At 31.4% G+C, this 72,089-nt stretch overlaps 3 protein-coding genes across 3 annotated transcripts; 1 reads left to right on the forward strand and 2 right to left on the reverse strand.

The window, feature by feature from the left end:
• The first annotated feature begins 12,094 nt into the window (after positions 1 to 12,094).
• Positions 12,095 to 13,333, forward strand: LOC130670462 (uncharacterized). Its single transcript, XM_057473870.1, has one exon. It carries the CDS (start codon positions 12,095 to 12,097, stop codon positions 13,331 to 13,333), a length of 1,239 nt encoding a protein of 412 aa, XP_057329853.1.
• Positions 13,334 to 29,580: 16,247 nt separating this feature from the next.
• LOC130670463 (uncharacterized) lies at positions 29,581 to 34,726 on the reverse strand. The gene is made up of 2 exons (XM_057473871.1): positions 33,281 to 34,726; positions 29,581 to 31,806 (listed from the first exon to the last, which is right to left on the reverse strand). The coding sequence occupies exons 1-2, from the start codon at positions 34,724 to 34,726 to the stop codon at positions 29,581 to 29,583; spliced, it is 3,672 nt and encodes a 1,223-aa protein (XP_057329854.1).
• Positions 34,727 to 34,783: 57 nt separating this feature from the next.
• Positions 34,784 to 36,250, reverse strand: LOC130670464 (uncharacterized). The gene has a single exon (XM_057473872.1). It carries the CDS (start codon positions 36,248 to 36,250, stop codon positions 34,784 to 34,786), a length of 1,467 nt encoding a protein of 488 aa, XP_057329855.1.
• Positions 36,251 to 72,089: the final 35,839 nt, after the last annotated feature.

Here is a 72,089-nt window from a genome sequence, read left to right on the forward strand (position 1 = left end):
TATATATATTTAAATATTTAATTATTTATAAAAGAAAAACTTACAAAATGAACGATGTGTACAATATCATCGACGCTTGTCTAGACTTATTCTGGATTTAAGTTTCTTGAGAGATTTTTATCTTCTTAAGTAAACAATTTTTTTGTCGTAGTAAAAATGAACCAATCAAAACACTTGTTATATAAAAGATGGAACCTGATTGGTTCGCTTTTGAATGGCGCGCTTGTAGACTTCAGCACGTGCACTTTGGTTAAAAAATGTTTATAAATATTTGTCGATATAAATTATATTAAAATATTATCTAAGACACATCTCTTGATGATTTTAAATATTATTCTTAAACAATCATTTTATTTATATCACATAAAATTGATTTAGAAAAATAATTTGTGGGAAATAACTGCCATCTCGCGGGATAAACTAGATAACACAGATCGATACATCCATACTGTTGTCAATTCTGTATACAGTGAATCAATAATGACGGTCAAATAGCCGCCACCTAGTGGGATAAACCAGCTACTGAGATTGATGTTAATTCTATACATCTCTATGTTTTGAAATCATAATGAAGAAAAATTAATTAATAATAAACAAATGATATACTTACCTGATAACTATATATTTTTCAAATAACTGGAACAGTTGCACACTTTTGAATAAAATCTTTTTTTTGATTAAATTAAAATAATTTTTAACTTATAAAAATCACTTATTAAAATTTAAAATTAATTAACTATTTAATTCCTTAAAATATTATACATAATTATTTTCCAAGTAACTTTACACTATTTTATAATAATTAAATTTAAATTAGTTAAGTTTGAAAGAAAAAATGTCAGAAATAAAAATTATTCAAGTTGAAAAAAAAAAGTCAGAAATTAAAATTTTTTAAAAATTTTATTCAATTATTTAACAACCAATTTTTCATCAATTTTACATTTTGTAAAGCACATAGATATTCACCATTTAATTTACAATGATAATTACAGAAATTACAATCAAAAAATTTATTATTTTTGAGGGCGGGACATTTGAAATCTTCCAGATCGATGACAACTTTATCTTGTCCGACTAGATCTTGTACCCATAAAGTTTTTTCACCACCTTTGACATAAATGTACTTGTGATTACTTGTCACATGATCAAAAACTTCATGTAGCTTAGAATATGGTGTCTTTCCAGCACTCCAGGTGATCCCATGATGATTGTGTATGATCCAGGTGTTTTGACGCTGACGTTGATGTGGTAGCGATTCCCAATCATATGGTGATTGAAATAGTGTACATGATAACTCTTCATGTCCTTCGATCTCATGTTGAATCGTAATTGTAGCAAGTTCTTTCACGATAAATTGATTATCGGATCCTTTGAATCCTTGCACATCTAGTATCATTTCCATTTTTATAGCTTGTATCTCAGCAACAGTCAGAGAGCAACTGAAGAATTAATACAGCTCAGCTATTTTATATTTTATTACTCTCCCCACCACACTATTTTTAATTAATAATCTTCAATTTCATTGGCTGAAAAATATTCTTTGTTTATTTTTAACTGCGTAGTAGAATGTTTATTTTTAACTGCGTAGTAGAATGTTTATTATTAACTGCGTAGTAGAATGTTTATTTCTAACTGCGTAGTAGAATGTTTATTTTTAGATGATGACTCATCCTGTTCCGAGAAAAAAACTTTTCATTGTTATTTTTATTTTTAACTGTGTAGTAGAATATTTATTTTAGAACATGACTCATCCAGTTCCAAGAAAAAAACTTTCCATTGTTATTTTTATTTTTAACTGCGTAGGAGAATATTTATTTTTAGAACATGACTCACTCAATTCTATTTTTAGATCATAACGACATCTAGTTCAATTTTTAACTGCGTAGTAGATGACGTCAAACCTTTCGTCACGCCATCTAGATGTTAGGTTATGTTGATGCAATCTAGGGAATTTTTGTTCTTTTCTAGGGAATTTTTTCCAGTTTCTAGGGGATTTTTTCCAGTTTCTGGTGATTTTATTTTATAAGGTTGGTACTTTTGAGAACTATGAAATTTTTTACTGCGCAGTTAATGAGCCGCGCCCCACCTATAAATGCACCGCGCGAAAGCATACTTCATTAAAAAGAAGTACAAGTCTCACAGTGAAGTACATAACTCCGTGTATTCACTCTGTTGATTGTGTGTGAAATTTTTTGTGATATAAAGTTATTCTGATTTTTAATAATCAATATTTCAAGTGATATTTTTTGTTTTTTACCAAACTTTTAACATAAAACTTTCGTGCTTAGAAGATTTTTGTGGTAAAAAATTTGTTGATAAGTGATAAAAAAACTCTGTGCTAGAGAAAAATTATTTATAAACAATTGTGAATAAAAATTTTGATTCTTTCTGTGTTAAAGAACTGTTTAGACTTCAAACAGTGATTTTGTGCATTCAAAAACTTTAAACAGAAAAAAACTTTCATTAAAATTTTTGATTGTTGGTGATTTATTTTATATCAAAAATATATTTTTAATCGTGTCCACAATTTATTTCTGTGTTAAAGAACTGTTTAGACTTCAAACAGTTATTTTGTGCATTCAAAAACTTTAAACAGAAAATATTTAATCGAGTAAATTAGTGAATGAATAAAAAACAATTCTTTAAAAAATGGCACAAAATGATTTTATTGTGGCGCTTCAGCGTCCAGTAGATTCAATAATTAAATCATTTAATGATTTACACGATCAGCCATTAGCTGAAGAACATTGTCAGAAGTGTTATCAAGTGTGCAGTGATACAATTAATTACTTCAATGAGATCTTGCTAGATCCTAAAATAAATGTTCAAGTCAGGAGAAGTGTACAAGCAAATATTGTACTTTTATACTGGTATGCTGATCAATTTGCACAATTGAGTGGTGAAGTAACTGGTGGTGATTTGCGTGCAAACCGACGTCTCATCAAGTGGCAAGATCTCGAAAACGCATTCTCAAATAATATCAGATCAGGATGTGTGGTGAATCAAGCCCATACAGATCTTCGTACTTTTCTTGATGATGCTCAAGATCTTATAATTGAAAAAGTTGAGAATATGCTCAGAGATCTTGCTGGGCTTAAAGTAAATGTTGAATTGATTTGCAAATTTAGAAATGTAAAAGCTGAAAATGTCATTGAAGAAACAAAGACATTCAACACCAAGAGCCGAGAAATTTTACATGCAACATCTCTTGCTACTTGGTATAAAGATCATGTTAATGATAAATTATTGAAGAAAGTCGAGGAATTCAATCAAAAAGACTCTGGGTGGAGTTTAACTGAAATCCACAGTTTGATCATTACGATGTCAAGATATGCGCCTCTTCAAGCTGGAGATTCAACGTTTCTGGAGCTACCCAAGGACATACAAGCGAAAAAAGCAGTATTAAATATTCAGAATTATGATGAACACTGTTTTCTATGGAGTGTTGTAGCAGCATTATATCCTGCTAATAGTAATCCTGTGAAAAAATCATCATATCCACACTTCAGCTCTATATTAAAATATGAAGGTATAAAATTTCCAATCACTTTAAATGATATACCAAAATTTGAAAAATTAAATAATTTATCAATTAATGTCTACGGTATCGAGTCAAAATTTTGTAATAAAAAATCCGAAAAAAGTGCAATAATTCCATTATACTTAAGTAAACTCATAAAGTCTGACAAAAAAGTTATTCATCTCTTAATGGTACAGCAAAATATTAAATTAAATACATCTGATTTTGATATTAAAAATTTTCAACCTAAATTTCACTTTGCTTTAATCAAAGATCTGTCACGATTAGTTAAATCTCAAATTTCCATGGCAAAATGTAAATTATTCTTTTGTGATAGATGCTTAGATCATTTCAAATATGATTATTCATATGAAAATCACAAAGCTGATTGTTTTAAAATAAATAAAGTCCATATGACATTTCCAAAAGAGAAAGACCAAATTTTAAAATTCAAAAACTATCAATATAAAGACACTGTACCTTTTGTTGTATATGCTGACTTGGAATGTACACTAGAAAAGACCCAAGGAGATGATGAAACTCAGAAGCATGTTCCACACAGTGTAGCATTTTATCAGCATTGTAGTTATAATACTAAATTATCTAAATTTGAATTAAATCGTTCAAAATTTTGTATTGGATGGTTTATTTTAAAGTTGGAAAAATTAGCTATTGAATACGAAAGATATTTGAAAAATCCTATACCAATGAAACCACTCACTAAACAACAGCAAGAGACACATGATCAGGCAACTGTTTGTCATATTTGTGAAAAAACGATCACTACAAATACCGATAAGTGTTATGATCATTGTCATTTCACTGGTAATCGCGGTCCAGCTCATATATCTTGTAATGTCAATTATCCAAAGTCTCATGTTATTCCCATAGTCTTTCACAATTTATCGGGCTATGATTCACATTTTTTAATTAAAAGTCTAGCTACATTAATTAAAGGTGATGTAACTTTACTACCAATTAATAAAGAAAAATATATATCTTTCACAAAATCGATTGAAAATACTTCAGTAACATTACGTTTCATAGACTCATTCAGATTTATGGCATCTAGCCTTGAAAAATTAGCTTCAAATCTTGGTGATGATGAAAAGCTTATAACGAAACTTCACTATCCCGATCCAGATGAATTTAAATTAGTTACGCGTAAAGGTATATTTCCATATGAATATATATCCAGTGTTGATAAGCTTAATGACAAACAATTGCCTGATCAAGTATCATTTTTTTCAAAATTAACGAATGAAAGTGTCTCTGATGAGGATTATTTCTTTGCTCAGCTAGTCTGGAATAAATTTAACATCAACACACTAGGAGAGTACTCAGATTTATATCTTAAAACTGATGTACTTCTTCTAGCAGATGTGTTTGAAAATTTTAGACGTAGCTGCTTTGAAACTTACAGCTTAGATCCATTACACTACTATACAGCTCCTGGTCTGTCTAATGATGCTATGTTAAAATACACTGGTGTGGAACTTCAGCTTTTAACTGATCCTGAAATGGTACTTTTTATTGAAAAAGGCATCAGGGGTGGGGTATCACGGTGTACAAACCGATATGCTGCTGCTAATAATCGGTACATGGGTGAGGACTTTGATCCAAGCAAAGCTGAATCATATTTAATGTATTATGATGTAAATAATTTATACGGTGCAGCTATGAGTATGTCACTGCCGACAGGTTCATTTGAGTGGGTGGAAAATGTAGATGATGATGTAAATAAATTTTTAAATGATAATGATAGTGTAGGATACATTTTAGAAGTAGATTTAAGTTATCCAGAGGAGTTACATGAACTTCACAAAGACTTGCCCTTGTGTCCTGAGCACTTTGTTCCGCCAGGATCCAAACACTCAAAATTATCAACAACTTTGTATGATAAAAAAAATTATATAATACATTATAAAAATTTAAAACAATGTCTAGAATTAGGATTAAAATTAACAAAAGTCCACAGAGTACTGCAATTCAAACAATCACCTTGGCTCAAAACTTATATTGATAAAAATACTGATTGTAGAAAAGTAGCAAAAAACGAATTTGAAAAAAATTTTTACAAACTGATGAACAACGCTGTATTTGGTAAGACTATGGAAAATGTAAGAAAGCATAAAGATGTACAATTAAAAACTGAATGGGAGGGTAGATATGGCGTCAAAGAATTGATATGTAAGCCAAATTTCCATAGTCTTACCATGTTTGATAAAGATATGGTAATTATTGAGATGAAGAAAGTAAAAGTCTGTTTCAATAAACCTATCTATGTGGGCTTTTGTATTTTAGATTTGTCTAAAACATTTATTTATGACTTTCATTATAATTATGTAAAAAAGAACTTTAAAAATAATGAGTCTAAATTGATGTATACTGACACAGACAGTCTCATCTATCATTTTACTGTGCCAGATGTCTATAAAATCATCAAACGTGACATCTCCAAGTTCGACACTTCTGACTACCCCGCGGATAATATTTATGATATGCCATTAGTCAATAAGAAAGTCCTGGGTCTGATGAAGGATGAGAATAATGGTGGAATCATGACTGAATTCACTGGACTCAGGGCTAAATTATATGCATTCAAGACATATAAAAATGAAAAGGCTAAAAAGCGAGCAAAGGGTGTAAAAGGTCCAACTTTGCGAACAATCACGTTTGATGATTTTATGCAATGTTTAAATAATCATGTAAATTTAACAAAAAAACAGTATTTAATTAAGAGTGTAAAACATAATGTAAAAACGATTGTACAAAATAAAATAGCATTAAGTTGGGCTGATGATAAGCGTCAGCTCATTGACGGCAGCCATGACACCCTACCATGGGGCTATAAAAGAATTGTAGATGATGATGATGATGATGAGACAATAATTAAAAAAAGAAAACTTATGTAAATAGTTGTTGTAAATAAAAAAAAAAAAGATAACTTATGTTAATTATTTCTAAGTTTTTGTAAAATTAGTTTTAAGGTTTATAAATAAAAAAATGTTTATACAATTAAAAATTTTGTTTTTATTTATTAGAATATAAGATTACATAATAAGTTTTTACAGGTCTGATTTATCAATCCAGGTGTTGTGAGAGCTGTCGAAGCCGAGCCACTTTACATATAATTTATTTCCACGTTTTTTTATAATTTTTTCTATTAGATAGACATCTGGATGCTTGACTTTGCTGAGTTCTTCAACATAAAATCCACCTTCAATTGGCTTATCCTGATAGTCTTCAAGTTTGTATGTTGTTGGATTTGTATTCTGCACTGTCTTGATTGTAAAAATTTCAGTGGTCCAGTTGGGTGTGTAGCCTTTTTCAAACACATGTTTGTACTTGCTGATTCGAACTTTGTCTCCAACTTTGAATTTATTTTTTCGTGCTTGCCGCTGATCTTGAAGAGGTTTGTATATTTTTTCAAATATCTGCTTTTCATTTTTAGCAGTTACATCAATAGGTTCCAGTTGAATAGTACGATGTTTTCTAGTATTATATTTGTGTATCAAATCATCCAATATATCAATCCATTTATAGGTACCACGAGCAGTGAATTGACGCCACATGTTATTCTTAAGTGTTCGATTAAAACGTTCACATATTGATGCCTTCAAGTTGCTGAATGTCGAGTACATGTTGATGTTTTTACGTTTCATCAGTTCTTGAAATTCTTTGTTATAAAATTCTTTGCCTTGGTCAACATGCAGATTTTTTGGTACACGTCTTTGTTGAAATATAGATTTCATTGCACTAGTGACATCACTACCACTTTTACTTTTAATCGGTACAGCCCAAGCATACGTTGAAAAAATATCTATGACAGTTAGCAGATATTTGTTTCCTTTATTAACTGTTGCATAAGGAATCATTTCAACTAGATCAGCTTGCCAAGTTTCATCAAGTGCTCGTATGTCAACATGACGACGTAAATAATTTCTGCGTGCTGGTTTGTGCAGCTCATACGCTATTACTGATTTTTTGTCCTCCATTGTCAACAAAAATTTTAGCTTCCAGTTCTTTTATTCGCTGTGTATTTCTATTAATTAATTCCTTTCGTGACTTCATACGTTTTATTGTAACTTTTAATTCTTGATTTTCTTTTCTTAAAAGCGTCACAGTAGAATCCAGTGTTACCACTTGAGAGTGCAAGTGTGAAATGATCTCTGACTGATCATTCCTCATACTATCATACAATAGAGACAGCTCTTTGTGAACAAAATCACGTGTAAATTTGACGGTTGCTGCATCATTATCTTCAGCAGGTTTGCCAACATGACACAGTCTCTTGCTCTCAACATCATACTGTCCATCAACAGTTATTTGAAATCCTCGTCCAGGTGGTCCTGGTGGTCCACTGATTGCAGCACCAGTTGGTAGTGACCGACCAAAAATATCGATACTCATTTTTGCTCTTTTCACTTCAACAGTTGGCGTGTAAATGACATAAATTTGATGCAGTGGCTGCTAATAAATAATTCCTGCTTCTCGTAGCTCTTCAATAATTGATATGATTTCATTGGTGTGACTTGGATTCCCAGCTGCTTGAGATGCCATAAGTAAACGAAGACGGTCGACTAGTTCATTTGGATCATCCCAGTAGACATAATCCATACGTGCTTTTTTCTTTTTCGCAATCATAAAATCAGGTAATCCTTTACCTCTTGATAAGTTTGCATTTTTAGCAAGAAAATCAGCAATATAATTATTGTACTTGATTGTCGAGTCTTCATAAAAACTACTATCTGGCTTATAATTTTTTCTATGAGTATTTGTCATCTTTATTATTTCGAGATATTTATTTTTATCATTCTGTGTGACTTTCGAATCATCCGGAGATTTTTTAAATAATAATTCCAATAAACCAGGAGTCACTGAGTAATTTTTATTTTTTATATTAATCACAGTATCATCAAAAGTTATTTCAGAATCACCAATGTAAAAATCATTGTAACATCGACGGACACCATATCTCATATCAATATCTTTACTTTTTTTATACACTTTAGATAAATAAGATTTTATTTCACTGCTAGCTGACTTAGCAGGGGTACTTGATGCAGCAGGGGATATTTGTGTTTCTTCCAGAGTCCCGCTTCTATCTTCAGAGATGATACTGTTATATTTACTTGCATCATCAAGTTCTGTATTATTATTATTCACAGTTGAATTATTTTCTTCTTCAACTTCAGACTTGACTTCTTGTTTGATTTTATGTTTTGATGATTCGACTAGACTTTGTAGAGGTGTAACAATAGGCTTGAACATTTCACCCATTGCCTTCTCAGCTGTGTCTTTACCCAACTTGAGCATTCTGTGCTTCCGTCGGATAGCATCACTAGCCTGAGATATCTGATGTAAGACATCTCGTTGCTTTGAAAGTTCTTCAGTCTTCATGTTGATGCGTCAGAGTTCACTTAATCTCTGATTGCTGTTCGTCAAGTACAAGTTAATTTATACTAATAAAACAGTCAAATCCTTTTCTATATCTTCCACTATTTAGCTCACTGTCTTTGTCAATCACTACAAACCCATATTTACCACCATCATTCCAACATGCTGAACACAAGTCTTTGAATAAATTGTATGACATGTCAGTATTTACATGATCATCATACACATGTCTCAAGTTCATCTCATCTTGACGAAAGAGAACTATAAAATTTGCATTGTCACGTATCAAATGTTTAGGGATACGTGTGTAAGTCTGACAGAGATAAAAACTGTCAACATCTTTGTGTCGACCCATGCAAAAATATGCTCTGATATGATCTTGTTTTTCACAAGCAACATCATCAAATATCATCAATGAGTTTGGTTTTGCATCTTCAGGTTTCAGTACTTCTTCGTGCTCGTTGAATGTAAAAAATTCAATACCTTCTATTGGTTTAAGTAGTGATTCTAAAAATTTGTATTTCGGTTGATTTAGAGATTTTGAGTAGAGATAAATATTATCAAATTTCAAGCCGTTGGGGTGTATGATGAGTGACAGCAGAGCATTTGTTTTTCCACAATTTGATGGACCACAAAATATCGCACGTACACTGTTTGGCAACAAAGCTCCGTGTCTTTTAACTTTTTTCACTCCTGTACCTTGAACAATTTGATCAAAATTTATTACTGGCAACTTGGCCTCTTGACTTTTAAACTCCATGTTGACAGTTTCCGGTCACAACAATAACTCACTCAGCGAGCTATAAGTACCAGGTTTTATAGGATTTTCAGTCAGTCATGATGCTGCTACTATGGAGAGCAGATGTGTGAATACCAGTGGTAGAGGTTTTGTAAACAGTATAATTAATAAACTGCCATTTGAACTACATATACCTGGATACCAGTACTGTGGACCAGGCACAAAGCTAGCCAAGAGATTAGCTCGTGGTGATCCTGGAATTAATCCTCTAGACGCTGCGTGTAAAGAACACGATATCGCATACTCGTATAATCGTGAAAATTTGGATGCACGTCACGAGGCTGATCAAATACTTGCTGAGAAGGCGTGGCAACGTTATCAAGCAAAAGACGCTGGTATTGGTGAAAAAGCTGCTGCGTGGAGTGTAAATAAAATCATGAAGATGAAAAAAAGATTTGGTATGGGGCTGAAGAAGAGAGTAGCTGGAAAGAGAAAGCCCAGTAAGAGGAAGATTGGCAAGAGAAAGGCTGGCAAGAGAAAGATAAGTGTGAAGAAACAAGTAGCACTAAGACAAGTTGTTACAGCTGCCAAAAAGTCCATGACTTCTGGTGGTGATCCAATCAAAACAGCATTGAAGGGTGCTCGTCAAGCGGTTAAAAAATCTGGTGGGAAAAAAAATATCAGGCTGCCACGAATTTTACCAGTTCCATCTAAAGTTGGTGGTATACTACCATTTTTAATACCACTTTTTGCCGGCTTGAGTGCAACAGGAGCTTTAGCTGGAGGCGCTGCTGGTATAGCAAAAGCTGTAAATGATGCGAGTGCTGCTAAAAATCGATTGAATGAGAGCAAACGTCATAGTTTGCAAATGGAACAAATATCTATGGGTCAAGGTTTATACTTGAAGCCTTATAGACGTGGTATGGGTTTATATTTGAGACCATATCCAGCAGGCAGAGGATGCAAGTCAAAAAACAAGTAGAGCTACCACATCGAGCACTCACAAACATCGACTTACTGAAGTACGCTAAAGCTCTAAAAATTCCAAACTTTCGTGGTGTTTTTATGAGAAACGATTTACCTGAAACTGGACCGAGAAAAAATGAATCAGCTATTATTAATCTTGATGATAAACATGGACCTGGTACTCACTGGGTTGCATACAAGAAAAATAATGATAAAGTTATTTATTTTGACAGTTTTGGTAATTTACAACCACCACAAGATCTTATGGAATATCTCGATGTTGGTAGCGTGAAATATAATCACAAAAGATATCAGGATTTTGATACGATTATATGTGGACATTTGTGTCTCAAATTTCTCACTGGACAACTATAAATTGATGTGACTTTGTGTACAGCACATCAGTCATGGCTGAGTCATTCACATTAACACTGACAGGATCTTCATCCGAGTTAGAGGCTAACTACTTCCCTCCAATTGAATTATCACAAGCTAAAAATTATGTTCTGGGACTTGTAGAGTTATTAACATTTAATTCGATACCGAATATTGATGTGGGTGCTAATAAATTCTATGTTTCTTATCCTGTGGATAATACTGATATCGAAAAAATTGATACAAATAATGTTGACAATAATGTTGATGAGAAAAAAATAGTCAAGAAAAAAAGAGCTAAGAGAAATGCTGCAATAATTACAAAGTTTGATGACAATATCTCAGTGACGGAAAAGAATATTGAAGCTGAAAAATATGAAACTATTGAAGAGAGAGTCTTGACGATACCAACAGGAAGTTACGAGATAACTGACATTGAAAAATATATTCAAAAGGAATTACGAAGACTCAGCATCAGCATCAGAGCCAATAATAATGAATTGAGAAGTGAGATAAAATGTGATCAATTTATAAATTTTACACCTCAAGATTCTATTGGTCGGCTATTGGGATTTACAAATCGGAAGCTGATGCCACATAAAACTCACTCATCAGATTTACCAGTGAAGATATTAAAACTCAATGCTCTGAGAGTTGAGTGTAACATCACGTCTGGTGCTTACATAAATGAACACAAAGTTCACACCATTCATGAATTTTTCCCAAGTGTACCACCAGGATATAAGATTGTTGAATTGCCATCACACGTCATTTATCTGCCGATCGCCGTACAAGCAATACAAAATCTCAGACTGAGAATTGTTGATCAAGACGGAAAACTGGCTAATTTTAGAGGTGAGACGATAACCATAAGACTGCATATAAAGTCTATAAAATAATGGGTATCGTGTATGAAACAAAAAGTGGTGCTGGGTATAAAAAGACAGCAACATGGTCAAGCAACATCAGTCACCGAGTACCTCACAAAGTGTTAACACATCAGAACGCTCAGTTTCTTCAGAGCCTAGGACTAAAATTACGTGGAAAATTAAGAAAATAAAAATTTATTTTTGCTGTTTAACGTGTACACGACCATGGCAGCGGAAATCTTAAATATTCAACGACGAATCATTTTTGATGAGTCAATTGCACACTATGAAGCACATGCTCATCTCCCGTATGCTTCAGCAACATTCAACAACAGCGATGAAATAAGAATTGCAGTTCAACATCAAGATTTGTGTCTACTTCCAAGTAAAAGTACATTACATGTGTACGGAAAATTCACAAAGTCCGATGGTACAGCTGTGAGTGCAACGACTCACATGGTCAACATGACAGTTTGTCATATGTTTGAAGAAATACGCTACGAGCTCAATGGTGTTGAGATTGATCGTAATAAAAATGTCGGCATCACAAGTCTCATGAAAGGATATACATCACTGAGTCCAGCTCAACAAAATACACTCGAGAACTCAGGCTGGATTATGGATGAAGCTGTAAACAAATTACACAATGACAATGGCTACTTTGATGTATCTATACCACTGAGTCTCCTGCTTGGATTTGCTGAAGATTACCATAAAGTTGTCATCAACGCAAAGCATGAATTGATTTTAATAAGATCAAATTCCGATTTGAATGCATACACTGTGGCCACACCTGCTGCTGGAGGTCATGCTGAAGCTGTTAAAATTACACTGCAAAAAATCGAGTGGATTGTACCATATGTGACTATGGCTGATAAACAAAAAATTGAAGCTTTGAATTATATTACAAGTGATCCAGCTATCTCAATCAGTTTCCGTGCTTGGGAGCTGTACGAGTATCCTCTATTACCAAATACTTCGAAGCACATTTGGGCTGTCAAAACTTCTACGCAGCTCAAGAAACCACGTTTTGTCATTCTTGGATTTCAAACAGCAAGAAAAAATGACGCAACTAAAAATGCCAGCGTGTTTGATCACTGCAACATCAGAGATATAAAATTATTTTTAAACTCTCAGAGTTATCCTTATGGGAATTTGAATCTCAACATTGCAAACAATCAATATGCTCTGTTGTACGACATGTATATAAATTTCCAAATTTCATACTACAACAAAGAACCTGAGCCACTGCTGACAAAGAAAAAATTTTTGGAACAAGCACCACTGTATGTTATCGATTGCTCGAAACAAAACGAATCGATAAAATCTGGACCAGTGGACATTCGTCTGGAATTTGAATCTACAAATCAATTTCCTGCGCAGACATCAGCTTATTGCCTCATTATACATGATCGCATAGTCGAGTATAATCCCATAAGCAGCATCGTACGAAAACTAATATGAAGACTGTTAAATTTAATCCAACGCCAACCATACATTACATGTATGTATGGAGATTTGCACACGAGCAAGCAAGAAGAAGCGAATGGGAACAAGCAGCAAGAGATCGAGAACGATTTAAACAAAGAATTAATAAATTAAATATAATTAATAAACCTGTATTAATTAAAAAACTTACATTTATAAATAAATAAACTTTTTTATATTGACATATATTGTTTTTTATTACTTATAACCTAAAATATACATTTAAGTCTTACATAACCTTTTTTTATTTCACATAATTTCAAATACATACGAAACTATAGTATTTTTTCTTAACCTAAAAATATACATTTTTCAGTCTTACATAACCTTGAATATTTTTTTTTTGACATAACCTCCAATACATAATAAACTATAGATATTTTTCTTAACCTAAAAAAATACAGTCAGAGCAATCTTTTCTAAATGGATATGCAAGGCTATCAGGGATATCATCATAGAAAAGAGAATGATCCCGACACCTTTGATAGCCAATCAATTTTTCATTATTTTGAAATCGTTCCGGTAGTTTGTGCCAAGCAAAATCGATTTGTTGGGTTGCATTTTCAATGATAAATGCAACATCAAGACATGCGATATCTTGATTATCCATACACAGTAAGTTCCCCAACTGATTGAAGATCTGAACCGACTTTTCATAGGTTGGTTGGTTTCCATAACAAGTCCAAAACCACTTCTTGAAAAATTGAACATTTTGATATGCACATGAAGAATAAAACTTTTTCTTATGATGAACATGGTATGGACAGCGATGTTTTGGAAAATCATAAGCATCAAATAGAGAAAAATGTCTTAGTTTTTCCATATCAATTATAGGTACAACAGAGTCAATTAGATCATCAAGCCATTTTTTCTTTCGTTCACCTTGAACGTAAAAGTAACGTGCATTTTTCACCAAAATATCTAGATTTTCTTTCAATGATTCATATGGTTGCACACCAGATGTCCATGAAATTGAATGTTGAAGTCCACAATGATCGACACTTTTTTGCATTACTGCAACATCAATCTGATCTAAAGGTGGTTCGAATAACCAATGTTCACATTGCACACGTTTATATGGATTGACTTTAACAGAAATATCACTAGCACAAAGTTCTTTTATCACAAATCTACCATCAGGCATCTCAAAACCCACAAAATCAATTATTAGTTCCATTATTGTGGTTTGTTAGCTTTAAACAATGACTTAGTTAATAAGAATGTGATTTTATGACACGCTTCTTCGTAATCTTTGCGATCATTAAAGTTTAATAATAATTCTTTCCAATGAGAAAGTTGTAAGTTGATTTCTTTCCTTCGAATAGCCAATTCTTTGTTTCTTTCATCATTCGCTTTCATAAGATAATAGGAATCTGGGATAGCGTCGTTGTCGTTGTCGCTGTAGTCATCAAAAATATCACTTTCGCTGCTTATATCCTCAAACTCGATTTGGGCATCATGGTTACACTCATCAGTGCATACATGAAGTCTGTAAGAATTGACAATTAAATATTTATAGTCAAGTTATTAAAGAAAAAATAATAATTTTTGAAATAATAATTCTTACATACTTTGAACCTTGAGGACCCATTTTTTTATGATTTCCTAAGTTTACGTAATTGTAGTTTTTCCGTTTTTTCACTGATTTCAAGCAGATTCTTTGCTAACTTTCTTTTTTCAGCACAGCCTGGACACGAGACTTCTCGCGCACTTTCAATAATTTCAATATTTTTGGCAAATGCAATTACATCATTGATAAATTTACCAATATCCTCAGGAGGTATGTCACCAAATAATGATTCAATAATATCATCAAGATTATCAGTGTACGGCCGGTTATGTAAGAGAAATATTCTTTCACTTTCACTGAATTTATGATCCATTTGCACAAGCTGTTAACTAGAACGTTTCTCGATGTAGACTGACTGCTGCTGCGAGCTCTCGAGCTCAGCGCTCAGCTCAATTCCCCCACTCTAGCTCAAAAACAAGTTCAAACCTGTTAGATGACATCATCTACTACGCAGTTAAAATAGAAAGTTTTTTCTCGGAACTGGATGAGTCATTATCTAAAAATAAAATTTCTACTACGCAGTTAAAAAATAAAAAAGAGGGGAGGGGATCTCACGTCTAATGCGAGCTCAAAATGGTGGGAGATGAGCTCAAAGCGGGCTCAAAATGGTGGTGATGAGCTCAAAGCGAGCTCAAAATGGCGGAGATGAGCTCAAAATGGTTGACAATTAGCATCAAAATGGTCCCAGATAAGCTCAAACGACGACAATTAGCGTCAAAATGATGTCAAAGGAGTCCTAGATAACCACACCGACACATTATCATCAATCAACCACTTACCGACAGTCGACACATTATCGACAGTCGATAACTTACCATCCGCCGGTACAACAGTTTAGCATGGACACGAACCCACAATCTGTTTTATCGGGCGGGTGAAACATCCCTACCTAACTACTAACAAAATATAATAAAATTATATATTGCATGCCTTCAGCGCCAGCGTAGATATGCTCTACTCTCGCCTGAAAATTAAAAAACTGGGTTACGTCAAAGTTTTATTTAAACAAAAATTTGATTTTTTTTTCTTTTTTTATTGACATTTTATGCGCATAAATAATTGAAATGGTTTGAACAAAAAGTTGGTAATTGCATCACCAATATATGATGGAAATTTTTAATGTTTTTTAATATTTGAAAAGAAAGCATTAATGTGGGAAAAACATTGGTGGGAAGATTTAGATTAATAATCTTTATTAGGCATTACATAAATAAATATTAATTTTGGAAGAGTTTTGGTCAAAGGATATGAGTTGAGGTATATATAAGACTTGAGTTAGTTTTTACGTGTAAAAAATTTGGTGGCCCTGAAAAGGGCCGTTTTCAACTCAAAGTTCGGGAACTTGAGTATCTAATTATCTGCATCGTCGCCTAGAGGAACAGTCAGCTCTATCTGTAAAATTAGATTTCCGTCCACCAGTAGACGCAACAAGTCGGGGTCACTTCGTTTGAAGAAACCCCCGAGGTATATGTAATTGTCGTAGTCGGTGAACGGTTGTATTTTTGCAGGCAGTCTCAGTAGGTTACCTTCCTCATCCACCACACAGCATTCGAGCTCAAAGCTGATTTCGGAATGCTCCGATTTCAATGGCAGGATCCCCAAAGTGATCCAGTGTTCATCTTCTTCGTCGTGGCTAACCTCTACTTTGAAGCTCCAAAAGTCGTTGACGTGGAAACCTGAAGAAAACTCTATAAATATCAGACTAACTGTCCCAGCATCGTTGGTAAAGAGGAGTTCGTTGAAGTACTCCAGTTCGAAGGAGTGTACAGTTGTGTACGTTGAATTTTGAAAATTACAGTCCATGATGTGTCAAACATTTGATCGTCAATATATAAAGAATGTAACATGCGAGGCGTACGGCGCAACGTTTTGAGCGTAATAACTGCTACTGACCGTGTGACGTATACATAAACTTTCACTACCCCCTCCACTAAATTTTAACCAATTACCAGAAAGGTAAAGTTTACCCTCACTCCTTAAAAAGAACCAATCACGACGATATTGATTTTCTCCCTCCATTCTTAATTTTAACTAATTAAAATCGAGATATTGCACGACTATAAAATATTATCAATGTTCTTTTCCAAATAACTGCACCCTTCAATTTTACCTGTATTGAATAAATCATGTTAGGAGTTTATATGTGTGTGACAGAAAAAAGTTTGTTTCGGAACAAAAAGCCATATTCTTAAATATCATTTTTAAAAAATTAAAAAAAAATTTTTTTTAATCTAAAACAAAATAATTCAATAATTTAGAACCGGAAATATTCAATTTTACCTCAAATATACTCTATTATTTTTTTAATTTTTGATTTTGAAAACTACATTTTTTTTCAACAAAAATTTATATTTATTAAAGCGGAAATTTTTAAATTACACCAAACTAACGAATCTAGACCGTAGAAAAATTTTTTTTTGCACACCACAACAAAAGCGCTGAGAGTACTTTATGATTTATCTATTATTTTCGACTCGTTCACTCACATTAAGATATCTCTACGCTTGTTTGATTACACAAAAATCGGTTAAATTGTGTACAAGTGCCCCAAAAAAAAAACGAACGTTTTTTTTCTAACGTCTTATGGGCTCAAAATTACTTTATATTATAAAAAAAATTTTTACCAAATTTCAGCCAGATATCTTTAAAATTGAGCTATCACAGAGAGGGGTCATCCTTCCCATTTAAGATACCCGCGAAAATTTTTAATTTTAGTTTTTTCGTTATTAAGACTATGAAAAAATTTTTTTTTCAAATTCCGCCTAGTATAATTTCGTAGGGAATTAAATTTTCTACAAAAAATAATATAATAATATATTTTGAGTCGTTTCATATTATTTTAAAATTGATCTCATAACTCATTTATTTTTGCATTGGTATATCCCAGTGAGTTCCCAATTAGGTCCCACTCAGAAAAAACTGATGTCGGGTAACTAATTATGGCATTGGGATATCCCAACAAGATCCCGATCGGGTTCTGACTGGGGTAGAGCTTCTGCGCATGCTACAGTGATTTTCAATGGGGACTCAATATATGTATTGGGACAATTTCTAGTCAGGAGTATCTGATTTTGTTATTTTTTCAAGCTCTAGAAAAAAATACATTTGATAGAATTTGCTAATAACATATTGATAAGTTAACAAACAATAAAATTGTTTATGAAAAAAAACTTTTTTCTGTTAACCTATGAAGAAGTGCCAATTATGATTTTTAAGGAAAAAATAATTTATTAATTAATTGTTTATAAATAAAAATATTGAAAAAAACGATTATAAGCAATGAAAAAATTTTTTTAGGAAAAAATGACACTTGAGAATCGATGCTACTGAAATTATAGTACACAATTACGATGTCAACATATTAAATTTTAGTGGAATTTTCTTTCTGTGTATTTCAAGCTTGAAAAAAATTAATGTAATGAACAATGAATAATAATAATAATAATAATAATAATAATAATAATAATAATAATAATAATAATAATAATAATAATAATAATAATAATAATAATAATAATAATAATAATAATAATAATAATAATAATAATAATAATAATAATAATAATAATAATAATAATAATAATAATAATAATAATAATAATAATAATAATAATAATAATAATAATAATAATAATAATAATAATAATAATAATAATAATAATAATAATAATAATAATAATAATAATAATAATAATAATAATAATAATAATAATAATAATAATAATAATAATAATAATAATAATAATAATAATAATAATAATAATAATAATAATAATAATAATAATAATAATAATAATAATAATAATAATAATAATAATAATAATAATAATAATAATAATAATAATAATAATAATAATAATAATAATAATAATAATAATAATAATAATAATAATAATAATAATAATAATAATAATAATAATAATAATAATAATAATAATAATAATAATAATAATAATAATAATAATAATAATAATAATAATAATAATAATAATAATAATAATAATAATAATAATAATAATAATAATAATAATAATAATAATAATAATAATAATAATAATAATAATAATAATAATAATAATAATAATAATAATAATAATAATAATAATAATAATAATAATAATAATAATAATAATAATAATAATAATAATAATAATAATAATAATAATAATAATAATAATAATAATAATAATAATAATAATAATAATAATAATAATAATAATAATAATAATAATAATAATAATAATAATAATAATAATAATAATAATAATAATAATAATAATAATAATAATAATAATAATAATAATAATAATAATAATAATAATAATAATAATAATAATAATAATAATAATAATAATAATAATAATAATAATAATAATAATAATAATAATAATAATAATAATAATAATAATAATAATAATAATAATAATAATAATAATAATAATAATAATAATAATAATAATAATAATAATAATAATAATAATAATAATAATAATAATAATAATAATAATAATAATAATAATAATAATAATAATAATAATAATAATAATAATAATAATAATAATAATAATAATAATAATAATAATAATAATAATAATAATAATAATAATAATAATAATAATAATAATAATAATAATAATAATAATAATAATAATAATAATAATAATAATAATAATAATAATAATAATAATAATAATAATAATAATAATAATAATAATAATAATAATAATAATAATAATAATAATAATAATAATAATAATAATAATAATAATAATAATAATAATAATAATAATAATAATAATAATAATAATAATAATAATAATAATAATAATAATAATAATAATAATAATAATAATAATAATAATAATAATAATAATAATAATAATAATAATAATAATAATAATAATAATAATAATAATAATAATAATAATAATAATAATAATAATAATAATAATAATAATAATAATAATAATAATAATAATAATAATAATAATAATAATAATAATAATAATAATAATAATAATAATAATAATAATAATAATAATAATAATAATAATAATAATAATAATAATAATAATAATAATAATAATAATAATAATAATAATAATAATAATAATAATAATAATAATAATAATAATAATAATAATAATAATAATAATAATAATAATAATAATAATAATAATAATAATAATAATAATAATAATAATAATAATAATAATAATAATAATAATAATAATAATAATAATAATAATAATAATAATAATAATAATAATAATAATAATAATAATAATAATAATAATAATAATAATAATAATAATAATAATAATAATAATAATAATAATAATAATAATAATAATAATAATAATAATAATAATAATAATAATAATAATAATAATAATAATAATAATAATAATAATAATAATGATAATAATAACAATGATGATATTAAAGTATAATTAACTTTACTTGAATAGTTTCATACGTTTTAAAATATTTGGTGGCCTTGAAAAGGGCCGTTTGGGTTTGAAGGCTTATACCCGGGAAAAAATGATTTTGTCTGATCAGACATGAGTTACCAAATTTTTAGGAAAAATTATTATATAATTAAACTTATCAAAACTGAAAAATAAAAATTTTTATCTACTATCAAGTCTCATGGATGAACGTCCTTAATTCTGATATATTGTTAAATTCTATCAAATTTTTAGTTTGTTTTAATTCAAATTAATTGATTATTTTAATTGTGATTATAGATTACGCCTTACAATTAGCCCGAGTAAAAAACTGGACTATGAATGGGATGCCGCAAACTGAAAAGTACATTGAGAGAGCCATGTCCCAAAAAATAGGAGAACTAAAGCGAGAACACGCAGAAACTCTAAAAAAAGTTACGCAGTAAAAAACTCATAACATCTTTTATTCATTGTTTTTTTTTTTTTTTTTTGAATTATATTCTAATTTTTTTCTTTAAAATTTAAAGCCTTTCTGCCCGTAGATTTGAAAAATAACATTATTGTTATTATTGTTATTAAGTACTCACTTACAAAATATTTTAAGAAAATAATTCTAAAGGAATAAAATTTATCGCAATATATGAATATTTATATAAGTGTCTAAGTATATATACGTATATCTAATATAAGTAATATTGTTACGGTAATTTCAATATTGTGATATTATGTTCATAAGGATAGATATAGTATCAATTATAATAAGTATAGAAATTACTTAAATATGTGTCATTCACCATGTAGAGGCGAAAATAAAATTTATTCTATTTTACATAAATTATCCTATTATTTAATTATATCTATACAAATGCTTGGTAATTAGAATTTAAAAATTGATATTTAATATATAATAAGATTTTGCTATAACTCTTAGATATAATTATGTATAAACGCATATGCATGATTATACATAAAATTAAATAATATTTAATAATACAAGATCAGATCTGGTCAATGATTGGATCTGACCATATATACTTACCTATACATAATCATGTATGATCAGATCTGACCATATCTAATTATATATAATCATACGTGATCAGATCTGGTCAATTATTGGATATGACCATCTATACTTACCTATACATAATCATGTATGGTCAGATCTGACCATACCCAATTATGTATAATCATATATGATTAGATCTGGCCGAATTGTTGGATCTGACCATATATAGCTAATTATATATGATCATGTCTGATCAGACAAAATCATTTTTTCCCGGGCAATCACTAAAATTTTAATGTTCTTATATGTTGGTCATTGAATTTTTTAGGATCAATGCAGAAATGGGATTTTTTTTCCTTTTTTTTCGGGATGGTTTACAGGAATGGCTCAATAATCGTTTCTTCTTCGCTTTATGATGGCATCTCAATCTTGATTCTGGTGATTGCGACCGCCACATAAATTTCGTGCACTTTAATTTTTTTAAAAGATGCCTGATGCAGTGGCGACGCCAAGAAATCCGATGTACAAACACCTTTTGACAGGGTTTGAACTGGCACCGGTACAGCGGTGGCTGATCAAACATATGGTTATCGGGAGATGGACCAGCAGGTGAATCTTTCTCCGGCTTCGTAGATCTGCCACCATTTATGATTTTTTCAACGAGGCCTTCGATAGCTTCGTTGAACAACCAATCGTCTTCCAAGAAAATTCCTGCACTTATATAAAAAATATACATCATACTGTATATTAATAAATGTACTGCTTTCAATCCAATATATTAACATATATATTGTTTATCAATTTTTTTCATGAGGAGTAGTCTCAATATTCTGACTCAGAAGAACTCTATTTTGTCCCGGTCTTCAAAGAAGTTAATTAACATTGAATACTTCTAAATAATTCGACCTTGTTGATAATTTTAAGTAGTCAGTCAAATGTGTGAAAATTCCCAGTTCATTATCTCCATAGTCTAGACTCTAATGAGTATTTTTATATTTAACAATAATGACAAATGGGATTATTTTAAAGGACAACTTACCTGAAAATGTTCTGATACAGTCATTACTCAAAATAGTCTAGTCGAGAAGATGAAAACCTGCGAAAAATAGTTACAAGTCTCTTAAAAATATGGTTGATGGCTTAAACGATCCGGAATGCCGTCCAGAAAAAAATTTTTTTGGATTTATTTTGCAAAAGATAATTACAATTGTTATTAACATATAACTGTTGAAATATTGAGTTCGTCTACAAAAATCATTCTCTTTTATTATATTATATTATTTATTTTTAAGTTTGTTTTTATTCTGAAAAAGAAAAGTTTTCCTTTTTGAGTAACATTTGGTGAACACATTTTTACCCTTGAAAAATGTTTTATTTTATTATTTCGGAGAAAGGTTGTTTAAAGTACTCGAACCACGAGTCATAAAAACTAGGTACAATTCGAGTATTGTATAGACTTGATAAACACTAAATGTTACACGATGTAAAAAGGACAACTCTAGTAATATAGTTGTAAGCAGTTAGTTCTCTCTGATCCTTGATGGTGTTAAGACACACTTCCGAAAACTTTATTTCAATAAAGATAATCTTCCTATAAATAAAATCTGAAAATCATTATAAATAATACACCGTCACATATCCATAATCCCAATAATAACTAATAAAAAAATTAGCCGTCTAGCTTTTTGGCAAAATCAAAAAAAGTATAAGTGATAGCTCAAATGATAAAAAAGTTTCTGAAAGAGCAGGAAATTTGAGTAAAAACGTTCTCGGTTCCCCGAATTGTAGCTCCAATATTTATAATTTTTATTTAACGTTGAAAATCGGCTTTTGCGCGGCACGTGAAGCATGCGCGCTCCGCCGCTCTAGTGAGTGTAGTTGTTAAATAATTTTTTTATGCTATTAAATATTAATTAAAAAATTTGAGAAAATTCTGGTGTCATCTAGACACTTTAAAGAATATGATTTCACGGTACTGAAAGTTGTATCACCATTTTTCAAAAAGTTATTCGATTGTTAATTAACATTTTTTTTACGGGCATGTGTTGTCATAAAAGGTGGTGTAAAAGTTTAAATAATTAATCTATTAATTTTTTTTGTCTTGGAGCCCTTTTTATAAACATACTCAACAAGATGACGTGATAAAAGTTTATAAAATATTTTTATTTCATTAGTTATCAATTTTTGAAGTAACAAAAAAATTAAAAATTCAAATAATGTATGTTAAATAATTTTTTTTTATGCTTTAAGCTAGTACTGATTACATATCCTTGTTAGGCATTATATGATTACTTTTTAAATTTTTTTGTGCCATTTGTTTATAAATTTTTTATTATTAAATGGATTAATTAGATATTTTTGAAAATTTTTTTTTCACCATATTGTTAGCGTAACAAAATAATGATTTTAAAAAAAATTTTTTTCTCAAAAACAATATCTTAATGTTCGTAATCGTTTTTTTCATATTTTAATTATTCAAATAAATAATTAAGGAATCATTTTTATTTTAAAAATCATAATGTGCATTTCTAAATATTATGGCAAAAAAAAAAAAAATTTTTTTTGTCAACAATTTACTCATTTCTTTATTTGAAAATTTGTTATAAACAATTTTTTTTTCTTGATGCCTTAGTCGAAAGTACGCACTTCCCTCCCTAATTTTAAGGCCTAAAGTCTTATTTCCCTCTACTGGTGGAGTTACACGCGCCTCACTTATATCGCCGGGAGCAAAAAATTTTTTTGTGCCTACAGAAACAGCCGGTTGCTGCCATCTAGTGATCGTCTACCACTTTATTAATGAAATTTTTCACGATAACGTCCTAGATCGTTGCTTTATATATACGTCAGTATTCATGTGTCTCGTTGTATGTAATATTTTAATTAAACAGTTTAATTACAATAATAAGAGGAATAAAAAAGTTTCATCGGATGAATCTATGGACGAGGATAAGGTGATAAAAGATTTTGATGCAGAGGCGAAGTTAATTATTGAAAGTTGATGTATTTATTTATATATTTTTTATTGGCAAGAAAAAAAAAACTTGTTCACAGGCATAAATTTATTTCTTTCGAAAAAAAATTATTATTTTTTATTTTTTATAAGTATAATTATGTCTTTTTATTTGTTTTGTTTTTGATGCCTGCCCCCGCAAACCAGACGCACTCGCTTCGCTCGTGTTTTCAAATGTCGCGGGGCAGGCATCAAAAACGCAACAAAAAAAAAAAGAGAGACAGAAAAAAATTGAAGTTTTATCTATGTCCGAAAGAGGCGCGTCAATAGGGAGCAAATAGAAAAAACATGGCCGACCTGTCAGCTGAAGGCAGAACGTGGTTGTATTAATACAATAGTAACTGGCACGTGGCCAAATTGGGACGATAGCCAAAAGGAAAAAAAAAAAAAAAAACGTGGTTGTATTGTTTATAGTATTCAAAAATGTAATTATTAAACGTACTTTCGACCAGGTATACAGAAAAATCGTATACACCACACGGGAAAATAGTTCAAAGCCCTGCCCTGTGTGTCATGATGCCCTCGGCTTCGCCTCGGGCATCTTATCACTCGGGGCAGGAATTTCAACTTTCTTCCCTTGTAGTGTAATATACTATTTTCATTTCAATTTTTTTCTAGAACATAAAAAAATGACAAAAACAGCATTCTGCAACAATATGGCAAAATAATTTTTTTCAATTTTTTAAAAAACATTTGGATTTTAGGAGCATGACGAAGTCCAAAAACTGACTCGATTTGTCAACAAACGAATTGCTGTAACTTTGCAACTATTGCAGATACAGTTTTCAACGTTTAGGTCGTTCTTATGCAGTATGAGTTGAGCTTTCTTATCAATTTTTAACCTAACGTTTATCTGTTATAGTTCTCTAACTACACGCTTTTATTTATAAAAATCAGCGTTTTCAATTTCTTACAATGCTTATATCTCATAAACAAATAATGTAATGACAAATATGCTCCAAGGCTTTTTTGTTACCTGATTATTAAACTATTAAAATATATGTTTTTTTATATTATTATCTTTGTTTGTTTATGTGATCTTAGAGTTTATTTAAATTATTTTCTATTTTAAATCGCATTTTTTTTTGAAAAAAATTGAAAGCAGAAGATAGGGGATAAATCGTGAAAATGATAAGCAACATTTTTAAGAAAAATAATGAGCATGAGACTACTCCGGCAAATATCGAGTAGTTAATAATTCCAAACCAAAAATCATAATCAAGGCTTCAATATGGAAAATAATAAATAAAATCGTGAGATTGACTTTAACGATATAATAAACAGTAAAAATTAATAGTTTCAATCACTAATGTACTTTGGACATCTTAATATCTAGCGCCTCGCCAGTTTCGCTAGAGTTAAACAAGGCGCTAGCTAGCATAAAAACGCGGGACTGGCTAGAGCCTGGCTATTTTTGCTAGAGATTATCTAAATCCGAAATGGCGGCATTTTAAATGTCATTAGCGGTTTCAATGTTTTAGGTTATGTATTTAAATATTCAAAATAATTATTAAAACTACAAAATCAAATAAATAACTTCATAATGACAATTTTATTAATGCTTAAGATTAATATTAATAAATTAAACCAATCAACAATAATTACTTGATGAAATTAAGATAAATTTATATAGTAAAATTACTTTTTAATAAGTTAATAAATTCAAACTGCAAAGTAAAAATTCAATAAACTATTTTTTGTTATAAAATATATAAATTTTGACAAATGTATACTGAAATACTTTAAACACATCAAATAGTTTTAAAATTTTAATGAACATTCCTACTTTTACTTATAGCTACTATATGTAACAAAACAAAAATTTAGGAACTTTTTTGCAGATTATTTTATTTTCCATCAAATAACGTTATCTAATTATTTTTTAACCTTACAATTCAACAGTTACAAGTTTTTAAAATTAATTGTTTTTAAAAAAAAATCACTATTTCGTGAAAAACAGATGGAAATTCATGTATGTCGCAATAAACTGTATCGAAAATTGTTGTCTTTGATTGTTATATCAGCTGAAAGACGGATTTTATCTGTAAAAAAGTGCAGTGAGTATGCACTTATTGTAGTAAAAAATTTTAAGGTCAAAATATTTAACTAGTACCTAAGCGGCACAAAATAAAGTCGTTAGTTTCATATTTAAGTTAAATTAACGCAATCAATACTTTTTGATATCTTGTTCAATCCAATTTAACACAAATCTAACAATTTCTTTAGCTGTGCTTACCGCAAAAATTATTCGCGAATTTAACAGCATTATTTACTTTATCGAAAATTTTTTTGGATCGAAAAAATATCTGTTGAATTGACAAAAAGAACTAAGAACAACTAAGACACAAGAGTTGGTTAAACCAAGAGAAAAATTTCTTGTTAGTAGACAACGGTAATGGGAGTAGTTCGGTGCTCGCCACTAGACAGCGCCTACCACTTGTAGTGTCCCTGGTAAGATATTTATTTCAGAAGTTTTATATTCCAAGCTTGAAAGAAATTTTGGCACCAATATTTCTCTGTCATGCGACAGAGTGACTAGTACCTTTTTTGATAGTCAACAATTTTGGAATTTTTTTCATACATAAATGACTCAATATAATAATTTTATTAATGATATTATATTGACAGTAATAAATATAATACTAGACAACAAGACTAATTTGTCTTCATTCATTGATTTTAATATTACTAGATGATTTATATATAAAATTAGAATAGAATAAAAGTTATAGATACTATAAACATAAACTTCTAGTCGTAAAACTAAAATTATTGTTTACTTGATCACAAGTGTATAGTGTACTTTCACAAATATATTGTGGAAATTCAGAAAAATTTTTAACCGAGCTGCCTCGTCCTCTGTCATCGTTTGGAGACCGTTGCACACCATCACCGAGCAAGGACGAGTCCTCGGAGTAAAAGTATGCACTTTAGTTGGGCGGTTTTGAAACCACCAAGTGTTGGACAAAAAATCAATCGTGATTTTGGCTGCCCGAAAAAAATCTAAACCCAAGACAGATGGTTGTGTCAAAGACGGCATCCAGTAGAAGCGATGGTTAATCTGGCGGTCCTCAACACCTACACATACGTCAGCGGCACTACAAACTCTCACTTCCTCTCCAGTAGCTACTCGCACACGTCTAGGTGGGGTTGGTACACTGGAGATTCCGAGGTCTGTAAAAAGATAGTCTCTGACGGGATTGTCGGACTTGATATCACTGCGGAAGGGATATTTTCCGACAGCTCGATAGTCGTGGATGTTGTTGTCGGGTCAACATTCACCGCCGGTCGTTTCCTAAGTTACAGTTGATGCACTGAGCTCGGGTGACTCCTGAGGCGCGACAACGGTAGCAAAAGATTCGTCGTGGCTCCGTACACATACGATGCCGGTGACCATTTTTGTTGCAATTCCAACAAACTAGGTCAGCCACGCGTCTAGTGTCTCCTACTGGAGCACTCGGGGCTACTCTAGGAGCTGGTGTCGGTATTGATCGATGGGGCTCGGGGAGAGCTCCCTGCTGGACCAGATATTCCTGGGGGACCGTCTGAGGTCCTCCGCGAGTACGATACGTTCTGAGGAGTGGTGGATGACTGGGGTGGAGACTCAAAAGTCTCCCGGCGTGGTGGATAACGCTGTCCAGTCATGAGGGCATCCAGTAACTCCACTGGTGTCTCCTCATTGTACTCCTCTTCCTCCTCTGCATACAGATGGGTTAATAGGGCCCTCCGGTGAGTTTTATAACGCCGGGGTCCCGCATAAGCGAAACTTGGAAACATGGAGGCCTCCGGTAATGGTGGTGGCTTGTGTGCAACTGCTCCTCGTAAAATTTGCTCTTGCCGGCCCGCCATTACCTCAAGACTGTCCAGGGTCATCATCTCCTGGAGCGGAATAACTAGACGGTAAGCAGGAAGTAAATTCCTGTGAACGTGGACTACCCGTTCCCACTCCGACCATGCCAGGTTGGTCCGGGCAAAGAGACCACACATGCACGCGATAAAGTCGCCCACAGGTTCATTTTCATCCTGTGTGCGATTAGTGATCTCCAGTCGCAGTGCTATCTGGTAATCCGGGTCTGCAAAACGCTGATGCAGAGCAATTTTTCTTGCTGCCCAGGTCGCAAAATATCTCACATGGGCCCGATACCACATTAATGCAGGCCCAGTGAAAGCAAACGGGAGTGCTCGGAGAAGATCTGCATCCCGGATGGGTAACAGTCTCCGCCCTTCCTCGATACGCTTAATAAAATTCTCGACGTCCTCGCCCTTGGTTCCCCCGAACGTGAGGTTCCATCTTTTTAAGGCGACGAGGACCTCGGAAGCCGACAGGTATCTTTCTCGGTATGCCACGGGCTCGTGATCGGAGTCTATAGTTGTCCCGATGAAAACTTGGGATTTTTTTCCCACCAGTTCTGTTTCGGCTCTAAAACACGTTACACAAAAATTTGCACAACGTATTTTATTGTCGAATCCTAATTTGTTATTAAGCAAGTTAGGTGTTTTTGTGGATAAATAGACTGGGTTAAATTATAACAATTACTGTATTCTATGTTAACGGTATACAAAATTTAGAGAGACAGGTCAGGTACAGTCCTGTACTCTCTGCGGTTCAATTTGTAAGTGTCAGTACAATTTTACAAGCTTAGGTATAAGGGTTGTCCTCGTAGTAGGTGGGGAGCAATTTGGTATAGTGGCGATAAGGAAACGTTAGATGACGTCAAAGTTTTCTCAAAAACTCATGGATAGAACTACGTCTCAGGATAAGTGGTAAAATGGTCAAAAGGGGGATAGGTTGAAGGTCGGAGTAATATAACTGTAGGCACTCAATTTATTGCTTTATGACAGGAAAAGATTTAGTCGCCAAATGTTTAAACATTATTTAGAAATTTCCCGACCATACCGTGAGAACAACCGTTTTATGCATTTTATAAAAACATCTATTTGAAAGTTTGGAAAGAAGTACGTTCAAGGACAACACATGCACGTTGTTCTTAACATACTCCCCCCGTTGAGCAGTTATGATCAACACTTTATAATTACAATATTTGAAAGGTAAACAATGCAAATGATAAAGAGTCTATGGTCACAATAATAATTAATCCACTATGATGTCCGGTAAATAAGATTATTAAAATTCACGTGAAGAGCAATTGTATGTTATTAGAGTTTTCACAACGGTGATTTGAACTAATTAACGACATTATTAGTATCACTTCTTGGTTCCTCTGACGTGGAAACTGCATCCTCTTCATGGATATTGACTGGCAATGGGGCTATCTTTCTAATACAACGTTCGACATTGCCCGTTGACGTTTTTACGGTAACGACTCGTATAACTCCGTCAGCTCCAGGATGTACGTTAGTTATTAGACCCATTCGCCATTGCAGAGGTGGAAGATTATCTTCTTTAATTAGGACAACTGTCCCAATTTTTATGGTCTCTGGCTGACCCTTAGTCGACCACTTATGTCTGATGTTGAGTTCGTTTAGATACTCTTTGGAGCAACGGTTCCAAAAATGTTGACGTATCTGCTGGAGGTGTTGCCATCTAGATAGACGATTCTCTGGAATTTCTCTATAATCATGCTCAGGTAAAGACGTTAGTGTGTCGCCAATAAGAAAGTGTCCAGGAGTTAGAGATTGCAGGTCATTAGGATCAGATGATAAGGGAGTAAGAGGACGAGAGTTAAGGATAGCTTCAATATTTATAACAATAGTATTAAATTCTTCGTAGGTAAATAAAGTCGTGCCGATAGCACGTTTCAAATGATGTTTGAAGGACTTTACAGCCGCTTCCCATAGTCCCCCAAAGCTCGGAGCTCGAGTAGGTATAAAGTGCCAACGTATACCCTTGTGGGTAGCAAAATCATGTACTCTCTGATTATGCTGTGGGTCATTCCATAGATCATTTAGTTCCTTTAAACTGTTATTTGCTCCAACAAAATTCGTACCATTGTCAGAGTAAATATTGGAGCATTTGCCTCTTCGCCCAATAAAGCGCTGTAGCGCAGCTAAAAATGCCTCCGTGGTTAAATCGGTGACTACTTCAATATGAACTGCCTTTACAGCTAAACATACAAATATAGCGACATATATTTTTATTTGAGTGCGGTTGCGGAATTTCTTTTCCTTCATGAGAAAGGGTCCACAATAATCTACGCCCACTTTACTGAATGGTCGGGCAAAGTTTACACGATCAGCTGGTAAATCACCCATCAAATAATCCAGTTTTGGTGCATTAAATCGTGCGCACGTTACACATTGTCGAATTACCTTGCGTACTTGTTTTCTACCATCTATAATCCAGTAACGTCGTCTTAAATTGTACAATGTGCCTTGCGCTCCCATGTGTAGGAGTTCGAGATGCTCACGACGGATGATTAACGATGTAATATGATGTGACTTCGGTAAAATGATCTGATGTTTTTCTGAGTAGTCTAATGATGAGTTCTGTAGCCGTCCACCTACTCTTAATAACCCTTCTTTATCTATAAAAGGGTTTAGTGTGAGTAATTTACTGTGCGAACTTAGAGGCATTTTGCGTTGAATGCGGTGTATCTCTTCAGCAAACGCTATCGATTGCGCCAATTTAAAGATAATCTTACGAGCATTATGAATTTCTTCCAGTCTTATAATACCCTTGTTTTTATTATCTATCTTCATGCGCATACACAAGGCGACAATAGACTCAAGCCTTGTCATAGATGAAAATTTATTCCATAGTTCTGTGTCCCTTGGTGTGGCGTGAAAACAGAGAACCCTTTTCAGTTCAGGTATCGGTGTATTTATCTTGGGTAAGTCGAGAGTTGGCCAGGTATCGCTGGTCTGTTGAAGCCATGTGGGTCCGTGTCGCCAAAGCGCCGACCGTATGAATTCTGTAGGTAACAAACCGCGTGACAAAATATCGGCTGGATTATCCTTTGTTCTTACATGATACCAATCATCCTTACGTGTGTTTTTTAGAATATTAAGAACTCGATTAGATACAAACTGCTTTAATTGTTGAGGTTCCGATGACTTTAACCAATACAGCACGATAGTCGAATCAGTCCAAAAAATAGTTTTATCAATAGGCACTGGGAGATCCCGTACGACCGATGCATATAAATTCGATAGCACCGATGCTCCGCACAGTTCGAGTCGTGGTATTGTGGTTGATTTTGTTGGCGCGACTCGTGACTTAGCGCAAAGTAATTCAGTTTTTATGTCTCCGGTACTGTCTATAGTCCGCAGGTATAAGCAGGCGCCATAGGCCTTCTCACTTGCGTCGCAAAACCCGTGTATTTCAGTAACTTGAGTACCTGAGATCGGAGCGTGACGCGGAAACGTGTAATGGTTTAATTCTTGTAGTTGGGTTTGAAACTGTCTCCACTCGGTATGAAGGTCTAGGGGTAGAGATTCATTCCAATCTAACTGTCTCGTCCACAGTTTTTGCATATGTTATGTCCGCCGCTTAATTTTTAATTATTTATCCGGGATTTCTCCCTTTGGTAGCGATAGTAATTTTGGACAAGCGGGTTGGAGGGTGCGGACAACAATAAAGAATACGAGGAAGAAATTATCTTCCTATAATTTATTATTTATAGTGGATCTTTTCGAAAATTAAGAACCCAAACGTCTTCGAAGAGACTGGTGCTCTTGTTTAAGCCAAAAGTATTTTATGATGATAGAAAAATAATTCTTTCACCTACCTTTCGATGTCAATTCTTCTAGTGCGTCAGCTATTATCCCTCCAGAACTAAACAGCTCACTCGGCCTTCCTGTAAGGTTGGTAGAATGGGTGCGGCTGGGTTGATAGGATGATAACTTATGTACTACTTTCGAATGAAAATCGAACGGCTTGAGTGATGAACTTGATCTTTTATTAAGTATTTTAAATTACAACGTTTTAACTGAACGTCACTTGTTCACTCTAGTTTTTCACAACTTTTATATGATTTGTATTATAAGATTATTTATCTTATCGAATATTTTAAACAGATTTTTAATTATAAATGCGTCCTTTTTCACACCCAAAAGGGGTTTTTATGCGCAGAACTCGGCACAAAGTGAGATCACAAATTCACGTGATTTGTGTCACAATTCACTCGAACCGGATAGATCTTCGAGATCTTTCAATTGCAATTAAGAACTATACTCTACACGATAGTTGACTATCAGCCGAGTATCTAACTCAATTGGCAATTTAATTTATTAAATAATGACCGTAAATGAATAAATTAATATCCTACACGAACTTAATCAGCCGGATACCTAGATCGATTTACGGTTTAATTGATTTGAATTTTTGTAAATGAATAAATTAATATCCTACACGAACTTAATCAGCCGGATACCTAGATCGATTTACAATTTATTTAAAGTAAATTTGGAAAACCGTAACTGATAAAATAATATCCTACACGAAATTAATCAGCCGGATACCTAAATCAGCGACGATTACTTATTGCCACGTCGGAAGATTTCTGCAATAAGATTACGGGCTATCGACGCCGTTTACGCGGACCAAGGAGTTAAAAATGAACTGAAGGCCCTGAGCCATGGTGCTCAGGCTTTTTATAAACTTTGCTTTGACAATTGATGGGGAATTTTTAATTATCGTCATTGGTGGAAAGTGACGACAGTTTATTATTTATTCGTTAAACTTATTGCAGGTGTCTTCCCACTATTCTTTGCCGCATAAAAGGTGAAAAAGCTGACGCTGCGTTTTCGCGCGCTTTTCAAAGAGGAGCTCAGTAATAATTATTTTAAATAATTATTAAAATAAAAAAAAAATTATTTGGACATAACACATATATATTTTAGCATAACATATGACTGGTCCCAACAGTCCCAGTGGATCAAATATCTGGACAATCTGAGATAAGACTGTCCGCTTGCAAAGTACCTTGGTAGGTTCAGGTAGTTTGACCGTATATACTATCGTATCTTCGTTAGCATTCCAATATATTCCCAGCGTCTTCAGTGTCACTGACTCACCTAATTGAAATTTAGAGTTTATGCTTTCCTTAGGTAAATCTTCCAACAGCTCTGGTACGTTTGAGGCCCATTGGCGTATATTAAAACATCCTAATTTAAGCAATGCTATCAGTTGGTTTCGTTTCTCTCTCGCTTCTTCAAGAGTATCCGCTCCGGTGGCGGTGTCGTCAACGTAAGTTTCTTTGGTGATGATTGTTGCTGCTAGAGGGTAGCGGTGACCTTCATCCTCGGCCAACTGCGCAAATGTGCGTGACGCGATAAAGGGTGACGTTCTTCCACCAAAGATCAGTACATTTATCACCATTGTTGTCAATTTGCCTTCCTTGTTTCTCCAGATTATGCGTTGATATTTTCGATCTTCTGGTCGTATAATAATTTGTCGAAACATCTTTTCAGTGTCAGCGGTGAAAACTACCTCGTATATTCTGAATCTGATCCATAGTGATGTCAAGTCAGTGTGGCGTGTAGGTCCTATTGGTAATGCGTCATTTAATGACCAGCCAGTACTGGTTTTGGCTGATCCGTCAAATACTACACGTAACTTTGTTGTAGTACTACTCTCCTCAACTACTGCATGATGTGGCAGGTAGTAACCCTCGTCGCTGGGTATCTTCACGAGCTCAGTCATGTGTCCCAGGTCAATATACTCTTGAATAGTTGCGTGGTAAGCCTCTCGCAATTCAGAATTTTTTAATAGTTTGTTTTCCAGATTTATAAATCTCTTGATAGCTCGGCTCCTTGATTCTCCGAGTAATTTGATCTTGTCGTTGAACGGTAGTGCTACAACGTAGCGTCCATTGCTGTCACGAGTTACATGTGACCTGTAATGTTTTTCGCACTCAATTTCTTCTGAGGTCTGCGTTTGGTCTGCTGTGTCTTGCTCAATTTCCCAGAATTTTTCCAAATTAATTTCATTAGAAACGTGACAATGTTCTATTTGTTTTAAATTTGATGCAGGTGCTTGACCTCCTACGACCCATCCTAGCCTGGTCTTCTGTAGATAAAGATTTTCGGTTGAGGTAGATAGATTTATTTGACCGACGCATAGAATAGATAAACTTATACCTGAGCCTAAAAGCATATTTATCGCTGCTGGCCTATGGAAGTGCGGATCAGCTAGCTTTAGATTCCTTGGTATTTTCATTGATCCACGATCAATTGTTTGGTTGGGTACTAGACCTGCAATTTGCGGTACGGTTAAAAATTGCAGTGTACGTTCAAAATGTCCATCCGATGAACGGATAGTTGCTGTAATCATGTGTTTAGAAGTAGTGTTTAGAGAGTCTAGAACGCCGATTGGTACTGCATACTTGCGTTTTGGTAGATTTAATAATGAGGCTAGACGTTCGGTCATGAAGTTAGTAGTAGAACACGTATCTACAAGCGTACGGCATTTCTGAGGTTCCTTGTTTTAGTTCAGTACATGCAGTGTAGCGGTTATTATTAAATCACTGGTAGGTCGGTTAATGACGTAAGCCATGGGTCGGTTTGTCGGTGTCTCAGGTACTTGACTGGCTTGCGTTGGGTAGTTGTTACTTCGTATTGCGGCCCTTGTATTGGGTCTTGGGTTCCAGTTACCTGCGTCTTTATCATTCTCATCAGTAGGCTTGTGTAGGAGGGTATGATGACGTTTATTACACTTAAAACAGTTATTTGAATTGCAGTCTCTAGCTTTATGAGTAGGGCTTAGACAGTTAAAGCACAGTGAAGATTTGGTGATAACTTTTTCTCGTTCTTGAGGATTCATAGCCAGAAACGAGGCACATTTGCGTACACTATGAGTCTCGTTACATAGTGGGCACGGTACATATTGATTGATAACAAAAGTTTGTCTCTGTTCCTTCCCTTGTCCATTGACGTGTGCAGACTTCTGAGCAGCATTTCTGTTATAATGATTATTATTGTTGTGGTGGTTATTATTGTTAGGCTGTGTAGGTGGCTTGATCTTCGGTATATCAGCGCAACTTGCTCGCTTTTCTAAAAATTCCAGTAAATCCGTATATTGAGGCATGCTTGTACCTTTCAAGGTCAATTCCCACTGCCACGCGGTTTCAGAACTGATTTTGGATAGTATTAAGTCAATCAGTGGAGTATCCCAATTCTTAACCGGTTGTTTTAGATTTTCCAAAGCGCGTAGATTTTGACGTATGTTGTCGACAAGGTCACCGAGACCTTCTGGTGTGTCCTTGGCCAACCGCGGCAAATCTCGTAGTAAGCCCCAATGTCTTCTGATTATTTTTCTGGTGCAATCGTATTTATTTTTCAGAAGTTCTAAGGCCGTCTTATAATTCTGACCAGTAGTTCCTAATGATTGAATTATCTGGCGGGCCTTACCTTGGACAGCCAATCTCAAGTACTGTAGTTTGCGAGCGTCAGACATAGTTGCATTGTCGTCTATAATCGCGGTAAATAGGTCAATAAATGATGACCAGCCTTCATACGATACGTCAAAGGTCGGTAACGGTATTTCAGGTAGTTTTATTTCGTTTGCACCGGCGGCCAATGAGGACGGGGTGGGTGTCGGACAGTGGTCATGAGTAACAGATGCAGCACCCGTCTGTGATGTCGTTGATTCTATTTCCTTTTTAAGTTTATTAACCCGTGCAAGTACACGACAATATTCATCTTGAATCTCGTCAGCCTTTTGTGTATCTTCCGGTTCTAATTCTTCGATCTCAAATTGGATGCTGTCGAATTTATCCCAATGTTTATTAACATTATTTAGACATGCAAGCAGATAGTCAAAGTCGCGTTCAGCTGGATCAACAGCTATAAATTCATCGACTGTTTTGGTAAGCTTGGTAATTTGACGTTTAATAGATCCACGACTTCGTTTCAATTCAGTTAAGCGCTCGGTTTGTTCCTCGGTCAATACCATTGTAACTATTGCGCGACGGTAATTAATAGGTAAATGTAGGTAGGTGAAGATTTGTATGAATAGTTATATGGGAGCTGGCGACAATATACTAACGACTTACCTTATGTGAGCTAGTAGATTGACTGGATTTCCGCTGTATTCACGTCGTGGATGAGCCCTCAGACGTAACTCTGGTTGGTTGATGATGTTGGATTAGTTTTTACACAATTACACTCACTTGTCGCGACCTTCTAGTTTACTCAAATTGTCTATTTTTTTTTTTTATTTTATTAGTAAACGCACTAAAGTTCACTTGACACTCCGTGAATTTACTAATCCGGCTCGAAAGACCATATGTTTCGGCTCTAAAACACGTTACACAAAAATTTGCACAACGTATTTTATTGTCGAATCCTAATTTGTTATTAAGCAAGTTAGGTGTTTTTGTGGATAAATAGACTGGGTTAAATTATAACAATTACTGTATTCTATGTTAACGGTATACAAAATTTAGAGAGACAGGTCAGGTACAGTCCTGTACTCTCTGCGGTTCAATTTGTAAGTGTCAGTACAATTTTACAAGCTTAGGTATAAGGGTTGTCCTCGTAGTAGGTGGGGAGCAATTTGGTATAGTGGCGATAAGGAAACGTTAGATGACGTCAAAGTTTTCTCAAAAACTCATGGATAGAACTACGTCTCAGGATAAGTGGTAAAATGGTCAAAAGGGGGATAAGTTGAAGGTCGGAGTAATATAACTGTAGGCACTCAATTTATTGCTTTATGACAGGAAAAGATTTAGTCGCCAAATGTTTAAACATTATTTAGAAATTTCCCGACCATACCGTGAGAACAACCGTTTTATGCATTTTATAAAAACATCTATTTGAAAGTTTGGAAAGAAGTACGTTCGAGGACAACACATGCACGTTGTTCTTAACAAGTTCTTTCCCCTACCACCATGATATTAGAATGAGCGCATGCGCAATTTGGATAAGCACATATGCAAACCCACCAAAACCAACATTCAAAGGGTGCGGGAAGAAACCATGGTGAGAAAAAAAATCCTAAGCTTTCATCGGGATGACTACATCAAGTAGGATCTGGTACATCATCACGTCCCGGTAAATTGTCGTGACCCTGAACACCGGCTCTCCTCTGGGCGTCTTCACGCACCAATGGTCCAGGATGTTCCTACCCATCCCCGGGTAGCACTGAGCCACCTTGTCCCATACCCTGGGGCAGTGGGTCATTAACTAGGCTCGGGGCCTGAGATCCTCGGATCGAGTGAGAGCCGGTGGAACTCGGCGCCTCTACTCGAACGTCCGGTATATTATCTCGCCCCCTAACTCCTTCACCACCTACGCGACTCATGATCTTATTATCTGGTCGCGCACAGAGATATCAAATACTTACTACTTTATGTAAATAGTAATACCTACCGATAGTATAAAAAAAAGTAAATAAATAAAATTCCAAAAAAAAATAAAATTCCAAAAATAAAAATAAACAAGGAAAACGACACAATAAATTCGACACAAATAACTCGTATGTAATAGCGGTCCGACTCGCGAGTGCGGTCAGACTCGAGCGATTACTCGGACACAAAGAAAGCCAAAGAAAGAAAAAAAAATAAATAAATAAACAAATAAATCACGAAATTAATTTAATCAAACCGAATACCCCACACACAATAATTACGTGGTCAGGGCTGGTCGATTATAATAACCGTCAAATAGATAATAACAATTAATGATAATCGGAAGTACTTACGGTTTTGCAGGTCTTCTTTAAACTCCGTCGATTCGATATCCCCACGATAATTCGGCAGATAATCAATCACTGATGATATCGTACTTGAATTTGTAGTAACACAAGAATATCACAAGGTAACAAACAAATTGTAATAGAACAATAGAATGCGGTACAAAATTCAACTGTATTTGGAACACGTCCGGTCGCTCAGATAACTTTGTAACACTGTGGCGCATCTCGGGCCGGTTCCAAAGTCTGGTGGTCGAGAATAGCGTGGCGAGCCAATAGGAGCAGGCCTTGAGGGCCACGTGACCAGAGATCGGCAAAAATATTTTTTTTGCAACATTTTTAACTTCCCGCTAAGAAAATTGTAAATTTTCAAAAATTCGGGAAGTTATTGGTTTCAGTCCGATTTACGAAAATCGAATTTCCATCAGATGTCGACGTTTCGAGGTCCTAGGAAGCTATCCTGACTAATTTCACGATGATGTCCGAGTGTATGTATGTATGTAAATATTCATAACTCTTGAACGGATGAACCGATTTTGATCGTTGAGGTGTCATTCGACGCGGCTTGTTAATGTCTTGAGGCCGTAGAAATTTGAACTTAATCGGTAGGGTGCGTTCAGAGATATTTCAAAAATAAAATTTTTTCAAAAATGTTTTATTTGGATAACTTCCAATTTGCTCGATGGATTGATTCCAAAATCTAATCAGCTCTAAAACTCTATAAGCCGCGTCGAATGCCACCTCAACCATCAAAATCGGTTCATTCGTTCAAGAGAAACCGTTGACGAAAGAATTCAAAAAAAATTTTTTCCTTGGTTTTTTTGAAATTTCTCAAAAACGGCTGAGTAAATCAATTTCAAAATTCGACCAGCTTTAGAACTTGATAAAACGCGTCGATTGCCACCTCAACCATCAAAATCGGTTGATTTGTTCGCGAGATATCGTGGAAGAAAGAAATGCTAAAAAATGGTTTTTTACAAAACAATGGCATACAAAAGTATTTGCGAGCTCGAAGAGCTCGAAAATATATTCACAATAATGTTTTCGAGCTCAGCGAGCTTGAAAACAGCGGGAAGTTTTGGGGCTGGCCCGCAGGGTCAACTGACAGACCGATTTTTTCTATTTATTTTCAATTATTTTGATTCTTATTAGTAGGAAAGTCGTTAAATTTCAATTGGTTAGGTATTCGTAATTATCGTTAATGAATTACATAATATTATGAAAATTAGAAATCGTGGTCTTAGAAATTTCAATTTTTTAAATATTTGTCATGAAAAAAATTTTATCTAAAAATTTTTTTTAATGATCAATTTTTTAAAATATATTTTCAAATTATGTAAAAAATTGAAAAATGAATTTAATTAATTTTTCCATTTTTTAAAAATTGGAAATTTTCTGAGCTAAAATTTCCAATTTTTTGAAAAATCAATAATTGTTTAAAATGAAATTTTCAATTTTCTGAAAAATTGCGAATTTCGGGAAATGGAATTTCCAATTACCTTAAAAATGGATAACTTTCGAAATTGAATGTTCTATTTTTTATTCTTAGAAATTAATAATTCTTGTTAATATAATTTTTAATTATTTGGAAAATCAGTAATTGCTCTAAATGAAATTTGAAATTTTATTTTAAATTGTGAATTTGAAAATAAAATTTTCAATTAATCAAAAAAAAATATAATTTTTAAATGAATTCCATTTTCTTAAGAGATTACTTGAGAGCTTGATTAAAGAAAATAGAAAAAGATTCTCAAGGCGATTATTGACGACGATAAAGTAACAAAAGTTTCGAAACGAAAAGTTTTGCGTTGTTTTTGTACAAATTTCAAAAAATCAAAAAAACAAATTTGGTTCATTTTAATAATGATTACACAATTAAAGGAACAAAACTTGATCCTACAATTTTCGTGTAAAATTCTGATCAATCAATCCCGAATAACGGTTGAATGGATCGATTCAACAATTTACAGGGGTTCCGGGGGTACAGTTACTTGTAAGAATATCTGGCGCCATTAATCTTTTACTTAATATTCGTAAGGTCACAGTCGACTCACGTTCAGTTCGTTCGAGTTTCGAATGCTGCCCTCAAAACGACAGTGAGACCATTGGTTAATAAGTAATCTATAATCAAAGATGAAAGTACCCTTTCTCAATTAACTAAGTTTGCTAACTGGTGGATGAATAATGAATCCAAAAGTATTTCTTCAAATATGACAGCGAGTATCTTTAATTAATTTGCATAGAGAATAATTATAGCTCAAAAAATTCTCTATTGAAAGTTACTCTTACGTTTTTCTCCACAAAGCACTCACAAATTTGAAAAAAAAATAATTTAAGTCATAAAAGTGAAGTTTTGGTGAATAAATAATAAAATTAAAAGTATTTTTTCAAATCTGACAGATAGTATCTTTAATTAATTTGCATAGAGAATAATTATAGCTCAAAAAACTCTTTATCGAAAGTAACTCTTACGTTTTTCTCCTCAAACTACTCACATATTCGAAAAATAAATAATTTACGCCAAAAAAGTGAAGTTTTGGTGAATAAATAATATATATTAGGGTGCATCATTCCGGAGCAACATTTTTTTTTAGTGCATGTGGAAAAAATTATAGTTCAACATATTTGTTTGATAAATTCATCTGTTCAAAAGTTATTAGAGGTCGAAGTAAAGTTAGAGATCTTTTTACTTTCCGGCAAAACTATCAGACTTATCACAAAATGTTGTAGGGTCTTTTTTGTTGACAATTTTATTCTCTACAAATTATTATCAGTAAAGTTGTTTTTAAATTCCGCATTGCTTTCTAGTTATTTCCATTTTAATTTCAAGCTCTTAAAAAAGGAGTTCTGATCAATTTCAAGAGCTCGAAATTGAAATGAAAATAACCAGAAAAAAATGCTAAATGTGAAAAAACTTCACTGATAATAATTTGTAGAAAATAAAGTTGTCAACAAAAAAGACTACAACATTTTGTGACAAGTCTGATAGTTTCGCCGGAAAAGTGAAAAGAGCTCTAACTTTACTTCGAGCTCTAATAAATTTGAACAGGTGGATTTATCAAAATGTAAGAAACTTTTTTTTTAGAGCATTCAATTACCTACAAAATATGCCTGCCAATTGTTCCTATGAAGCATCGTTAGCTACTTATAAAAATCAGTAGACGCAAAAAAAATTCTTTCTACGTTATTCTTATGGGAAATAGAAAAGTGCAATGCGGAACCTCTTAATGTTAATATTAAGAGCTCAAACTTACACAGTATTTTTTTTTTCGTCATTTCCAACAATATTTTCCATATAATGAAGAAAAAAAAATAGTCGATTTTTTTGATACAGCCTAATATATATATATATGTATACATATATATATATATATATATATATATATATATATATATATATATATTTACGCGGTTTTTATCCTATACCAAATAGATAATATGCTAACATATAGCAATTTCTGGTGTAAAAATACCAATGCCTAAATCTGTAAGGAATTATAGATTTTCATTTTTTACTATATTGTAATTGCTCATATTAGCTGAAAGAATTTACCGCCCGGCGTCATTAAAGCTCTGTACACTGAAGACAATAGTTATTCGGAGTTTCAATCCTCTGGAGTCGTGCTTTTACCTACTTAACGTATGAATATATTATTGATATATATTCATTTAGTAGTATTTTATTATATTAACGATTATTGCACGTTACATTTAATTTAATTTATTGTGATTTTCTACTTTTTTAAGGTAAGTGGGATACTAGGTATATTTTATTATTATCAATATTACTCGTTATTTTGGAAAATTTTGTATGTTTAATTGTTATATTTTTGATTTTTAAATTATCATGATTTGTTAAGAATTATCACAATACTATTTATTAGAAACAAATAACTGAACAATTAAGTAATTATTCATCATAGTGTCAGTCTTGTTAATTTTTTATAGAAATTAATTTTGATATAAAACTAAAATGATGCACTTTTATGTGCTATAAATAGATTTTTCTTTCGGATGGTCTCTCTCTATCTCTCTATACCTGTCGCTGTTTGAATTAGTTCTTTCTAATTACGCAACGTCAAAATCTATCACGTTTTTCACTCTCGCTATTGTCGGTTTCACATCACAATATCTTTGTTCCCCACCACTACCACTATCTATCACCCAAGGTAAAAAATTTCACTCAACGATTCGATTCATTTTTCTAGGAATTTTCTTTTTCTATATCTCTATCAGTACTCAATATTATTAACTGGATAGTACATGTAGCATTCTTTCATATAATGTACTAGCGTTTCGATAAGCTTCTAAATTTTTTTAGAAGTTTTTAATATTTTTTTAGTTCTTTTCTATTAGAAAATTTCTAAAAACAATACATAGATTAGGCTTTTGTTAGAAATCCCTTTTCTTTTTTTTGTTTTCACCGTTTGGTACTGGCTCGTTAATGAATTGTTAGATATTTAAATTGAATGCATGATTTTTAAGATGGGCTGCGAACAACATTTAAGCACATGTCAAGAAATACAATCAGTCGATATGGAAGTTGATCCCGGGAGTTCTTCGGGTTCACTATTAATTGGTACCGTGCAAAATGAAACAGAGAAGAAAAGAGAATTATTAGATCAGTGCAATCAAAGAGCACATCTTGATGGCACCTACTTCGTCCCAGATTTAAACCAGTCGAATTTAGATGGAACGATCATTGCAGTTTGTCAACTATGTCAGACAGAAGACAAAAAAAAAACAAACTATCAGTGGATCATTGAAAGTTACGTCGAATTACACTTCGCATATTAAGGTTGCTTATTTGTTACATTTACAAATTACACGAGAAGTGTTATTCGTTTTAAATATAAATTACTTAATACATTATACACTCAGAAAAAGTTTGAATCATAATAACTAAAACACCTGCCCGGGAAAAAATGTTTTTATAAAATTTTGTTCAATTTTAAGTGATTTTATAAAATTTTATGAGAAAATTTTCTCCAGGATGTATTCACTGAATACTATTCAGTAGAGTCTACTAAAAGGGTTTAGTTGAAGTACTTAGTTAGACGTTTAACATTGCATACTAATTTTTAAGTTACTGTAAGTATTCACATTTTGCTGAGTATATTAATGTATATGCCACTATAATTTTACGTTTGTCTTTAACCAATGACTTCCTCATTGTAGAAAATGCATAAACGGCAATTTCCCGCCTACCAACAATATATCGAAGTGAAACGCAAAAAAATTAAAATTGATCATACAGCTGACCAGTTCAGAACGTATTGTAACTTTTCTCAAGCAGTGTTTAAAGAAAATGTCATTAACTTTGTGCTCGAAACTTTATGTCCTTTCAACATTGTTGAAGCACAATCATTTAGAAAAATATTCGACGGTAAGATATTTCTAAAATCCGTGATTAGAAAATACGATTAATCTCGATTAAAGATGTTTTAATCATTTTGAATCGTCGCGGATTGTCAATTGATGATTGAAGATTATTAAAAACGATTAAATTTTTAATCGTTTTAAATTATTTTTATTCTTCATGCAGGACCAAAAACTGCGGTATATTATTTTACGATTAAAGTCGATTCATGACGATTAAAATTTCAAATCGTCTTTAATCGTAAAATAATATTGCAATTTCTGGTCCCACATGAAGATTAAAAACGATTCATGACGATTTGAAATTTTAATCGTCATTAATCGTAAAATAATAAATCTTCTTCTGACAATTAGAGACGATTGAATGTAAAAAATCATGACGATTAATGACTGTTAAAGACGAATAAATTTTTTATCGTTTTTAATCGTCACAAATTGTTTTTTTAAATCAGGGATGCTACACACGATAGGAAAAAACAATAATTTTATTTTTTTATGCTTCCAAATGTTGTGCACATGAAGAAAATTGTATGCTTGTATTATCAAAGTAGTCGGTAGAGAAAAACATACATCTTTAATTTTTTCAGTTACAATTAACTATTCTTTTTTTTTTAGCGATGAACATTAAAAAAGGTGGTAAGACGTTACGTCCTTTATCAGCAAAATCATTGACTCGTAAAGTTAATGATACCTTCAATGCAAATATGCATACAATAAAAGATTTGATAAAGACGGTTTCCCATGTATGTACTACAGCTGACGTTTGGTCATCGAAAAGTCGACGATACATAGGCATTAGGGTGTCCGTTATTTCCCAAATCGATTTTTATTTACCGATCGCCCCCCGAATCTTTCGTTTATAACCTAAAAAAAAATATCCAACACAATTAGGCTCTTAATTTTCACATTAAACCGTGCCGGAATCATTTTGTATTTCCCATTTAAATAACATGGGATTTTTAGACTTTTGACTCTTAATTTTTTTTCTCAGAAACAAATGAGAGTAAAAATCTGATCGAAGTATATTCTGATAGGAAATTGAACGTTCTACATGAAAGTTCTCTTATAAATTTTCGATAAAATAACTCCTTCAAAAGTTATTTAACGTTAAACTTGTGTTTGTTATCAATCCTATAATATTTTTAATTCTATTTTCATTTTTACCGTTTTTGTCTATAAAATCGTTGAAATAAAAGATAGTTGTTATTATCACTAGAGTACCGATGATCATTTATGTAGATTTCATGGCCTAAACAGAAAATCAAGGGAAGAAAAACATTGTTTTATGAGAAAAAATAGAAATAACATACCTTTCCTCATACAGACGAACTCTAAAATGAATTAATGGAAAGTGATGAAATAAAAATGTAATAACTTCTTTTTCTATAATATTATAAGCAGATTTATGATTATTTTTGCTTTCTTTCGAAAGCCTTCTAAATAGTCGTTATTGCCCGCCCACGTTGCACATCTAATTTCAAAAAATTTCTATCAATGTTAAATCTTTCGAAAAATTGTCAGGAATCCGAATTTACTTACGAATTGTTAACAATTTACAAGTAATTAATGATGTCACCGAAAGAGCAATTAAATTAACTTAAGAGTATATCAACATTTTAACAACACGAGAAGACCAAAAACAATATTTGATTCAAGTTGTAAATGAGTACAAAACAAAATATCCTAATGCGACCATACCTTTCTTAACAAAAAATTATAAAGAAAGCAAAAATGATAACAAATCTGCTTATAACATTATAGACAAAGGAGTTTTTACATTTTTATTCCACCACTTTCCATTAATTCATTTTAAAGTTCGTCTGTATGAGGAAAGGTATGTTATTTCTATTATTTCTCATAAAACAATGTTTTTTTTTCCCTTGATTTTCTGTTTAGGCCATGAAATCTACATAAATGATCATCGGTACTCTAGTGAAAATAACAACTATCTTTTATTTCAACGATTTTATAGACAAAAACGGTAACAATGAAAATAGAATTAAAAATATTATAGGATTGATAACAAGCACAAGTTTAACGTTAAATAACTTTTGAAGGAGTTATTTTATCGAAAATTCATAAGAGAACTTTTTTGTAGAACGTTCAATTTCCTATCAGAATATGCTTTGATCAGATTTTTACTCTCATTTGTTTCTGAGAGAAAAAATTAAGAGTCAAAAGTCTAAAAATCCCATGTTATTTAAATGGGAAATACAAAATGATTCCGGCACGGTTTAATGTGAAAATTAAGAGCCTAATTGTGTTGGATATTTTTTTTTTAGGTCATAAACTAAAGATTCAGGGGGCGATCGGTAAATAAAAATCGATTTGGGAAATAACGGACACCCTAATGGGCATGACTATGCATTGGGTATGACATTTTTTTTTCTTTTTTTTTTGGTTTTGGAATTTTTATTTAGTTACTTCAATTTCTTTATTTAAATAATTTTTTTTTTATCTGAGTGCTGCTAGGACAAATACACAAAAATAATTTGTGATAGAGAATTTATTGTGGTATAGTTATTCTCTATGCAAGTTAATTTAAAAAATGTCAGATTTGAAAAAAATTTCGAATTTTATTTTTTGTTTAATGAAATCTCACTTTTTTTATACTTAAATAATTTCCGTTTTTCATATCTGAGTGCTTCTAGGACAAAAACATCGAAATAATTCTTGATAAGGAATTATTTGTAGTCGAATTATTTCAGTCGAACAGTTGAGAATTTTATAAAAATAAAAGCAACTGAAACTTTAGTATAAATCAGTCTATTTTTTTTTTTTTTAATTAATTTGGATAGAGAATAATTTTAAAACAAAAAATTCTCTATCAAAAGTTATTCATGTGTTTTCGCTCTAAAAATACTAAATTTTCTTAACAGAGAAAAAAAATAATTTTTTTTTTTCAAATCTGTTGATTAATTTTTGTAATTAATTTTCATAAAGGATGACGATAATGCTCTAAATTATTTTCTATGCAAGCTATTTAAAAAATGAATTGACAGGCTTGAGAAAAACTTTTAATTTTATTTTTTTTTCACCAAAGCTTCAACTTAAATACTTGAATATATTTTTTTATTCCTATAACTGAGTATTCTTAGAGCAAAATCACATGAATAAGTTTTGATAAGAAATTTCGTGTTTTATAACTATTCTGCATCCAATGTATTTGAGTCGAACAGTTCAGAAATTTATAACAACAAAAGCAGCTGAAATACTTTGCTTAAATCAGACGATTTATTTTTTACTCAATTTGGATAGGGATTAATTATAAAACAGACAAATCTCTATAAAAAGTAATTCATATTTTTTTGTTCTAAAAAAATAGTTGTAAGAAAAAATATTATGTAATTAGTGAAGCTAAAGTTTTAGTAAGCAGAAAAAAAACTAAGAATTTTTTTCAAATCAGTAAATTAATTTATTTGCTCTTTTAAAATTAAACAGTGAAAAGTGCTGCAAATCAGTGAATATTCATCGATTTGCCGCACTTTTCACCGATTCATTTTAAGAGAGTGGATAGAAAATAATTACAGAACACAAAAGTAGGGAAATTGACAATTTTTTAAAAAGATAAAATAAAATATTATTTTGAACAAATTTGATTTTTTTTTTTAATTAATCTTAACAGAGAATAATTATGGTACTCAAAATGTTCTGCTGACATTCAGTAGTAATCGTACATATTCTTCTTCTCTACCTATTAATTTAAAAAGAAATGGGTACAGTAATTTGACTTACATCTTATTTCCAATCAAATTAAGTAATATTATCTAATTTTATTATTAATTTTCCAAAAAATTAAGTTGTATTTTTCAATTATAGATTTTTTTTAAAATTAGTAATATTGTCTGGCTAATTATTAATTTTTCCATTCTTAAAAAAATTTAATAATGGGAATTATTTTTTTTTTTTTTTGCCAATTACCAACATTATCCTACTTAGTAATTTTTCATGCATAGATTGATGAGGTCACTTTAGAAAGAAAGTCATTTGCAATTGCTTGTCGTCGATTCCCTGGTGATCACACATACGATCGAGTAGCTACTATAATTGAGGATATACATGCAGAATTTTAAGTAAGCAATAAAGTAATCGCGACAGTTACTGATAACGGATCAAATTTCGGAAAAGCATTCAGAGAGTCTGGGGTGGATGCGGATGCATACTTCGATAGTAAGTTAAAAATTTATATAAATATTAGAATGATTAAGAAAGAAACGACTATTTCTTATTTTCCGAGGATGTCTTTTCAAAAGTTTCAACAGGGTAAAAAAATGCATTTTTAAATTTAAGCTTTTAATAATCTATACTATTAAGAAAATAAGGAAAATTTTGTTCCCGACATATTCATATAATAAAAAAAGTGAATGTTATTCAATTTTGTATCATTAGAAAGGTCTTGACTTGATTTTGGGCCATTTCATAATTTAATCTCTTTATATTGCTAAGTATCGAGATAAATTAATATTTTAATTATTCTGTCACTAGATATGACTGAATATATGAAATTATTATATATATACAATTAAAAGAACATTAAAAAAAATGTAGTCCATGCCATGTCTTCTATGATTATAAAAATCAAACAGATTTAATTTGTTATGAGTGAAAAAAATATATTAGATGACTAATGACAAAAAATTTGACCTTGCGTAGATTTTTTTTAAGAATCCTATGATTATACGATCATTGAAATCAATCAGTTTGCAAGTCAGTGATGAGATTGTTATTATTAAAGTTCAATGATAATAGAAATAAGCAAAAGATTCTAGAGTATAGATTTTGATTAACAGTTAAGTTCAAATTATATTCAATGAATTTTGTAGTAATACTCGGGAAGTCACATAGTGACTGCAGGTTGCTTGTTTATATTAAATACTTTCTAATTGCATGTTTCTATTTCCCATTTAAAAAACATGCTAAAAACAATTTTTTAACGTTAGAATTTTATAACTCATGAACAAATAAGTATATCTAAAAAATCGATACGTATTTCCGCAGCGAATTTAACGATCCATAAAAAAGTCTCTTATGATTTTTTGATGAATTAAATATTGTGAATTTGAGTTTGAAGCTTAATTTAACGAATTTCTAATATTTTTCGACTTTTCTGTTGTATCTATCAGACGTATTTTAAAATATTGGGATAATTTGTTAGAAATAAAACGGTCGAAGTGATAGGTCCTATAACATTTCCTGATAAGTTTGATAGTTTTACCAGGAAATTCAAAAGATAGTTAAAATTCTATAAACTAAACTTTACCCTCCAATACTTTCAAAATATTTGATTCATTAAAGAATAATAAGAAACTTTTTTTGTAAATTATTTTAACTGCTGAAATTTTTAAAAGTATATCCTTAAAAAATAAAATAGAGCCAATTTTTCTGAATCAGTCATATATATTTATACAGATACACATATATATATATATATATATATATATATATATATATATATATATATGTATGTATATATATACTTAAATATATATACATATATATATATATATATTTATATATATATATATATATATATATATTAGGGTGCTCCGTTTGAAACGAAGATTTTTTTTTTTTCGTTCCCCATCGAAAATCTTGTTCTACATGTAAAAATAAAAATTCAGTGAAATTTTGAGCTCTTAATAACAATTTTAAGAACTGGAACAACGTCGTTGAAGTTTTCCCATGCTAAAAGCATGTAAATTTTGATTTTTTTCATTTTATCGAATAAAACTCAGCCCCATATTCACGTATCTTATCGGTTCAAAGTTTTCTTGGAAGAGAATTGTATGCTCTTTGAAAAAGCCTGTATGTGCTTAGCAGTACCTTCAACTACAGCCCTCGTGGAAGCCTTGAAAGTCTAATTTCCTACGAAATTAGTGGTTTTTTGTTGTTAACTTGTAAACGGTTGACTTTTGGGAAAAAAAGTACATGACATTTTTTGTAGGAAATTTAGTCTTCTACAAAAAAGTTCTTCAAAGTCAAATCTCTGAAATCAATATTTGAAAAGATATGTGAACTTTAACTAAGTAAAATTCGAAATTTTAGCTAAATGTCAAGATTAACGGTTTTATAATTCAAAACCATTACATAAACCATGTTTCTTTTAACATAATCCATCTGTTAGGTCCCGAGGACATCGAAAATTCGAACGAGATTCTTCAAACCTGTGTTTTAATCATTCAATATTTCAAAAGAATTACAAATGAGGTTAGTACTTAAGAACAATTTCGATGAATAATTACGGGCATTTTATATTTTATATAAATATATATTAATTGATACTTACCATAAATTAATAACTGAATATATTGTATAGTATTGAACATTGACATTTAGCTAAAATTTCGAATTTTACTTAGTTAAAGTTCATATATCTTTTTAAATATTGATTTTAGAGATTTGACTTATGAGAACTTTTTTGTAGAAGACTGAATTTCCTACAAAAAATGTCATGTACTTTTTTTCCCAAAAGTCAACCGTTTACAAGTTAACAACAAAAAACCACTAATTTCGTAGGAAATTAGACTTTCAAGGCTTCCATGAGGGCTGTAGTTGAAGGTACTGCTAAGCACATACAGGCTTTTTCAGAGAGCATACAATTCTCTTCCAAGAAAACTTTGAACCGATAAGATACGTGAATATGGGGCTGAGTTTTATTCGATAAAAAGAAAAGAATCAAAATTTACATGCTTTTAGCATGGGAAAACTTCAACGACGTTGTTCCAGTTCTTAAAATTGTTATTAAGAGCTCAAAATTTTACTGAATTTTTATTTTTACATGTAGAACAAGATTTTCGATGGGGAACGAAAAAAAAAAAATCTTCGTTTCAAACGGAGCACCCTAATATATATATATATATATATATATATATATATATATATATATATATATATATATATACAGTGTAAGCTCTATATAACGTCACTTAAGGGACCGTGCATTTTTCGACGTTATAGAGAGTGGTCGTTAAATGGAAAGAAAGAAAAAATTGCATTATTTTAACGTTCTAACATGTACGAGTGTATCACACAAATAATATTACACAAATAACAACAATACAATACAAATAACAACGCTTATTGCGTATAGTCTAAAATAAATTTTTAGGGACATTAAACTGTTCAGCCCACTTACTTAGAGGAAGGTCTTCACATTCAAACTCTGATTCGCAATCTATATCTTCACTTGTCGTACAAAGTCCAGCATGGCGAAAAGAGTGCTGAATCGTTGTTTCTGTGATCTTTTCCCAGGCTTTTGATAAAAAATCCACTGCATGCAGCATATTAATAGAAGTTTTGCCCTCAGATTCAACCAGTTCCATTAAAAGTTTTTTCCTGTAGTGACTTTTGAGGCTTTTAATAACACTCTGATCCATGGGCGTGTAACTAACGAAAGCCGAGTAGTTGAGGTAAACATGTGTAAGTTCATTCACACAACAAACATACGACTGCATTTCTTAGAATTTTCGGTATGTCAGTAAAAGAAAACATACACAACTACATTTCCATTGATTTCGGCAACTTAGTCAGTACTTCCTAGTAATTAGTAATGCCTTATTGTGGTCGTTAATTAGAGTGAGCGTGATGCTATATGGAGTGTATTGTTGTATAGACAACAATGTAAACCAACCAAAGTCGAGAAATTTTGACGTTATACGGAGTTTGACGTTAAATGGAGTGTCGTTATATAGAGTTTACACTGTATATGTATATATATAAATATATATAGATGAACAGAGTTTTTTTATGAATCTTTATAGGTTGTTCACAAGATGAAGATATTAGCAGTGATTTTGATAACGAAAGGGAAGATGATCATGCACAAGTTGATTCAAGTGAAGACTATGAGAATTTAAAAAAAACTCTTCCCAATCATCTTTTATGTGCTAGTCATACTCTTAGCCTCATAGCCACGAAAGATATGACTGACGGAATAAAATCTTCTAGCGAACTGAGTGCAGCTTACAATAAGATGATCGAGAGATGCAATAATCTGTGGACAATTACAAAGTCTCCAAAGAAAAAAGAAAACTGGCTTTCAGTTTTTGATCAAGCTCTGAAGAGACCTGTAATTACTCGTTGGAATTCGTTATACGATTCACTGATTCAGCTTTTTGGTCTAAAGGAGAAAATTTTGGCTAATGCTGGGAAGTTGAAAGAATTCGGTTTCAATAATATCTTAAGGGATACAGATTTTAGGTATAAAAAATCTAAACAATCGTCATTAAAATGAAATTTCAAAATAAAAAATCCGATAAACAGTTACCCTGTAGTTCAACTTTAAAACCTCCCGCTGTTTTTGATTGTAGAAAGTTTGAAAACATATTTAAATTCAGTTAAAATTTTTAAATTGAAATTAATCAATTGTAAGTGTTAATGAATTTTTTCGGATGCTGAAAAATAAAGTCAAATCGGTTGATTCGTTGCAAATATATCGTAGGACAAGAAAAGGTAACACACCTGACACTCACACAAGGTCAAAAAAATAACTTGATTTTAACTTTTCTGACTTATTTGACTTGCTTTTGACTTAATTAACTTGATTTTGACCGTTGTAATTCTTTTGACTTAAATATGAATTTTTTAACTTAGGAATTTAAAGCAACTAAGTCAAATTAAAAATAACGTGACTTTAATTTGACTTGGTTGGGGTAAATGGGTACTAAGAAAGACAACTCAATCGAGAACAAGTCAAAACTGAATGAATTTTCGTATCTTAAAATATGAAAACAAATTTTGTTTTGACTTGTTCTTGACTGAGTTGTCTTACTTAGTACCCATTTACGCCAACCAAGTCAAATTAAAGTCACGTTTTCTTGAATCTGACTTAAATTTCTAAGTTAAAAAAGTCATATTTAAGTCAAAAGAATTATAACATTCAAAATCAAGTTAATTAAGTCAAAAGCAAGTCAAATAAGTCAGAAAAGTTAAAATCAAGTGATTTTTTTGACCCAGGGACAGTCATACAGACGGGTGGACAGATAGAAATCCCTCCCCTGATTAGAAAATACGATTTGTGATAATAAAAAAACGATGAAAAATTTAATCATCTTCAATACTCAAAATCTTCATGGGTTTTCACATTTAATCATCTTTAATCATCAAAAGATTATTTATTATTTTACGATTAAAATCGATTCATTCAAATAATCCATTCAAAATTTTTAATAGTCTTTAATCGTAAAATAATATTACAATTGTTGGTCCCGCATGAGAATTAAAAACGATTAAAACTTTGAATCATTTTCAATTTTTTTTAATCATCAATTGACAATTCATGAGTATTTCAAACGATTAAAACAATTTTAATCATCATTAATCGTATGTTCTAATCAAGATCTTGAAACGGTTATAACGTTTTCTTAGTTTGAGAATTTTTAATTTTTATAGCGGGAAGTTAAAAATAGAATCGATACTTTGGTATAGAAGCTGTTTGAAGTTTAGTTAGTGTATTCTACTTTAACATTATTATGTTTTAGATTAATTGATGAATATCTCACATGCCTGAAACCTCTAGCAGTAGCCATTGATAGAATGCAAGGGAAAATTATGTTCTTATGGTTATTTACTTCCAACTCTTATAACTGTAAGGAATCAGCTAGAGAGTTGCCAAAAATTGAACCTCACTTTGTGTAAAAAATTACCAACTGTTCTTCTAAACGGATTACACAAACGTTTTAAATGTTTCTTTGATGTCACAAATGAAGGTCGAATTAGTGCTGTCGCTGCAGCATCACATCCAAAATTTAAGCTAAAGTGGTTAAAATGTTTAAGTACGGTAGCTCAAAATAATGTAATGTTGGCGATAAAAGAAGCACTAACAGCTGTTCCAGAAACTTCTCATCAGCAGGACTCGACTAATCAAAATGATATTGATGATTATTTCGACTTTAGTTCACCAGCAGAAGCAGAATGTATTGCTGATCAAACTTTTGGGACTAGTGATCCAGAAATATTATTTCAAAAATTTAAGTCTGAGCCCCGTACTGATTTACAACTACTAAATAGTTATCCTGTCATAAAAGATATTTTTTTAAAATTAAACACTCCACTTCCATCATCAGCCGCAGTCGAAAGACTTTTTAGTTATGCAACGATGTTTTCTCTCCCTAAGTACAATCAATTAACTGATAAAAATTTTGAATTAAGAGTACTTATGAAATGTAACGCAAGCGCAAATAATAATACTATTTAATATAAAATTTATACATAAAAACTAATCATTTATCATTTCCTATAATTTTTATATTTCCGATGTTAGTCATTTTCGGAACACGTAACATTGTAGTGTGTGACAATCACCGATATTTCTACAAATTGAAAATATGTTTCCCAATAAATATTTATTTACGAAAAATTATAATTTTATTCGTCACACATTACTCATTTTTTTACTAGTTGGTACTATGTTTTTGAAAAATTATGAATTTTTCGAATAATTAATACTTTGTTTTCAGCAATTATCAATTTTTAAAAAATGGTAATTTTACTGATCACGAATTACTCATTTTTTAAAAAATTGTTCCTGTATTTTTCGACAATTACCGATTTTTAAAAATATTTTTATTTTATTCGTCATCAATTGTTCATTATGTAGATAATTGTTGCTATTTTTTTCAACAATTATCGAATTTATTAAAAATTGTTATTTTATTGGTCATCAATTACTCAATTTTAAGTAATTGATACTTGGTTTTTTAACAATTGCCAATTTTTTAAAAATTCAGATTTGATCGAAAAACAAATACTCATTTTTCGAATATTCAGAATTTTATTGCTCAACAATACAGATTTGTTAAAAATTAGAAATTTGTTTGTCTAAAATTATCCATTTATCTAAAATTATACTATCATTTTTGAACCATTTTTTAATATTAGAAAAATTGACAATCTTTCATCAATTATTCGCAGTACGGACTAAAATAATACTCGACTTCTAAAAATTACAATTTTCTAGAATAATTGAAAATCAAAAAAAAAAATTTTTTTTTGCCGATCTCTGCTCGTGACTCGCTGCTAGCCACCCGATAGTCGTCTCGCACCTCGGTCCGGTTTCGCGGTCTTCCGGCTGTTGCCAACCGAAGCCGGGTCTGCCTGAGTACGTAGTCGCACACTGGAATACTTCTATCATTACGTCATGATTCGCCGAAAAATTTCACAGGATTAAAATATTATTTTTAGGTTCCGATGTCGTACCCACAAAAGAAATCTCATACTCGACAAAGAAATCGATACAAAAAAAAACTTCATCGAGCAAAATAAAATAAAATTTAAAAATTAAAATAATCAATAACGGAGACAAAATAAAACTCGAAGGGAAAATAAAGTAAAATGAAATAAATTCCATGAATTCAGTAAGACTACTGATCAACAAAATAAATTCGAAACTAAATGAAAAAAAGAAATTTTTAACTGGATCACTGATGAACAAAATAAATGTTAACAACAAAAAAAAATACGGCTTCTTTTAACTGTGGACCCCACGTGAGGCGCCCATTTGTAACGTAATATTTTCTTATACTTAATTAAACCCAATAATTACTCAAAAATTCTTTACTCAATAAAATTTCCTAATAACTCAAAACTCAAATTACTCAAAATCGGGCTACGTTACACTTCGCCCAACAATCACCCGTCTCATCTCCTCCAGATCCTGACGGGCGCCAGCCGACTTTTATTTCCCCAGTATCGGCAACCGGTCTAAACGTACACGTAAATCAAAACCTAAGAACTATATACCCTAAAGAGATGAGAGACATGACCGGTGGTAGCGGCATGTCCTGGTGCGCTCAGTATGCTAGGTTGTGGAGAGAGGATCGCGGTTCTTTTCATGCGAACGAAGCCGATTAATTAATTAATATAAAAGTCATAAAATAGTGAAACAAAACTAAATAAAATTATAATAAAGATGGGTATCGGTCTTTGAGAGCGTGGGTTCGAACCCAACTCGAAATCATCGAATGCTCCTACCTTTCTCAATTCTAAATTGAAGATGCAATAAGTTAAATAATGTTAAATAAAAGACCTGGGCAAGACATCGGGAACCTCTCGACGGCGACAAATCACAAACTTCATACACTTCTAGAAAAGATTTAAAATAAAATATGAATAAATAATGTGATAATTCACGATAATTTATTAATGCGACAGACGGCTCCAAGAGCAGCATTCACCGGGCTACAGGCTCCAAAACGACGGAAGTCTCGGGTGGCGGTCGAGGTCCACCATGGCGACTCTCCGACCCACCCCCGCTTACTCTAAAACTCCAAACTCGACTACTGGGTCGACTCGTACACGAGCGACGCCAGGTCTCAACTTTTCTCCTCAACGGTACTCGCACAACTGTTACACGATAATCTCCCACTCTAACTCACTTACTCCACTCCATCTCTTTCAATCTCACATTCTCGCTTCTCCATCCATTCTTACCTTCACAAACATACAAGCCGTGGACTCACAGGTCTTCCCGTAATGTCACCCCCCGTGATATCCGATGTTAGCGAATTGTTGGCTTCCTCGAGCATCGCAAACGAGGTCTGCCATCCCCAATAACCGTACACGTACCCCAGCTAACTCCGGGTACCACCACGAAGGGGCGGCGACATCTCAGTCGCACCTCCGTGATCACCACGTCAACCCCGAGGGCTAAGCCTGGGCCTAGTCGTCATCACTGGTCGGGAAGCACGTTATCTTGGCCACTATTCGCGACACAGCTAGACCTCCCCCGTTAAATCCACGCTCCATCACACAGATACTCCAAAACATAACCCCATACCGTACACGTACTCTATCACACATTTGTCTTACGATACACATTTATACTCCATATCCTCAACTCATTCTCTACTACACTCAACTCAACACACATACTCACGTTATCTCTCTCTAACACACAGACTACCACGTACTCCAACCTTCAACTCCACCCCCTCGGCAATGTAACGTCACAACTTATACACTAGATTTGTATTAATGATATAAGAGTAATAACAGTAATAAATATTTAATATTACCAATAATTATTACTTTATGTTTAACGATACTTAAATTTTGATGGTTTTCAATGAAATACTTATAGTAAATAAAACTACTAGAATTAAGTTATGATGATAATAAAATTTTTATTTCATAAGCATTTTTTTGACAAGTGTCTTGTAGTTTTTTCAGGTTTAAGTAGTAATTTTAAATAGTCAAGCAGTATATTTCAACGATTAACTGTTAATTATAACAGTTTAAACATTAAAATCATAATTTGACTAACTGAATCGACATTAGTTATTGAACATAACATAAATAATTACAAGTTGAACTACAATTATTATCAATCATTTTTTTTTCGTGCAGGAAATTAACTTCTCGACTAGACTATTACGTCTATGAAAACTTTGTTACTGATGAACAGATGAATGAGACATAATGTCAACCAAATCAGTCAACTTCATGAGGTCTAGATCGGTACCGAAAAGCCAATCACAGCTAAGCATGAGTAGAAGAGGTGGCAGCTCATGTCTCATTCGATCTGATTGGAAGTTGATTTGTTGATAACCAATGAAATACGAGCTGCCATCTCTCCTACTCATGCTTAATTGTGATTGGCTCGCTGGTACCTATCCTTGAGCTAATAAACCTGACTGATTTGGTTAGCATTAGCTAGAATCTATCAGTCACTCATCAGACGTGTAGATTGAAGTGTCAAGCGATCTATCTTCTTAAAGTTGGTTTATCAGTATTCCAAACATGGTGAAGGACAGTGAAGAAGTTCAAGAACTTTGCGGAGAAGTATTTATCACTTGCTGCGAGATGGTTCAAGAGCTATTGTCTCCGTGGCATGAATCATATGCATGGCCATTTTACAGGGAGTTCAATTTTAAATATTGGGGTCCTGATAATTACAAGGACATTGTAAAAGTTCCAATGGATCTAACGACCATCTTCTGGAAGCTGGACCAACGGCAGTACAAGTCGATCGATGGATTCGTCAACGACGTACGGTTGATTTTTACCAACTGCTATCGTTGTTTTAATGAGGAGGATAAAATTGTCGTTATGGCTCAAAATCTCCAACATGTGTTCGAGATTTTGTTTGCAAAGAAGATTAACGGCTAAGCGTTATAATTGTCAAGTTGAGAACTTGAGTTAACAACGGCCCTTTTCAGGGCCACCAAATTATTCAAACGTAAATTACTCTCAAGTAATTTCTATTATTTTGGGAATTCTTCTACTCCAAATGCATGTTTTGGAGTCAGTAACTCGAGTTAAAAGTTGAAACAAAGAAAATTTCAACTTCACACTAAGAAAATCAATAATTTCCGAAAAAATCAGGAAATTATTGTTATTACTCCGAAATTCGAAATTCTATCAGGTGTCGACGTATTGAGGTCCTAGAAAGCTATTCTGACTATGTTCAGAATATCATCCGTGTGAGGGTGTGCACAGAAAAGAAGGAAATCTTGAACCAAAAAATAATATGTCATCGAAATTTGTTTCTTGAACTAAGCGAAATTTTGTACTTTATTAAAGTAAACAATTATTTGGATCAAGAAATTATTTCCTTCGTGGAAGACATCATTTCTCAGTCTGAAACTAAAATTCTTTAAGTCAAGAAAAACTCTCTTGGCCCAAACAATGTTTTTCTTGGTTCGAGAACATTTTTTTTTAATTCGTATAATTTTTTTCTTTGCTGAAGATTGTTACATTTTTGAGTCAAGAAAAAATGTATTGAACTAGAACAAGTAAGTTTTGAACTATGAAAAACAATTTTTTCAACCAAAAACAAACTTTCTTAGGCCAAGAAATTTTTTCAACCAAGAAATAAATTTCTTCAAGTAAACAAATAAATTTATCGAGCTACCAGAAATTTTTTTTTTCTCGTAATTTTTTTATCGAAACAATTTTTTTTTTGTTAAAATATTTTGTAAACAATGTTGTGAAGCAAATAAATCTTTTATTAGAAGCATTATTATGAGATAGGGAAGCTTCGCATTGAGTTAAATACATAAAACAAATTGAGAAAAATAATCATCGCTTAGTGAAGGAATTGAATCCAGACCGATTCAGCGTCGCGCGAAAGCAATATTACTAACGAAGCCATCCCAGCTTTTGTTAGGCTACGTTCACTTTGCCCACATATATTGAGCCACACTAGCCTGATGGTCAGTCACATTTTTAAATTCCAAAGACAGAATTTAGATTTTCAATATTATCGCCAATAATTTGGACAAATTTTAGTTCCTACATTTTAGCACAATACTGAACGGATCATATAAATCGTTCAACAATGAATTTCGTCATTAAAATAAAAAAATTTTACAATAAAAACAAGTTTAGTTCAATATCGTATAATTGCATTAATTTATTTAAAATAAAAATATAGACTTAGTATCCGTTTTCTGCGCCAGCACAAATAGAGAGAGTAAGCAGTATTCGTTTCTTAGGGTGCGAAGGAGGAAGCAACTATGAGTGAATTCAGGACAGAACTTTCCTGGCTAAGACTCTAATCATCTTAGTTTGAGATTTTTCGTGTGATTGGTCAGAGAAAGTACACTACTCAAACCAAGAGTTTACATTTTTTAAACCAAGTCCCTTTATTTTTAGTTCAAGTTTATACCGTTTATTGTTTCAAAACGTCATAGTTTCTTGGTTCAAGTAAGTAACGTAATAATTAGGTTAAGAAAAATGTTTATTATACTCAAAATTGCAAGCTATTAAAACGAGTAATTCTATTATTAGACCAAGTATGAAATATATTTTGGCTTGAGAATTTTTTTCTCAATTCAAGATTGACAACTGAAGAAATTAATTTACATCGTTCAAAAAATTTCCGGTTTTCATTCTGCCCGCTGGAAAATATCTTAGTTAAAGGAAAATTTTCTTGAGTTTATAACAGAGTTATAATCGTTACTATTATACAATACTATAGTTTTTGATATTTGAATAAAACAAACGATAACAGATATGTGCAAAAAACTTAATTCCACTTAAGGTCTACCGGCCAGTGATCGCCCCCAGAGCTTGAGAAAAAAAAATCAACTTGCATGTCGTTAATCTATTGAAATCTTCTGTTGAGAGGCAAAACTCTCTCTTTCATTAGAAAAAATATATCTTAGATATTTTTATTAGGCTAGCATTTCGAAAAATACAGATGATAGAGAATGTTATCCTCGAATTCCTCAAAATAATCAATGTTAAGTGGCGCGGACCATGGAGAGACCACTTTTCAAGCGCGGACCATGGAGAGAGCGCTATTCAGTACTTTAAGTCGTCTCACTGGACAAAACGGCTGTTGATGTTTTTCAATTAGAATGATGAGAGTCGATCAAAAACGGTCATAGTGGTTAAATTGATAGTCATCAGTTGGCATTTTCGTTGGTTTTAACATAAATTCTGTTGGGTTGTCGATTTTCAATTTCGTTGCACCAGATAAACAAGTTTTTTATTATTAAACTGATGGTATCAATGCTTCACTTGGAATGATATTATTTATGTCTTTTACTAAAAAAATCAAAGAAAATTTCGATTTTAACAATGAAAAAACAAAATAATCGAAAAAATTAAATTTTCTTAAACGTAAAAATTCCATATTCTCTTAATAATAATGAGAATACACGGAAAAATTACAATACTATAGTAAAATTTACTAACAGATATGAAAAAATACATTCTGTATTGTAATTATTACTAAACTTTTAGTTAAATTTACTAGTTAGTAATAATTACATAATAAGATATTAAAAGTTACTATATGTAATGTATAGATAAAATTAAAAGTTGGTGTGGATAGCACATACAAAGATGTATTACAAGTTCTGAAACTTGATGAAAGGCCACATCGGGCCGTCACACATTGGAAAGGACTCGCGCGCGGGAGCTCAGGGTTTGAATCTCGGTTTGAATCAAGTGATTTTTTAAAAAACAAATATCCACACCACTATCAATACAGATGACAAAAATAATATTAATAATAATCAATAATAATAAAAAGTTGAAAAACTATTAAATATTTAATTTGATTTTTTTCCATTCTAATACAGTAAAATTCACTAAACGGGATAGTAAAAATTACTAAATAGGATAGTAAAATTTACTAAACGACTTGTAAAATATGCTAATCTGTTTATGAATTTTTGATATAAATCATAAGCGTTTCAAGATTACTATCCAAACTTAGTAATTATTCTTATATTTTCTAATAAAATTTACTAAATTTTTTCTCCGTGTAGGGGAGGTTGGGGAACGAAGGCTCCCTTAAGCCGGTTTTTTTTTGTGGCTTTTAACCATCAAATTCGTTTATTTTTTGTCTATAATATTTTTATTATATTTCAGGTCAATATGTGACATGTGGGGTAAAATGAACCATTAAATATAATACATTGTACCGAAAAAATTTTTTTTTTTTTCATTTTTCGTCAAGTTATGACCTTCATAATGTTTTTATCATACTTTAGGCCAATATGTCATATGTGAAGTGAAGTGAACCATTAAAAAAAAAAAAAATTTGTACCGAAATAATTAACTTGACGGAAAATAAAAAACAAATAATTTTTTCGTTACATTTTTTTTTTTTCGAGTGGTCCATTTTGCCCCAAATATCTCATATTGGCCTAAAATATGATAAAAACATTATAAAGGTCATAACTCGACGGAAAGTACACTGACCGATAGGTTATCTTGGTTCAAAGAGAATTATCTTGAGTCAAGAGAATATTTAGGAAAATGGAATAAATCTTGGTTGAAGTAAATTTTCTCTTAATTTTGATTATTTTGATTCAAAAAGTTATTTTTTCGACCCAAATGGGTTAAAGTTTTAAGTTAAAAATGTATGATTTTAGTTCAAAAAGAAAAAATGATTAAAGAAAGTAAATTGTTTTTTGAATTAATATTTTGAATTTCTCCATTTATGTATATAGAATATTTTATTCTATGAAATTTAACTTCTCTACGTAAGGAGTGAAATTTCTTAAACCAACTAGTGGCTATTGCTTGAAACTAAAATAAAAAAAATTCGAGTCAAGAAAATCAAGCTCTTGGTTTTTTTCCCTAGCAGCATTCGGATAACAGGAGCACTCGGGTCTATGCAGCTTCTCTACTTCGGACACTACTTTGTGTATACACGTAGACGCCCGAAGATTCCAAAAAAATGAAACGCGTCTGTTCAGCGCTGGCGCCGCATATGTGCAATTATATATTAAACACCAATATTCTAATAGTATTAGTTTATTAATTATACAATTAATTAATTCATATACATAAATTGTTTTGAATTGAAGTGTTCGTCAAAAATGTGAGTTATTGTAGTTATTAGTCATTATATCTGGTGTTTCTCCTGATTCACGTTAAGTTAAATGGTGTCGTTTCAATCACGAAAAAGTAAGTTAATTATTATTTATGCTGTTTTTAATCATATCAGATACTCACGTTTGTTATCATTTCTGATCCTAAATTTATATAAAATTGTTTCCTTTTCAGTGTGGTATATATCATGCAGTTGATGCTGTCGATGAAGCCAGGATAAATAACCTAACCTTTCATTCATTTTTGTAACAAAAAAAAAAATTTTATTGTAATAAAGAATCAAAATATATTTTGATGATTAATTGTAAATATTCTGAAAATTGAATTTTTAATAAAAACAATTAATTTAAAATTGAACTGAATTATTGTATTTTAAAATAGAAGTATTTTTTTTCTTACATTAATGTATAATTTAGTTTTAAAATGAGTTTTTTATTTTTTTAATCTAAAATTAATTGTTTTGAAATAAAGTCTTCATTTATTTTGAACTAAATGTTATCAAATCTTTAAATGAATTAATTTCTACTTGCACTGATAGAAGGATTTCTTAGTATTAAACAAGATTTGTGAATATTTAACAAATGATTTCTTAACGGAGCCTTATTTAAGAAATATTTATTAAAATTCAACAAATCATTTCTTAAACATCATTTCTTTGTATTTAATAAATATTTCTTAGCATCTAATAAACGATTTGGTAATATTTAATAAACAATTTCTTTCCATTTAAAAAATGATTTATTGATATTTAATAAATCACTTTTTAACATTTAATGAATCACTTTTTGTTCAGTCACGAGCTTAATCATTTTGAAAAGCTTCGTGTACTTTTGCTACGTACGGGAGCAGCCGAACTCGCTACTGACTTGAATGTCAGAATAGTGCCGGGTCACTCGCTATCTGGGCCCGACACCTGCAATTTCTTGCTCATGACCGTGTCAAAATGGCATGAGAACCCGCTACCAGCCGGCCAATCAGAGAAATTGGCGGCTAACTATTTCCTGTTGGCGCGCTTTTAAGCCAATGGGAAAATTCGTTACTGCAGCCATGCTGCCACGTCACCACCGAGCAGCCAAGAAGGAAGAAGACGACGTCTCTTTTTCCAATCTACATCGATCAGTACAAACTCAGCTATCCATCTAACTGCTTCGCTCAAATTAATATATCTCTCGTGTGATATAAGTCTGAACCGCTTCGCTAAATCTCTGTTTAAATATTCTCAATAATTAGCTAGTATATCAAGGCTACTAATTATTGAGTATATATTGAATCGTTGCTCGCGTCTTATTAATTATAAATTAATTATCGCGTCATTAACCGCTACCGACCACGTGTCGAATTTATACGCGTATTCGTTTACAGTCGCATTCGCTATCGCGTATCTTGTAGTTGCATTCGCTATTTTTCTCATAGTTTTAGTGTACATATTGTTTAATAAAGATCTATTCTTTTATCTGTAATTTGTGTTAATTGTTAGTTATTGAATTAACCACACCTACACCAGAATCCCACAGAGCATTCGCTCATCTGACACTTTTTGATGATTAATAAATGAATATTTTATATTTAATATATTGTTTATTATTTGAACAAATTTTTTTTTATATTTAAGAAATTATCTATTAACTTATTTATTAAAATTGAATTCATAAAATCACACAGTTCAAGAATATATATATGTACATATGTTTTTGCATGCAGCTACACACATTCCTTAATATTTATATTTATAAACAAAAATAACTAAAACAACCATCGTATAAAATTTTCTATTCTTTCAATTCCAAAATACAATTTCATAGTAATTAACACTATATCTAGAATAAACAAATTAATATTTTTTATATTAAACTACGCTGAGAAATAACATAAAATCCGTTTGATAGTACATGTGTTTTTAATGGTTTTATATATTGATTAAAATTAAACTGAGTAAAATTAAACTCGCTTGAGTCTCACAATTTTAACAAGGCTTCCATTTTTCATATTTATAATATGAATGACAATTTACAAAACACTTTTGATATAAATATTATTTAAGTACGCGAGAGCTTCAGTTGTAGGTAACGCTTAACCAACGATGCAAGCTAGAACGGAGTAAACAATATGGCGTCGCAACCACATACACATATAGCTCTTTTAATATGTGTACACCACTACAGGCTCGTGTCTAGCCCTCTACCGACAAATTCTCCTCAGAAATATTTATTAAATATTAACAAATCTTGTTTGGTGCTAACAAATATTTCTTTTATGTTAATAAGGCTTTGTTAGCATAAAAAATATTTCTTAATAATAAGGAAGTTACTTATTTCATTATAATAAATATTGTTAATAATTACTAAATATTTGTTAAATCCAAAAAAGTCAATTGAGAAAAATTTAATAAATCAATTTATTACTCCGAAACAAATCCTTCTATCAGTGTGCAATATCTCGATTTTAATTAGTTAAAATTAAGAATGGAGGGAGAAAATCAATATCGTCGTGATTGGTTCTTTTTAAGGAGTGAGGGTAAACTTTACCTTTCTGGTAATTGGTTAAAATTTAGTGGAGGGGGTAGTCAAAGTTCATATATACGTCACACGGTCAGTAGCAGTTATTACGCTCGGAACGTTGCGCTGTACGCCTCGCAAGTTATATTTCTTATATATTGACGATCAAGTGTTTGACACATCATGGACTGTAATTTCCAAAATTCAACGTACACAACTGTACATTCCTTCAAACTGGAGTACTTCGACGAACTCCTCTTAATCAACGACGCTGGGACAGTTAGTCCGATATTTATAGAGTTTTCTTCAGGTTTCCACGTCAACGACTTTTGGAGCTTCAAAGTAGAGGTTAGCCACGACGAAGAAGATGAACACTGGATCACCTTGGGGATCCTTCCATTGAAATCGGAGCATTCTGAAATCAGCTTCGAGCTCGAATGCTGTGTGGCGGGTGAGGAAGGTAACCTACTGAAACTGCCTGCAAAAATACAACCTTTTCACGACTACGACAATTACGTATACCTCGGGAGTTTCTTCAAACGAAGTGACCCCGACTTATTGCGTCTATTGGTGGACGGAAATCTAATTTTACAGATAGAGCTGACTGTTCTTCTAAGCGACGATGCAGATGATTAGATACTCAAGTTCTCGAACTTTGAGTTGACAACGGCCCTTTTCAGGGCCACCAAATTTTTTACACGTAAAAATTAACTCAAGTGTTATATATACCTAAACTCATATCATTTGACTAAAACTCTTCCAAAATTAATATTTATTTATTTAATGCCTAATAGAGATTATTAATCTAAATCTTCCCTCCAATATGTTTTCGACATTAATGCCTACTTTTCAAATATCAAAATGCATTAAAAAATTGCAACATATATTTATGATACCATTTCCAATTTTTTTTAAACCATTTCAATCATTTATGCGCATAAAATGCTAATAAAAAAAGAAAAAGAAATCATATTTTTGTTGAAATAAAACTCTGACGTAACCCAGTTTTTTAATTTTCAGGCGAGAGTAGAGCTTATCTACGCTCGCGCTTAAGGCATGCAATATATAATTTTATTATATTTTGTTTTCTTATGTCGTTGATTCAATTAAAAATAGGGGAGCCTGGGGCACGAAGGCCCCCCCTCAAAAATTAGATATAAAAAATTTGTTTTCTACTTTCCCTCGAGTTATGACCTCTATAATGTTTTTATCATATTTTAGGCAAACATGAGATATGTTGGGCAAAATGGATCACTCGAAGAAAAAAAATTGTAACGAAAAAAATATTTTGTTTTATTTTCCGTCAAGTTAATTAATTTGTTACAATTTTCTTTTTTTTTAATGGTCCATTTTACTCCACATATAACATATTGGCCTAAAGTATGATAAAAAAATTATAAAGGTCATAACTTTACGGAAAATGGAAAAAAATTTTATATTTTTATTTTTTGGGGAGGAGGTCCTTCGTGCCCCGGAAAAAAATTGTTTTTTAGATTTTTTGCACAATTTCGAATGATTCTTTTGAAATTGACGGAAAATGAACGAATTTAATGGTTAAAAGCCACAAAAAGAAAAATCCGGCTTAAGGGAGCCTTCGTGCCTTAAGCTCCCCTATCTATATTATTATTAAGAGAATAAGGATTTTTTACTTTCTATTAACAATCTAAAGCAAATGTAAACTCTTGGTTTGAGTAGTGTACTTTCTCTGACCAATCACACGAAAAATCTCAAACTAAGATTATTAGAGTCTCAGCCAGGAAAGTTCTGTCCTGAATTCACTCATAGTTGCTTCCTCCTTCGCACCCTAAGAAACGAATACTACTTACTTTTTTTTTGTGCTGGCGCAGTAAAGGGATACTGAGTTCATATTTTTATTTCAAATAAATTAATGCAATTATACAATATTAAATAATTTCTCTTTTTTTTCTTTTGTAACTAAACTTGTTTTTATTGTAAAATTTTTTTATTTTAATGACGAAATTCATTGTTGAACGATTTATATGATCCGTTCAGTATTGTGCTAAAATGTAGGAACTAAAATTTGTCCAAATTATTGGCGATAATATTGAAAATCTAAATTCTGTCTTTGGAATTTAAAAATGTGACTGACCATCAGGCTAGTGTGGCTCAATATATGTGGGCAAAGTAAACGTAGCCTAACAAAAGCTGGGATGGCTTCGTTAGTAATATTGCTTTCGCGCGACGCTGAATCGGTCTGGATTCAATTCCTTCACTAAGCGATGATTATTTTTCTCAATTTGTTTTATGTATTTAACTCAATGCGAAACTTCCCTATCTCATAATAATGCTTCTAATAAAAGATTTATTTGCTTCACAACATTGTTTACAAAATATTTTAACAAAAAAAAAATTGTTTCGATAAAAAAATTACAAGAAAAAAAAAAATTTCTGGTAGCTCGATGAATTTATTTGTTTACTTGAAGAAATTTATTTCTTGGTTAAAAAAATTTCCCGATTTTTTCGGAAATTATTGATTTTCTTAGTGTGAAGTTGAAATTTTCTTTGTTTCAACTTTTAACTCGAGTTACTGACTCCAAAACATGCATTTGGAGTAGAAGAATTCCCAAAATAATAGAAATTACTTGAGAGTAATTTACGTTTGAATAATTTGGTGGCCCTGAAAAGGGCCGTTGTTAACTCAAGTTCTCAACTTGACAATTATAACGCTTAGACGTTAATCTTCTTTGCAAACAAAATCTCGAACACATGTTGGAGATTTTGAGCCATAACGACAATTTTATCCTCCTCATTAAAACAACGATAGCAGTTGGTAAAAATCAACCGTACGTCGTTGACGAATCCATCGATCGACTTGTACTGCCGTTGGTCCAGCTTCCGGAAGATGGTCGTTAGATCCATTGGAACTTTTACAATGTCCTTGTAATTATCAGGACCCCAATATTTAAAATTGAACTCCCTGTAAAATGGCCACGCATATGATTCATGCCACGGAGACAATAGCTCTTGAACTATCTCGCAGCAAGTGATAAATACTTCTCCGCAAAGTTCTTGAACTTCTTCACTGTCCTTCACCATGTTTGGAATACTGATAAACCAACTTTAAGAAGATAGATCGCTTGACACTTCAATCTACACGTCTAATGAGTGACTGATAGATTCTAGCTAATGCTAACCAAATCAGTCAGGTTTATCAGCTCAAGGATAGGTACCAGCGAGCCAATCACAGTTAAGCATGAGTAGGAGAGATGGCAGCTCGTATTTCATTGGTTATCAACAAATCAACTTCCAATCAGATCGAATGAGACATGAGCTGCCACCTCTTCTACTCATGCTTAGCTGTGATTGGCTTGTCGGTACCGATCTAGACCTCATGAAGTTGACTGATTAGGTTGACATTGAGCGTGTTCAGCCGATGAAAGTTCGTAGTAGTCTGAGTAAGTTACTCAGCGCACTGAACTAAGTTTTCGGTCTGGACACTTTACAGATACTAACTAACTTTTTTCTGGCCGCCATTTTACTTAGTATACATTTTACCGCGTAAACCACTAAAGTAAACAATAATAATTAGTAAAGTGCAAATCTGTACATTAGGGTGGGCCAAAAAAAACTTGTAATTTTTTTTTTTTTAGCTACTTCGAAAAAATTGTTCAAGACGAAAAAAAAATCCTGGTAAAGTTTCAGCCCTTAATATTAATATTAAGAGGTCGCTCATTGTGGATTTTAATTTCCCATTCAAATAACATGGAAAAACAAATTTTTTTAGTTTGGAATTTTCTACCTCGGCAATGGCTCATTGTACGAATAAGCCCAGCATATATTTTTGTAGGGAATTTAACGCTCTACAAAAAAAGTCTTCTATCATTTTTGGATAAATCCATCTGTTCAAAAGTTATTGGAGCTCGAAGTCAAGTTAGAATAAATTTCGAGATTTTTTTACTTTTTCGGCGAAACTATCGGACTTATCATAAAATGTTATTGACACTTTTTTGTAGACAATTTTATTTCCTACAAATTATTGTTGACAAATTTTTTTCAAATTCTGCATTGTTTTCTAGTTATTTCTATTTTAATACTAAGCTCTTAAAATCGATCAGAACACTATTTTTATAGGAGCTTGGAATTTAAAAGCAAATAACTAGAAAACAATGCAGAGTTAGAAAAAAATTTGTCAACAATAATTTGTAGGAAATAAAATTGTCTACAAAAAAGTGTCAACAACATTTTATGATAAGTTCGATAGTTTCGCCGAAAAAGTAAAAAAATCTCGAAATTTATTCTAACTTGACTTCGAGCTCCAATAACTTTTGAACAGATGGATTTATCCAAAAATGATAAAAGACTTTTTTTGTAGAGCGTTAAATTCCCTACAAAAATATATGCTGGGCTTATTCGTACAATGAGCCATTGCCGAGGTAGAAAATTCCAAACTAAAAAAATTTGTTTTTCCATGTTATTTAAATGGGAAATTAAAATCCACAATGAGCGACCTCTTAATATTAATATTAAGGGCTGAAACTTTACCAGGATTTTTTTTCCGTCATCTTGAACAATTTTTTCGAAGTAGCTAAAAAAAAAAAAATTACAAGTTTTTTTTGGACCACCCTACTGTACATGTATGCTAAAAATATTATTCAATATATTATCCATTAGAACTTACTTATGTTGATATAAATAATATCAGCAATAAATAAGACAACACGAGCAAACAGGTTATGACTCCCTAAACTATAGTAAGAGCTAACAGCGTGTCCAGGCCGAAAACACACTGCACTCAGACAAACAGACCAAAATTTCTTTTAGGCTGAGTAACTTACTCAGACTACTAAGAACTTTCATCGGCTGAACACGCTCATTATGTTTCATTCATCTGTTCATCAGTGACAAAGCTCCATAGACGTAATAGTCTAGTCGAGAAGTTAATTTCCTGCACGAAAAAAAATGATTGATAATAATTGTAGTTCAACTTGTAATTATTTATGTTATGTTCAATAACTAATGTCGATTCAGTTAGTCAAATTATGATTTTAATGTTTAAACTATTATAATTAACAGTTAATCGTTGAAATATACTGCTTGACTATTTAAAATTACTACTTAAACCTGAAAAAACTACAAGACACTTGTCAAAAAAATGCTTATGAAATAAAAATTTTACTATCATCATAACTTAATTCTAGTAGTTTTATTTCCTATAAGTATTTCATTGAAAAGCATCAAAATTTAAGTATCGTTAAACATGAAGTAATAATTATTGGTAATATTAAATATTTATTAATGTTATCACTTTTATATAATTATTACAAATCTAGTGTATCAGTTAAGTACACTGTCCATTTGTGATCAAGTGAACAATAAGTTTCGTTATTACGACTATAAGTTTATGTTCATAGTATCTATAACTTTTATTCTATTCTTATTTTATATTCAAATTATCTAGTAATATTAAAGTCAATGAATGAAAACAAATTAGTCTTGTTGTCTAGTATTATATTTATTACTGTCAATATAATATCATTAATAAAATTATTACACTAATGCAAAAAATTAAAGGAGCAGAAAAATTTTATAAATTTTTTAGTGATTTTTGGAAGGCTGTAACTTGGTGAAAAAAAATCGTATTGAGATTTAAAAAAAAACATTTTATAGCTTGAAATCTCTAGTTTAGGTGCATTTTTTTCAAAATTTTTTCAAAGCTCCAGTTATTGCGCAAACATGAGAAATACCGCGAGACAAAAAATTTCTAAATTTTTTTTTTTTTTCCGAAGAGCCCACGGACCGCGGAAAAATTCTTTCAACTAAACGAATGCATAGTTCGCTTAGCAAATTTAGTCAGCTTCAGTTTGTTATTTTTTAACCTCGTAGGACGATTTGTTGCAAAGATATCAGCCTTCAAACAGAAAATGATCCTTTTGGCTTAGACCATCGATATTTCAGGTACCAATGATCGCACAGAAAGTTGAAGGGCGCCGTTAAAAACAATAAATTCCCTACAAGATCCTGTCATAATTTTTTGGAAAAGAAAATTTTTTTTATTTCTAACATTCATTAAAAGTAAGTACAAAAAATTGACTTTTTTAGGTTTTTTAGTAAATCAACTGCTACTCTGCAAATATCGATCAAAAAAATAATGTTGCCAGGGACTTTTTTAGCTTAATGTACCCTCAAGACCCCTATAAATTTTCAAATTGATCTATTAAACCGTTTTTTGGGAATCATCGGTCAAAGTTTTGCTAAACAATTAAAGGAGCAAGTTTTGTTCCTTTAATTGTGTAATCATAATCAAAATGAAAAAATAATTTTTTTTGTCATTTCTTTGCATTTGCTGAGTTACCAACGCAAAAATTTGAGAAAAGTCCAAAAAAAATTATTTTTTCATTTTGATTATGATTACACAATTAAAGGAACAAAACTTGCTCCTTTAATTGTTCAGCAAAACTTTGACCGATGATTCCCAAAAAACGGTTTAATAGATCAATTAAAAAATTTATAGGGGTCTCGAGGGTACATTAAGCTACACAGGAAAAACAGTTAACTTGAATCAAGGAAAATATTCTTGGTTCAAGAAATTTTTTTTGATCTATTCGGAATATAAAAATTTACTTGCCCCAAGTAAACAATTATCTTCAAATTTTTATCTTGAATCAAAATTTTTTTTCTCACGTTAACATATTTTTACGCTTTAATCAAAAAATTTTCACTTGTTTCAAGAGTTTATATTTCTTAAAGTGAGAGATTTTTTTTTGGAGCAAGATACATTATTTTTTGTAGCAATATTGCATTTTTTTGGTTGAAGAAAATAAAATTTCTCGGAACAAGTATTATTCTTTTTACGCAAGTATTTTTGTATTCTCCGACCAAGAAAACAAAAGTTGCTTAAGCCAAGAGAAAAAATTTCTTGGGAGAAAAGATCGATTTGGAGAAGGGGAAAGTCACTGGTGCTAGACAGCAGCAGCAGGAGTAGTTCGGTGCTCGCCACGAGATCACGCCTTCGACATGTAGCGTCCCTGGTAAGACATTTATTTTAGAAGTCTTATATTCCAAAATTCATTACGATTTTGTTCGAGTACTTTTCTGTCATTTGACAGAACTACAAGTACCCTTCTGAATTGTACTATAGTATATTCTATAATACATCATGACTAATATTTAATATTAAAGTTTACTTGAAATTCAAGTCTTGAATAATTTTGCTCGGAAAAGAAAAAAAAAATTACGTTTCAGATTAAAAAAAAAAAAAATAGAATTAACATGTCAACCTTTCGGAGAGAGAATACATTTTTGACTAAGAAAAATTTAAGTCTCTATTGAAGAAGCAAACTTTTGGAGCAAGAAATTTTTTTTTCTTGGCCCAAGCAACTTTTATTTTCACTTAAGCAATTTATTTTTCGGAGCAAGAAAATTTTTTCCTCGGGCCAAGAAATTTTTTCTTAGCCCAAGTTAACTTTTTTTCCTTCAAAACTTTGATTTTTTGTAGTAAGAAATTTTTTTTCTTGGGGCAAGAAAAAGTTTTTTGGCCGAAGTTAAACTTTTTTTCATTCAAAACGTTGATTTTTTGGCAAGAGATGACTTATTTTCTGTAGCCAAGAATTTTTTTTCTTAAACCAAGAAATTTTCAATTTCGCTTCAAAAATAAATTTTTTTGGAGCAAGAGAATTTACTGTCTTGAACCAAAAAAAAGTTTTTGAATCAAGTGTTCTACTTTTATTAAATCAAGAAAGAAAATTCGGAAGACAATATTTTTCTTGAACCAAGTAAACTGTTTTTTCTGTGTAAAAAAGTCCCTGGCAACATTATTTTTTTGATCGATATTTGCAGAGTAGCAGTTGATTTACTAAAAAACCAAAAAAAAGTCATTTTTTTGTACTTACTTCTAATGGATGTTAGAAATAAAAAAAACTTTTTTTTTCCAAAAAATTATGACAGGATCTTGTAGGGAATTTATTGAAGTTTTT

The sequence above is a fragment of the Microplitis mediator genome, chromosome 6 (assembly GCF_029852145.1).
Source record: "Microplitis mediator isolate UGA2020A chromosome 6, iyMicMedi2.1, whole genome shotgun sequence".
In the NCBI taxonomy this organism is placed as follows: domain Eukaryota; kingdom Metazoa; phylum Arthropoda; class Insecta; order Hymenoptera; family Braconidae; genus Microplitis; species Microplitis mediator.

Bases quoted from the DNA above. Each gene is read 5' to 3' on its own strand.
- LOC130670462 (XM_057473870.1), top strand. From the start codon at position 12,095: ATGGCAGCGGAAATCTTAAATATTCAACGACGAATCATTTTTGATGAG.
- LOC130670464 (XM_057473872.1), bottom strand. From the start codon at position 36,250: ATGGTATTGACCGAGGAACAAACCGAGCGCTTAACTGAATTGAAACGA.
- LOC130670463 (XM_057473871.1), bottom strand. From the start codon at position 34,726: ATGACCGAACGTCTAGCCTCATTATTAAATCTACCAAAACGCAAGTAT. The intron at 31,807-33,280 runs GTACTTTGCAAG...TGGACGAGACAG, and splicing joins AACTACCTGAACCTACCAAG to TTAGATTGGAATGAATCTCT.